General features: G+C 42.2%; 1 protein-coding gene across 1 annotated transcript; it reads right to left on the bottom strand.

Annotated features, from left to right (window-relative positions):
• Nucleotides 1-46,684: 46,684 nt before the first annotated feature.
• On the bottom strand, nt 46,685-53,150 carry LOC127299834 (peroxisome biogenesis protein 12). Its single transcript, XM_051329877.2, has 10 exons — nt 52,825-53,150; nt 51,302-51,407; nt 50,446-50,594; nt 49,159-49,414; nt 48,777-48,886; nt 48,447-48,521; nt 48,260-48,346; nt 47,857-47,943; nt 47,270-47,407; nt 46,685-47,174 (listed from the first exon to the last, which is right to left on the bottom strand). The coding sequence occupies exons 1-10, from the start codon at nt 52,930-52,932 to the stop codon at nt 47,103-47,105; spliced, it is 1,188 nt and encodes a 395-aa protein (XP_051185837.1). The 5' UTR covers nt 52,933-53,150; the 3' UTR covers nt 46,685-47,102.
• Between the last annotated feature and the right edge of the window lie 18,939 nt (nt 53,151-72,089).

Raw genomic sequence — 72,089 nt, 5'->3', positions numbered from 1 at the left:
TGTCATGCACTCTAAGGTTATTTAAACATGAATATCGAATATTGTGGAGCTTGTTAACTCCGACATTGAGGGTTCTTGTAGCCCTACACAATTAGTGGTGTTCATCATCCAACAAGAGAGTGTAGAGTATAGCATTTATCTATTCTGTTATGTGATCAATGTTGAGAGTGTCCACTAGTGAAAGTATAATCCCTAGGCCTTGTTCCTAAATACTGCTATCGCTGTTTATTTACTGTTCTACTGTATCTGTACTGTCCGCAATATTATCACCATCAACCACACGCCAGTCCTGGGCAAAGCACTTTTCTGGTGCCATTGCTACTGCTTATACTTATTCATACCACCTGTATTTCACTATCTCTTCGCCGAACTAGTGCACCTATTAGGTGTGTTGGGGACACAAGAGACTTCTTGCTTTGTGGTTGCAGGGTTGCATGAGAGGGATATCTTTGACCTCTTCCTCCCTGAGTTCGATAAACCTTGGGTGATCCACTTAAGGGAAACTTGCTGCTGTTCTACAAACCTCTGCTCTTGGAGGCCCAACACTGTCTACAAGAATAGAAGCACCCGTAGACATCAAGCACTTTTCTGGTGCCGTTGCCGGGGAGGAAAGGTAAAAGGTACTCACACTCCGGATCTCGGCTACTAAGCCATTTTCGTCGTTGTAAGTACTCGAAGCTATTTCCTTTAGATCCTGCAATTGCATCTTTTTGTTTCTTGTTTACACTAGTTAGGCATAATGGAAAACAACAAAAATATGAGAGATCTTTATGAACTTTATCTTGAACTAGGACATGATTTGTTTGAAGAGAGAATTAAAAAACCCATGGAACTTTATATGCATGCTAATGGGAATGTTATTAATATGAATGCTTTGAACACTATTGTTGCTAATGCTATGGAAAATTCTAAGCTTGGGGAAGCTGGTTTTGATGAGCATGATCTTTTTAGTCCCCCAAGCATTGAGGAGGAAATTTACTTTGTTGATACTTTGCCTCCTATTTATGATGATTATAATGATAGTAGTCTTTTGGTGCCACCTGTTATGGAGGATGAATTTGATTATGATTACAATATGCCTCCTACATTTGATGATGAGAATAATAATGATAGCTACTTTGTTGAATTTGCTCCCACTATTACTAATAAAATTGACTATGCTTATGTGGAGAGTAATTATTTTATGCATGAGACTCATGATAAGAATGCTTTATGTGATAGTTATATTGTTGAGTTTGCTCATGATACTACTGAAAGTTATTATGAGAGAGAGGAAAATATGGTTGTAGAAATTTTCATGTTACTAAAACACCTCTCTATGTGCTGAAATTTTTGAAGCTACACTTGTTTTATCTTCCTATGCTTGTCACTTTACTCTTCATGAACTTGTTTATTTACAAGATTCCTTTTCATAGGAAGCATGTTAGGCTTAAATTTGTTTTGAATTTGCCTCTTGATGCTCTCTTTTGCTCCAAATACTATTTCTTGCGAGTGCATCATTAAAACTGCTGAGCCCATCTTAATGGCTATAAAGAAAGAACTTCTTGGGAGATAACCCATGTGTTTATTTTACTACAGTATTTTTTTTTATATTTGAGTCTTGGAAGTTGTTACTACTGTAGCAACCTCTCCTTATCTTAGTTTTGTTGCATTGTTGTGCCAAGTAAAGTCTTTGATAGTAAGGTTCATACTAGATTTGGAATACTGCGCAGAAACAGATTTCTTGCTGTCACGAATTTGGGCCTAATTCTCTGTAGGTAACTCAGAAAATTATGCCAATTTTTGTGAGTGATCCTCAGATATGTACGCAACTTTCATTCAATTTGAGCATTTTCATTTGAGCAAGTCTGGTGCCTCAATAAAATTCGTCTTTACGGACTGTTCTGTTTTGACAGATTCTGCCTTTTATTTCGCATTGCCTCTTTTGCTATGTGGGATGGATTTCTTTGTTCCATTGACTTCCAGTAGCTTTGGGCAATGTCCAGAAGTGTTAAGAATGATTGTGTCACCTCTGAACATGTGATTTTTTGATTATGCACTAACCCTCTAATGAGTTTGTTTCGAGTTTGGTGTGAAGGAAGTTTTCAAGGGTCAAGAGAGGAGGATGATACAATATGATCAAGGAGAGTGAAAGCTCTAAGCTTGGGGATGCCCCGGTGGTTCACCCCTCATATTTCAAGAAGACTCAAGCGTCTAAGCTTGGGGATGCCCAAGGCATCCCCTTCTTCATCAACAAATTATCAGGTTCCTTCTCTTGAAACTATATTTTTATTCAGTCACATCTTATGTACTTTACTTGGAGCATCTGTTTGTTTTTGTTTCTAGTTTTTTTTTATTTGAATAAATGCTTGTGTGGGAGAGAGACACGCTCCGCTGGTTCATATGAACACATGTGTTCTTAGCTTTTAATTTTCATGGCGAAGGTTGAAAACTGCTTCGTTAATTGTTATATGGTTGGAAACAGGAAATGCTACATGTAGTAATTGGTATGATGTCTTGAATAATGTGATACTTGGCAATTGTTGTGCTAATGTTTAAGCTCTTGCATCATATACTTTGCACCTATTAGTGAAGAATACATAGAGCTTGCTAAAATTTGGTTTGCATGATTGGTCTCTCTAAGGTCTAGATTTTTGTAGTAAGGATTTGAACAACAAGGAAGACAATGTATAGTCTTATAATGCTTGCAATATGTTCTTATGTAAGTTTTGCTGTACCGGTTCATACTTGAGTTTGCTTCAAATAACCTTGCTAGCCTAAGCCTTGTATTGAGAGGGAATACTTCTCGTGCATCCAAATCCTTGAGCCAAATACTATGCCACTTGTGTCCACCATACCTACCTACTACATGGTATTTCTCTGCCATTCCAAGTAAATACTTCATGTGCTACCTTTAAACCTTCAAAATGCTTCTCAATTTGTGTCAATGTTTTATAGCTCATGAGGAAGTATGTGGTGTTTATCTTTCAACCTTGTCATTTACTCTTGACAGACTTTCATAATGGACTAGTGGCACATCCGCTTATCCAGTAATTTTGCAAAAAGAGCTGGCAACGGGGTTCCCAGCCCCGATTAATCAAACTTCATTAATAATTCTCTTCACATGTTTTGCTCTGACTCATCAGTAAGCAACTTAATTTTGCAAATAGACACTCCTCCATGGTATGAGATTGATGGTAGGCACCCGAGGATTCGGTTAGCCATGGCTTGTGTAAGCAAAGGTTGGGGGGAGTGTCACTCATAATAAAACTAAAGTACATGTGTAAACAAAAGAGAAGAGGGATGATCTACCTTGCTGGTAGAGATAACGTCCTTCATGGGAGCCGCTCTTGAAAGTCTGGTTGGCGGGGTAGTTAGAATACCCACTACCATTCGTTGACAACAACAAGCACCGCTCAAAATTTTACTTTTATGCTCTCTATATGATTTCAAAACTTAAAAAGCTCTAGCACATGATTTAATCCCTGCTTCCCTCTGCGAAGGGCCATTCTTCTACTTTTATGTTGAGTCAGTTTACCCATTTCTCTCTATCTTAGAAGCAAACACTTGTGTTAACTGTGCATTGATTCTTACATGCTTGCTTATTGCACTTATTATATTACTTTGCATTGACAATATCCATGAGATATACATGTTACAAGTTGAAAGCAACCGCTAAAACTTAATCTTCCTTTGTGTTGCTTCAATGCCTTTACTTTGAATCTATTGCTCTATGAGTTAACTCTTATGCAAGACTTATTGATGCTTATCTTGAAAGGACTATTCATGAAAAGTCTTTGCTATATGATTCAATTGTTTACTCATTGCATCACCATTGCTTTGAATCACTTCATTCATCTCATATACTTTACAATAGTATGATCAAGGTTATGATGGCATGTCACTCCAGAAATTATCTTTGTTATCGTTTACCTGCTCGGGACGAGCAGAAACTAAGCTTGGGGATGCTGATACGTCTCCGACGTATCGATAATTTCTTATGTTCCATGCCACATTATTGATGATATCTACATGTTTTATGCATACTTTATGTCATTATTATGCGTTTTCCGGGACTAACCAATCGACGAGATGCCGAAGGGCCAGTTGCTGTTTTCTGCTGTTTTTTGTTTCAGAAATCCTAGTAAGGAAATATTCTCGGAATCGGACGAAATCAACGCCCAGCATCTTAGGATTGCATGAAGCTTCCAGAACGCCCGAGAGCCGCCAGAGAGGGGCCACAGGGGGCCCACACATTGGGCTGGCGCGGCCAGGGCCTGGGCCGCGCCCCCCTATTGTGTGGCGGCTCCGTACCTCCTCCGACTCCGCCTCTTCGCCTATTTAAAGGTCCCTGACCTAAATCTTTGAGACAGGAAAAGCCACGGTACGAGAAACCTTCCAGAGCCGCCGCCATCGCGAAGCCAAGATCTGGGGGACAGGAGTCTCTGTTCCGGCACGCCGCCGGGACGGGGAAGTGCCCCCGGAAGGCTCCTCCATCGACACCACCGCCATCTTCACCACCGCTGCTGTCTCCCATGAGGAGGGAGTAGTTCTCCATCGAGGCTAAGGGGCTGTACTGGTGGCTATGTGGTTAATCTCTCTCCTATGTACTTCAATAAAATAATCTCATGAGCTGCCTTACATGATTGAGATTCATATGATGATGCTTGTAATCTAGATGTCATTATGCTAGTCAAGTGGATTTTACTTATGTGATCTCCGGAGACTCCTTGTCCCACGTGTGTAAAGGTGACAGTGTGTGCACCGTGTGGGTCTCTTAGGCTATATTTCACAGAATACTTATTCACTGTTATGAATGGCATAGTGAAGTGCTTATTTATATCTCTTTATGATTGCAATGTGTCTTGTATCACAATATATCTGTGTGCTACTCTAGTGATGTTATTAAAGTAGTTTATTCCTCCTGCACGGTGTAATGGTGACAGTGTGTGCATCGTGTAGTACTTGGCATAGGCTATGATTGTGATCTCTTGTAGATTATGAAGTTAACTATTGCTATGATGGTATTGATGTGATCTCTGCCTCCTTTTGTAGCGTGAAGGTGACAGTGTGCATGCTATGTTAGTACTTGGTTTGGTTATGTTGATCTGTCATGCACTCTAAGGTTATTTAAACATGAATATCGAATATTGTGGAGCTTGTTAACTCCGGCATTGAGGGTTCTTGTAGCCCTACACAATTAGTGGTGTTCATCATCCAACAAGAGAGTGTAGAGTATAGCATTTATCTATTCTGTTATGTGATCAATGTTGAGAGTGTCCACTAGTGAAAGTATAATCCCTAGGCCTTGTTCCTAAATACTGCTATCGCTGTTTATTTACTGTTCTACTGCATCTGTACTGTCCGCAATATTACCACCATCAACCACACGCCAGTCCTGGGCAAAGCACTTTTCTGGTGCCGTTGCTACTGCTTATACTTATTCATACCACCTGTATTTCACTATCTCTTCGCCGAACTAGTGCACCTATTAGGTGTGTTGGGGACACAAGAGACTTCTTGCTTTGTGGTTGCAGGGTTGCATGAGAGGGATATCTTTGACCTCTTCCTCCCTGAGTTCGATAAACCTTGGGTGATCCACTTAAGGGAAACTTGCTGCTGTTCTACAAACCTCTGCTCTTGGAGGCCCAACACTGTCTACAAGAATAGAAGCACCCGTAGACATCAGCAACTCACATGATATTCAACAAAGGTGTAATAGTTGATGGCGTCCCCAGAAACATGGTTACCGCTCAACAAGCAACTTATAAGAAATAAGATACATAAGCTACATATTCTTTACCACAATAGTTTTTAAGGCTATTTTCCCATGAGCTATATATTGCGAAGACAAGGAATGAAATTTTAAAGGTAGCACTCAAGCAATTTACTTTGGAATGGAAGAGAAATACCACATAGTAGGTAGGTATGGTGGACACAAATGGCATAGGTTTTGGCTCAAGGTTTTTGATGCACGAGAAGAATTCCCTCTCAGTACAAGGCTTTGGCTAGCAAGGTTGTTTGAAGCAAACACAAGTATGAACCAGTACAGCAAAACTTACATAAGAACATATTGCAAACATTATAAGACTCTACACTATCTTCCTTGCTGTTCAAACACTTCACTAGAAAATATCTAGACTTTAGAGAGTCCAATCATGCAAACCAAATTTCAACAAGCTCTATGGTAGTTCCTCATTAATGGGTGCAAAGTACATGATGCAAGAGCTTAAACATGATCTATTTGAGCAAAACAATTGCCAAGTATCAAATTATTCAAGACAATATACCAATTACCACATGAAGCATTTTCTGTTTCCAACCAAATAACAATGAATGAAGCAGTTTCAACCTTCGCCATGAACATTAAAAGTAAAGCTAAGAACACCAGTGTTCATATGAACGAGCGGAGCGTGTCTCTCTCCCACACAAAGAATGCTAGGATCCAATTTTATTCAAACAAAAACAAAAATAAAAACATACAGACGCTCCAAGTAAAGCACATAAGATGTGACGGAATAAAAATATAGTTTCACTAGAGGTGACCTGATAAGTTGTCGATGAACAAGGGGATGCCTTGGGCATCCCCAAGCTTAGATGCTTGAGTCTTCTTGAAATATGCAGGGATGAACCACGGGGGCATCCCCAAGCTTAGACTTTTCACTCTTCTTGATCATATTGTATCATCCTCCTCTCTTGATCCTTGAAAACTTCCTCCACACCAAAATCAAAACAAACTCATTAGAGGGTTAGTGCATAATCAAAAATTCACATGTTCAGAGGTGACACAATCATTCCTAACACTTCTGGACATTACTGTCAACACCCGGATTTTTAAGTCAGGATGCCTATTATGTCATACATCGTAATCCCAGGAATATTGTTGTTGCGAGGCATAATAGTTAAGTATCACAGTCATCATTCATTACAAACCATATTGTCTTACAATTGGAATCACATCATCCATATTACACGAATAGTTGATCTATTGATCAACGAACAAACACAAGTTCATAGCGGAAGCGTAAGATACAAGGACTCTCTAGTCCACAGGCCAACGCTTGACGTCGGAAGACTCCTAGTTGTCGTAGGCGTCCTGCTGGTCATCTCCTTGTTCATCTTCATACTCTGGCCATTTGAATAGCCAGGGACAAAGCCATGAGTACTTCAAGTACTCGCAAACTAATACTAGTGTAAGTGCTAGACATTTCTAGTAAGGTTTGCTAAGCTCTAGTTTATTTGCATAAAAGCCAATTTTAGTTCGCAAGTATTTGAGAAAAGCTTAGTCATATGCTAACTAAGTCAAGTGGGAACATTAGTGTCATTCCCACCATTCAAGTGGTGATTTCAATTCAATTCACCACTTCACAATTCATTTCACCATCATTTTCAAGAATTTGACATCGGAAACTGTATGGCCTTTCCAACCGTCCGTATCCGTGGACACAGCTATTCGAATAGATTGACACTCTGCAGAGGTTGCACACTTGTGCCACAACATTTGATTTCATCCGTCGGGATTACCCCGAATCATCGTAACACAGTACGCGGATCATCAACCATAACCTTTCACTTACAAATCCTAGTATGAGCACCTCTCCCCATGAGCTTGGCCTCCCAGTGAAGACCAACTGTCAACCTGGGAACTGCACAGGGCTTGGCCGTACAATTCACCTCAATTCACATGATTTCTCAACAACGGAGGCAGCCTCAAGCATAACCCCTATGATGTGTGTTTAGAGGGAACCCATACTAAGATGCATAAACTTCCAGTTAAGCCCTACCCATAATCAGGTATTGTGGGGGTACTCAATATTGGAAAGGTATCGCATTCAAACCAATATCAGTTTTATCAAAAATCACCATCTTCTCTTGGTCATACTCACCTTCAAAATTCATTCAATGGAATGCTTCATCATTCCAAGGTTTCAAAATTCAGTTCAAGTCACATGTTCCCATCTAGAGTAGTCAAGTTTTAAATAATTAGCACTAGCTCTAATCATGAGGGGTGCTATCTTGCTTTGCTAGTTTGAGACTAACTTTGCTACTCTAGTAACCATTTTTAACTTAGACCAAAGTTAACTATAAAAGTAACTCTTTGAATAAACAAGTAAAAACTTGTAAGGTAGAAACTTGGGATAGGCTTATGGTAAGAAAGGTAAGACTATGGTGCCTTTCCCCAAAGGGCTTTGCACTTTGCAAGAATATTAGCTTGCCTTGGTAGTTCTCAAGGTTCTCCTCCTCCTCTTCTTGGTAGCAACCTTCCTCTTCCGGGTATTCTCCGGTGCTAGCGTCTAAATTTGAGAAGCTCGAGTGCCGCGGGGCAGTGGCAAGGTCAACAAGCTCGCGGCGATTCTGGCGAGCGGTTGGGCTAGGCGAGGGTGCAGCGACGTTCTCCTCATCCAGGCGAAGCTAGAGGTAGCGACAGCATGGTCGGGCGGCGTATGTCGCGCTCGCATTGCTTCCGTGTCTGCGGGCGGCGTTCGCGGGATCTGCTTCGTCGTCTCCGGCGGCGGCGGTCCAGGGGTTGGTCGCGATCATGTCTGGCGCGGCTGAGGTGTCACGATGATGCTCGACGAGGTGCTGGAGGGGCCAAGGGCTGCGTGTACTGGCGAGGTGGCGCGTGGCCAGGGCGTGTCCGCGGTGTGTCCACGCGCGATGCGAGCAGCATACTGGCGGGTTTCGGGCGCGCGTCCTCCGGCGTTGGTTGTCGTCGAGCTGGACCGTGGCATGGCTAGGGAGAAGTAGAGGAGTGCGGTGGCGAGGTGTGGCACCAGGGCCAGTGCTGGCGACGAAGGGAGAGAGGGGAGGCTCGTCGGGGTGGCGACATGGCCGGCATGGCCATGCACATGTGAGCTAGCCTCTCCTCTTAGGGTTACTGTGCAGCATTGAGTGAGAGAGGGGGCAAGGGGACCAGATAGGCTAGTTTAGGGCAGGTTAGGGTTAAGTAGAGCACTATTTGAAATAGTGTCAAATAGTTCCATATTTGTAATTTACAAATTTGTCCAAATTTGAATGTGTTCAAAAGGTGGCAAGAATTGAATTGTGTGTGTTTGGTTAAGTTGTAAATGACCAGAGAAGATGAGAGGTGGTGGTGGATTTGTCAAATTCAAAGAAATGCAAAAATGGCTAAGTGTGAGATTGTTCCACTTAATAAAAAGTTGCAACTTTACATGAGCATAGCATCTGATCCAAAATGAATTTGGCATGGTGATCTTTACAAAAAGTGTTCACCTTGATGTTCTCTTGGATGAGGTGCAAAGAGTTGACAAAGTTTAGTTTGAAAATTTTGAATTGCAAGGGCTCAAAGTAGTGATCAGACTAAAAATGGCAGATTTGACCATTATCATATGTGATCCAAACTTGAGTTTGAAATTCATTTGATTTGTGTTTATTTGATTCAAAAAGTTGTAATAAGTGTTTAGTAACATTATTCAACTAATGGTGAAGACCAAAATGGTCTAGGGTCAAAATTTATAAAAATGGCATAAGCCATATGTGAGGGTTTTAGGGTTTTTCTTTTATTTTATTTCTTTCTCTTTCTGATTTATTTGGTTGGTGATCTTCTCATGATCACATTAGGGTTTTAGAGTGTAGCACATACACATAATAACAATCATCATGGCGTATCACTCAAATGCACAAGTCCTATGCATGGCACTATATGCAATTTAAAAGTTTTTGTTGGTTTGAAATTTTGCTCTCTGGAATCTTCTAACTTTCTTTTTATTGAAATTTGGGATGTTACAAACCCTTCCCCCTTACAAAAGATCTCGTCCCGAGATCTAAAAGAAAGTTAGGTACTAAAGAGATCTGGGTACTCCTTCTTCATGAAGTCTTCGCGTTCCCAGGTGGCTTCATCTTCGGTATGATTGCTCCATTGTATCTTCAGAAACTTGGTGCTTCGGGTGCGGGTGGTTCGGTAAGCTTCCTCCAGGATGCGAATCGGCACTTCGCGGTATGTCAGGTCCTTGTTGATATCCACCGATCGGTGATCGATGTTCTTGAACACTTCGGTCTTCTCAGGGACTTCAAGGCACTTCCGGAGGAGTGAGATGTGAAACACGTCGTGCACAGCCGACATATCTTCAGGTAACTCCAGTTGATAAGATACTTCACCTCGGCGACTCAGAACTTTGAAGGGTCCGACATATCGGGGTGCGAGCTTTCCTTTCAGCTGAAATCTCTGCATTCCTTTCAAGGGGGATACCTTGAGATAGACGAAGTCTCCAATCTCGAAGGTCATCTCCCGACGTCTCTTGTCGGCGTAGCTCTTCTGTCTTGATTGCGCCGTCTTGAGGTACTCTCGGATCTTTGTACTTTCTCTTCGGCTTCACGAAGAACATCCGGTCCAAAGACTTGGCTTTCTCCGACTTCCGACCAGTTCAGGGGGGTACGATACTTCCTCCCGTACAAGGCTTCAAAGGGGGCCATCTGCAGGCTAGCTTGATAGCTGTTGTTGTAAGAGAATTCTGCGTAAGGTAAGCAGTCTTCCCACTTTGATCCATACTCCAGTACACATGCTCTCAGCATGTCCTCCAATATCAGGTTGACTCTCTCAGTCTGTCCGTCGGTCTGAGGGTGATAGGCGGTGCTGAAATTCAGACGGGTTCCAAGTCCTTCATGCACCTTCTGCCAAAATCTTGAGGTGAACTGTGATCCTCTATCTGACACTATCGACTTCTGGGTTCCGTGCAGGGCGACTATTCTGGAGATGTACAGTTCAGCTAACTTTGGGCCTTGGTATGTGGTCTTGACGGCGATGAAATGGGCTACCTTGGTCAGTCTGTCGACAACTACCCATATTGAGTCATTGCCTTTGCTGGATTTGGGCAGTCCGGTGATAAAGTCCATTCCTACAGAGTCCCATTTCCATTCTGGAATCTGTAGTGGTTGTAGCAGTCCTGCGGGTCGTTGATGTTAAGCCTTGACTCTCTGACAGATGTCACACTTGGCGATGTAGCTGCCGATTTCTCTCTTCATTCCATGCCACCAGAATTGCTCCTTCAGGTCTTGATACATTTTGGTACCTCCGAAGTGGATTGAATAAAGGGTGTCATGGGCTTCTTGCAGGATGACTTGCTTCAAGTCTGAGTCCGATGGTACGCAGAGGTGTTCTTTGTACCAAAGAACTCCGGCTTCATCAACAGTGAATCCGGGGGCTTTTCCTGCGGCTATCTGTTTCTTGATTCCGTCGATGCTAGCGTTGTCCTTTTGGGCTTCCTTGATCTGGCTAACCAAGGTGGGTTGGAGTTCTATGCTGGCTAGGAATCCTTCACTAACAAGTTCTAGTCTGAACTGTTCAAACTCTTGATACAGGCTGGGCTGTTCGGTTGCGATCATGGAGTTCAACTGACACGGCAGTCGACTCAAAGCATCCGCTACCACATTGGCCTTGCCGGGGTGGTAGTGAATCTCCATGTCGTAATCCTTGATCAATTCGATCCATCGGCGTTGCCTCATGTTCAGCTCCTTCTGAGTGAAGATATATTTCAGGCTCTTGTAGTCGGAGTAGATCTCGCATCGATTACCCATGAGGTAATGACGCCAAACTTTCAAGGCTAGGACCACGTCTGCAAGCTCGAGGTCATGGGTTGGGTAGTTCTGTTCATGTTGCTTCAGTTGTCTTGAAAGTTAGGATACAACCTTGCCTTCTTGCATAAGCACACATCCAAGACCAGTCTTGGAGGCGTCGCAATATACGTCAAAGGGCTTGGTGATGTCTGGCATGATCAGGATTGGGGCTGTGGTCAGTCTACTCTTGAGCTGTTGAAAGCTCTCTTCACATTTGTCAGTCCACTCAAACTTCTTGTCCTTCTTTAGCAGTTGGGTCATTGGTCGAGCGATGCTCGAAAAGCCTTCTACAAATCTGCGGTAATATCCGGCTAATCCAAGAAAAGCGCGGACCTCGGTTTGGGTGGTTGGGGCTTGCCATTCCATAACAGTTTTGATCTTGGCGGGATCTATGGCGATGCCTCCTGCAGACAAGATATGTCCCAGGAATCCTACTCCCTCCAACCAAAACTCACACTTGCTGAACTTAGCATATAACTTGTGGTGTCTAAGGGTTTCTAGGACAGTCTCCAAGTGCTGTTCATGTTCCTCTTCGGACTTGAAGTATACAAGGATGTCATCGATGAAGACAACGACAAACTTGTCCAAAAAGTTCATGAAGATCTTATTCATGAGATTCATGAAATAAGCGGGGGCATTGGTTAATCCAAACGACATGACGTTGTACTCATACAACCCATATCTGGTGGTAAAGGCAGTCTTTGGAATGTCGGTGGCTCGGATCTTCAGCTGATGATATCCAGTTCTAAGGTCTATCTTGGAGAAAACTTTGGCTCCGGTTAGTTGATCAAACAAGTCTTCTATCTTGGGTAGGGGGTATTTGTTTTTGATGGTGACATCGTTAAGCTTACGATAGTTGATACGTCTCCAACGTATCGATAATTTCTTATGTTCCATGCTTGTTTTATGACAATACCTACATGTTTTGTTCACACTTTATGTCATATTTATGCATTTTCCGGAACTAACCTATTGACGAGATGCCGAAGTGCCAGTTCCTGTTTTCTGCTGTTTTTGGTTTCAGAAATCCTAGTAAGGAAATATTCTCGGAATTGGACGAAATCAACGCCCAGCATCTTATAATTCCACGAAGCTTCCAGAACACCCGAGAGGGACCAGAGGAGGGCCATAGGGCCACTAGACGCCGGGCTGGCGCGGCCAGAGGGGGGGCCGCGCCCCCCTATTGTGTGGCGGCCCCGTCAGCCTTCCGACTCCGCCTCTTCGCCTATTTAAAGGTCCCTGACCTAAATCTTCGATACGGAAAAAGCCACGGTACGAGAAACCTTCCAGAGCCGCCGCCATCGCGAAGCCAAGATCTGGGGGACAGAACTCTCTGTTCCGGCACGCCGCCGGGATGGGGAAGTGCCCCCGGAAGGCATCTCCATTGACACCACCGCCATCTTCATCACCGCTGCTGTCTCCCATGAGGAGGGAGTAGTTCTCCCTCGAGGCTAAGGGCTGTACCGGTAGCTATGTGGTTAATCTCTCTCCTATGTACTTCAATACAATGATCTCATGAGCTGCCTTACATGATTGAGATTCATATGAGTTTTGTATCACTATTCATCTATGTGCTACTCTAGTGATGTTATTAAAGTACTCTATTCCTCCTTCATGATGTAATGGTGACAGTGTGTGCATCATGTAGTACTTGGCGTAGTTTATGATTGTGATCTCTTGTAGATTATGAAGTTAACTATTACTATGATGGTATTGATGTGATCTATTCCTCCTTTCATAGTGTGATGGTGACAGTGTGCATGCTATGTTAGTACTTGGTATAGTTGTGTTGATCTATCATGCACTCTAAGGTTATTTAAATATGAATATCGAATGTTGTGGACCTTGTTAACTCCGGCATTGAGGTGCTCTTGTAGCCCTACGCAATTAGTGGTGTTCATCATCCAACAAGAGAGTGTAGAGTGGTTTTATTATGTGATCAATGTTGAGAGTGTCCACTAGTGAAAGTATGATCCCTAGGCCTTGTTTCCAAATACTGCAATCACTGCTTTTTTACTGTTTTGCTGCATCTCTACTTCCTGCAATATTACTACTGCACGCCAGCAAGCTATTTTCTGTCGCCGTAGACAGTCAAGTATTTTCTGGCGCCATTACTACTGCTCATATACATTCATACTACTGGTATTTTACTATCTCTTTGCCGAACTAGTGCACCTATACATCTGACAAGTGTATTAGGTGTGTTGGGGACACAAGAGACTTCTTGCATTGTGATCGCAGGGTTGCTTGAGAGGGATATCTTTGACCTCTTCCTCCCTGAGTTCGATAAACCTTGGGTGATCCACTTAAGGGAAAACTTGCTGCTGTTCTACAAACCTCTGCTCTTGGAGGCCCAACACTGTCTACAGGAAAAGAAGCGTGAGTAGACATCAAGCTATTTTCTGGCGCCGTTGCCGGGGACCAGAAAAGCTTCCACACAGGGATTTCCTCCCTCGTCAACCACGCGCCAGTCCTGGACAGCATCAATAGTCCGTACATAAACGATTGGCACCATCCTTCTTGTCCACAAACAAAACTAGTGATCTCCAGGGGGATGCACTAGGTCTAATCAGACCTTTGGCTAACATATCATCTATCTGTTTCTTTAGCTCCACAAGCTCTGTTGGGTTCATGTTGTAGGCTCTTTGGGCTATAGGTCCAGTTCCGGGGATTAACTCGATGATAAACTCGATATCCCGATCCGGGGGCATACCGGGTAGATCATCCGGAAACACATCAGGGTAGCGACAAATGACCCTGATTTGATCCAGAGTTGGCTTGGATACACTTTGGTTGCAGGTGAATTTTCTGGGTAGTCTTTCAGAGACATGTTCTACTAGGATACCGGTGCTGCTAGTCATGGTGATGGCTTTCTTGGCACAGTCTATCAGTCCATGGTGTTTTGACATCCAGTCCATTCCTAGTACGACTTCCAAACCTTTGGTTCCCAGGATGATTAGATTGGCATAGAAATCTACATCATGGATTTTGATGGGTACATTTTTGCAAAATTTTCTGGCTTTGGTGGTTGATCCGGGAATTTGAACTATCATAACATGCTGCATCTCTACTTCCTGCAATATTACTACTGCATGCCAGCAAGCTATTTTCTGTCGCCGTAGACAGTCAAGTATTTTCTGGCGCCGTTACTACTGCTCATATACATTCATACTACTGGTATTTCACTATCTCTTCGCCGAACTAGTGGACCTATACATCTGACAAGTGTATTAGGTGTGTTGGGGACACAAGAGACTTCTTGCATTGTGATCGCAGGGTTGCTTGAGAGGGATATCTTTGACCTCTTCCTCCCTGAGTTCGATAAACCTTGGGTGATCCACTTAAGGGAAAACTTGCTGCTGTTCTACAAACCTCTGCTCTTGGAGGCCCAACACTGTCTACAGGAAAAGAAGCGTGAGTAGACATCAAGCTATTTTCTGGCGCCGTTGCCGGGGACCAGAAAAGCTTCCACACAGGGATTTCCTCCCTCGTCAACCACGCGCCAGTCCTGGACAGCATCAAGTATTTTCTGGCGCCGTTGTCGGGGAGGAAAGGTAAAAGGTACTCACACTCCGGATCTCGGCTACTAAGCTATTTTCCGGCGCCGTTGTAAGTGCTCGAAGCTATTTCCTTTAGATCCTGCAATTGCATCTTTTTGTTTCTTGTTTTTATTTCACTAGTTTGGCATAATGGAAAGCAACTATGAGCTTTTTAATCTATTTCCTGAGTTAAGACATAAATGGTGTGTTGCAAAAATTGAAAAACCTATGGAACCTTATTTGCATGCTAGTAGCAATGTTATTAGTATGAATACTTTGAACACCATTGTTGCTAATGATATGGAAAATTCTAAGCTTGGGGAAGCTGGTTTTGATGAGCTTGATATTTTTAGTCCCCCAAGCATTGAGGAGAAAATTTTCTTTGATGATACTTTGCCTCCTATTTATGATGATTATAATGATAGTAGTCTTTTGGTGCACTTTGTTATGGAGGATAAATTTGATTATGATTACAATATGCCTCCTATATTTGATGATGAGAATAATAATGATAGCTACTTTGTTGAATTTGCTCCCACTATTACTAATAAAATTGATTATGCTTATGTGGAGAGTAATAATTTTATGCATGAGACTCATGATAAGAATGCTTTATGTGATAGTTATATTGTCGAGTTTGTTCAAGTTGCTACTGAAAGTTATTATGAGAGAGGAAAATATGGTTGTAGAAATTTTCATGTTACTAAAACACCTCTCTATATGCTTAAAATCTTGAAGTTACACTTGTTTTATCTTTCTATGCTTGTTGCATTATGCTTCATGAATTTATTTGTGTACAAAATTCCTTTTCATAGGAAGCATGTTAGGCTTAAATGTGTTTTGAATTTGATTTTTGATGCTCTCTTTTGCTTCAACTACTATTTCTTGCGAGTGCATCATTAAAATTACTGAGCCCATCTTAATGGCTATAAAGAAAGCACTTCTTGAGAGATAACCCATGTGTTTATTTTACTACAGCAATTTTGTTTTATATTTGTGTCTTGGAAGTTGATACTACTGTAGCAACCTCTCCTTATCTTTATTTTATTGCATTGTTGTGCCAAGTGAAGTCTTTGATAGAAAGGTTGATACTAGATTTGGATTACTCCGCAGAAACAGATTTCTGTCTGTCACAAATTTGGGCAGGGTTCTCTGTAGGTAACTCAGAAAAATCTGCCAATTTACGTGCGTGATCCTCAGATATGTACGCAACTTTCATTCAATTTGAGAATTTTCATCTGAGAAAGTCTGGTGCCTCTAAGAAATTCATCTTTACGGACTGTTCTGTTTTGAAAGATTCTGCCTTTTATTTCGCATTGCTTCTTTTGCTATGTTGGATGGATTTCTTTGTTCCATTAACTTTCAGAAGCTTTGGGCAATGTCCAGAAGTGTTAAGAATGATTGTGTCACCTCTGAACATGTGAATTTTTGATTATGCACTAACCCTCTAATGAGTTTGTTTTGAGTTTGGTGTGGAGGAAGTTTTCAAGTGTCAAGAGAGGAGGATGATACAATATGATCAAGAAGAGTGAAAAGTCTAAGCTTGGGGATGCCCCGGTGGTTCATCCCTGCATATTTCAAGAAGACTCAAGCATCTAAGCTTGGGGATGCCCAAGGCATCCCCTTCTTCATCGACAAATTATCAGGTTTCTTCTCTTGAAACTATATTTTATTCGGTCACATCTTATGTACTTCACTTGGAGCGTCTGTTTGTTTTTATTTTTGTTTTGTTTGAATATTTTCATGCTTGTGAGGGAGAGATACACGCTCCGCTGGTTCATATGAATACATGTGTTCTTAGCTTTTAATTTTCATGGCGAAGGTTGAAACTGCTTCATTAATTGTTATATGGTTGGAAACGGGAAATGCTACATGTGGTAATTGGTAAAATGTCTTGAATAATTTGATACTTGGCAATTGTTATGCTCAAAAGGATCATGTTTAAGCTCTTGCATCATATACTTTGCACCTATTAGTGAAGAAATACATAGAGCTTGTTGAAATTTGGTTTGCATGATTGGTCTCTCTAAAGTCTAGATATTTTCTAGTAAGGGTTTGAGCAACAAGGATGACAGTGTAGAGTCTTATAATGCTTGAAATATGTTTTTATGTGAGTTTTGCTGTACCAGTTCATACTTGCATTTGCTTCAAATAACCTTGCTAGCCTAAGCCTTGTATTGAGAGGGATTACTTCTCATGCATCCAAAATCCTTGAGCCAAACACTATGCCACTTGTGTCCACCATACCTACCTACTACATGGTATTTCTCTGCCATTCCAAAGTAAATTGCTTGAGTGCTACCTTTAAATTTCCATTCTTTGCCTTTGCAATATATAGCTCATGGGACAAATATCCTAAAAACTATTGTGGTATCGAATATGTACTTATGTATTTTATCTCTTATAAGTTGCTTGTTGAGCGATAACCATGTTCCTGGGGACGCCATCAACTACCCTTTGTTGAATATCATGTGAGTTGCTATGCATGTTCGTCTTGTCTGAAGTAAGGGTGATTTGTTATGAGTTGAATGGTTTGAGTATGCATATTGTTAGAGAAGAGCATTGGGCCGCTAACTAAAGTCATGATCCATGGTGGAAGTTTCAGTTTTGGACAACTATCCTCAATCTCTTATGAGAATATTATTTGTTGCTGAATGCTTATGCATTAAAGAGGAGTCCATTATCTGTTGTCTATGTTGTCCCGGTATGGATGTCTAAGTTGAGAATAATCAAAAGCGAGAAATCCAATACGAGCTTTCTCCTTAGACCTTTGTACAGGCGGCATAGAGGTACCCCTTTGCGACACTTGGTTAAAACATATGTATTGCGATGATAATCCATGTTAATCCGAGCTAATCTCCACTACTATTAAAGCCACGAAGTTGGCAGGAACATCCAATCTCAGCCTTCCATTCTCCAAGATCGGATGGCTAAAGTCTCTCCAATGACATTGCGCAGCCATCGGAATAGGAACTTGCAGGTACGCTAGCCTGATTATCCGGGATTGCCGCTAATCACGTAATCCACGACCCGGAAACAATCCCCTCTTCCCATAATCATCTGCATGACCGCGAGCACCATGCTCCAAGCCTCGAACCGCCTCGCCCATCGTCCTTTCACAGATGCCGTTTGGACGATCGTTCGTCGTTGGCTGCCGAGTGCCGTACTAGCATGTTGACACCGATACCAGGGCAGAACGCGCGCGGGAGAGAGGCATGCTGAGATCATGGACAAGTTGACAGGATGGGCAGCGACGCACCAGGTTTCTCTTTCTCAGGCGTGACGGCGGCCGTGGCAGGTCCGGCCTGCCGGCTCAGGTGGTGGACGGCAGCCAGCACCTGGGCGACACGGCCTCCTCGGAGCAGTCGTGCTTGTCAAAGATCAACTCAACATGGCGTCAATGAAATAGCTGGCGTTGGAGCTGGTGCCGGAGCAGATTTGAGGAGGTCACCTGATCGCCACCATCAAGAGCGTCGTCATGCACCAGGTGGGCGTTGAGCCGTTGACAGAGGAACATGTGATTGGGTCCAGCGGCGTCAGCATGTGCCCGTACGTCACTAATGTGTATGTGAATGTGGAAGTGGGCAAAGATTAGGCACGGCGGTAGGCATGGCTCGAGCGTGGTATCACAAGGACCGACACTCGTGAAGCTGTTGATGTATGCAGGCAAATCGATCTTGTGGAGGTTGCAGATGGCCATTAGGTCACCCGGGGCGAGTTGCTTACTTTTATAGTTTTATGCCTAGCAATGCCTCGAATAGTTATATTTTCAATGGAGAATTCTGCACCGAAGACCTAACTCGATCTTTTTTGGTTGTAGTATGACGACCCCATGAGCACTCAACTGATTTTTGCGTGTCGCTCTCTCTGCCTTTCTCTCTCTGGTGAAGTTTTTCCTAAACAAATTGCATTGCTAGAGGAGTAAGAGGTGAAGCATCATTCCAGTACAATTCACTCTTTATGTGTCTTTTCTTTTTTACTTGAAATGGAGGATAACCACGGTCCACTTAAAGTGCTTGTAGTTCAGCACACAGTGTCTCACGAACTACCAATGTTAGGACCAGTCTGTCAGATGAATGAATACTTGTCTTTGAACTAAGATGCATTAGCGTACATAGATGGAATTTTAGATAATAACTTTTTCCTACAAAAATATATGTGAATACATTTATGCTAGACGAGTGAACGAGTAGTCAACAATTTTTTGAGGATGCAGAGATATATAGAAGCACGAGGATGACATTGTTATAGGTCTTTATATTATTTGCACCTTCTTCATTTGTAAATGTCATTTATTTTTGTTGCGCTTGAACAATAAATATTATTGTTGGTAGAAAATAATTTATGATAACAAAATTTTGTGAACAAAAGGATAACCATCTTGATAATACCATCACTAGACGTGCGTTGCACGTGCCCACTCACTAGTTAGGACAAGGTGCGGGCACTATTGGTAATCTATGCATGAGGCTTGCAACTTGTAGGATATAATTTACATAATGCATATGCTTTATTACTACCGTTGACAAAATTGTTTCATGCTTCCCTCTGCGAAGGGCCTTTCTCTACTTTCATGTTGAGTCAGTTTACCTATTTCCTTCTGTCCTAGAAGCAAACACTTGTGTTAACTAAAGGAGATATGCCCAAGAGGCAATAATAAAAGTGGTTATTATATATCTTTATGTTTATGATAAATGTTTATATGTCATGCTATAATTGTATTAACCGAAACATTAGTACATGTGTGATATGTAAACAACAAAGAGTCCCTAGTATGCCTCTTAACTAGCTTGTTGATTAATGGATGATTAGTTTCATAATCATGAACATTGGATGTTATTAATAACAAGGTTATATCATTGTATGAATGATGTAATGGACACACCCAATTAAGCGTAGCATAAGATCACGTCATTAAGTTATTTGCTATAAGCTTTCGATACATAGTTACCTAGTCCTTATGACCATGAGATCATGTAAATCACTTATATCGGAAAGGTACTTTGATTACACCAAACGCCACTGCGTAAATGGGTGGTTATAAAGGTGCGATTAAGTATCCGGAAAGTATGAGTTGAGGCATATGGATCAACAGTGGGATTTGTCCATCCCGATGACGGATAGATATACTCTGGGCCCTCTCGGTGGAATGTCGTCTAATGTCTTGCAAGCATATGAATGAGTTCATAAGAGACCACATACCACGGTACGAGTAAAGAGTACTTGTCAGGAGACGAGGTTGAACAAGGTATGAAGTGATACCGATGATCAAACCTCGGACAAGTAAAATATCGCGTGACAAAGGGAATTGGTATCGTATGTGAATGGTTCATTCGATCACTAAAGTCATCGTTGAATATGTGGGAGCCATTATGGATCTCCAGATCCCGCTATTGGTTATTGGTCGGAGTGAGTACTCAACCATGTCCGCATAGTTCGCGAACCGTAGGGTGACACACTTAAAGTTGGATGTTGAAATGGTAGAACTTGAATATGGAATGGAGTTCGAATATTTGTTCGGAGTCCCGGATAAGATCCCGGACATCACGAGGAGTTCCGGAATGGTCCGGAGAATAAGATTCATATATAGGAAGTCATTTTATGAGATTTAAAATGATCCGGAAGGTTCTATGGAAGGTTCTAGAAGGTTCTAGAAAAGTCTGGAAGAAACCACCAAGGAAGGCGGAGTCCCGGAGGGACTCCACCTCCATGGCCGGCCAACCCTAGAGGGGGAGGAGTCCCAAGTGGACTCCCCCTATGGGGGCCGGCCACCCACCCACATGGAAGGGGGGAATCCCACCCCAAGTGGGATTCCCACCTTGGGTAGGTTTCCCTATCACATGGAAGGTTTTGGGTTCGGGTCTTATTCGGAGACTTGTAGTCCAACACTTGGGGCTTCCACCTATATAATGAGGGGCCAAGGGGAGGGGGCCGGCCACCCCAAGACCACAGCCTGGCCGCACCCCTATAGTGGCCGGCCACCCCCTCCCAAACCCTAGCCGCCCCCTCTCTCCTCCATAGCTCCCGCACGCTTAGCGAAGCTCCGCCGGAGTTCTCCACCGCCACCGACACCACGCCGTCGTGCTGTCGGATTCAAGAGGAGCTACTACTTCCGCTGCCCGCTGGAACGGGAGGTGGACGTCGTCTTCATCAACAACCGAACGTGTGACCGAGTACGGAGGTGCTGCCCATTCGTGGCGCCGTGATCAAGATCTTCTACGCGCTTTTGCAAGCGGCAAGTGAATGTCTACCGCAGCAACAAGAGCCTCATCTTGTAGGCTTTGGAATCTCTTCAAGGGTGAGACTCGATAATCCCCTCGTTGCTACCGTCTTCTAGATTGCATCTTGGCTTGGATTGCGTGTTCGCGGTAGGAAATTTTTTGTTTTCTATGTAACGTTATCCTACAGTGGTATCAGAGCCGTGTCTATGCATAGATGGTTGCACGAGTAGAACACAATGGTTTTGTGGGCGTTGATGCTCTCGTTGTCTTTAGTTTGAGTACTTTGCATCTTTGTGGCATAGTGGGATGAAGCGGCTCGGACTAACTTTACATGACCACGTTCATGAGACTTGTTCCTCGTTCGACATGCAACTTGTATTGCATAAGAGGCTTTGCGGGTGTCTGTCTCTCCTACTATAGTGAAGATTCAATTTACTCTTCTATTGACAACATTAGTATCAACGTTGTGGTTCATGTTCGTAGGTAGATTAGATCTCTCTCGAAAACCCTAAACCACGTAAAATATGCAAACCAAATTAGAGACGTCTAACTTGTTTTTGCAGGGTTTGGTGATGTGATATGGCCATAATGTGATGATGAATATGTATGAGATGATCATTATTGTATTGTGGCAACCGGCGAGAGCCTTATGGTTGTCTTTAAATTTCATGTTGAGTAGTATTTCAAAGTAGTTGTAATAGTTGCTACATGGAGGACAATCATGAAGACGGCGCCATTGACCTTGACGCTTCTGCCGACGATGATGGAGATCATGCCCGAAGATGATGGAGATCATGTCCGTGCTTTGGAGATGAAGATCAAAGGCGCAAAGACAAAAGGGCCATATCATATCACATATGAACTGCATGTGATGTTAATCCTTTTATGCATCTTATTTTGCTTAGATCGCGACGGTAGCATTATAAGATGATCCCTCACTAAAATCTCAAGATAATAAAGTGTTCATCCTTAGTAGCACCGTTGCCAAGACTTGTCGTTTCGAAGCATCTCGTGATGATCGGGTGTGATAGAATCAACAAGTGCATACAACGGGTGCAAGACAGTTTTGCACATGCGGATACTAAGGTGGCCTTGACGAGCCTAGCATGTACAGACATGGTCTCGGAACACGTGATACCGAAAGGTAGAGCATGAATCATATAGTTGATATGATGAACACTTTGAGTGTTCGCCATTGAAATCACACCTTGTCTCGTGATGATCGGACTTAGGTGCGGTGGATTTGGTTCGTGTGATCACTAAGACAATGCGAGGGATATTGTTTTGAGTGGGAGTTCACCTAGATTTTTAATTATGTTGAATTAAAATTTGAACTCAATTTGTCATAAACTTAGTCTAAACTTTTGCAAATATATGTTGTAGAGATGGCGTCCCCAATCAATTTTAACCAGTTCCTAGAGAAAGAAAAACTTAAGAGCAACGGTAGCAACTTCACCGACTGGTTCCGTCATGTGAGGATCTTCCTCTCTGGCGGAAATCTGCAATATGTGCTTGATGCACCGCTAGGTGACCCTCCTGCAGAAACTGAAACCGATGAAGTAAAAGCTGTTTACGAGACTCGGAAAACTCGGTACTCTAGAGTTCAGTGTGCCATCCTGTGCGATGCTGGAATCCGATCTTCTATAACGTTTTGAGCTCAACGATCCTCATGAGTTGATGAAAGAGCTGAAAGCTATTTTTGAAACTGATGCGGCCGTGGAATGCTATGAAGCATCGAAACATTTCTTCAAATTTGTATGATGGAAGAAGGCAGCTCCGTTAGTGAGCACATGCTCGCCATGACCGGGCATGCGAAGAAACTCAGTGACTTGGGAATAGTGATTCCTAACATACTGGGGATTAATCGTGTCCTTCAATCACTGCCACCAAGTTACAAGAACTTTGTGATGAACTACAATATGCAGAACATGAACAAGGAGTTACCTGAACTCTTTGGCATGCTAAAAGCTGCAGAGATTGAGATCAAGAAAGAGCACCAAGTGTTGATGGTCAACAAGACCACCAGTTTCAAGAAACAGGGCAAGTCTAAGGGAAAATTCAAGAAGGGTGGCAAGAAAGCTGCCACGCCTCCTATGAAACCTAAGAACGGCCCTAAGCCTGATGCTGAGTGCTATTACTGCAAGGAGAAGGGACACTGGAAGCGTAATTGCTCCAAGTATCTGGCTGATCTGAAGAGCGACCTTGTCAAGAAAAAGAAAGAAGGTATATCTGATATACATGTTATAGATGTTTATCTCACTGGTTCTCATTCTAGTACCTGGGTATTTGATACTGGTTCGGTTGCTCATATTTGTAACTCGAAACAGGAACTAAAGAATAAACGAAGACTACTGAAAGATGAAGTGACGATGCGTGTTGGAAACGGATCCAAAGTCGATGTGATCGCTGTCGGCACACTTCCTCTACATCTACCTTCGGGATTAGTTTTAAGCCTAAATAATTGTTATTTTGTACCCGCGTTAAGCATGAACATTATATCTGGATCTTGTTTAATGCAAGACGGTTATTCATTCAAGTCTGAGAATAATGGTTGTTCTATTTTTATGAATAATATCTTTTATGGTCGAGCACCAGAAAAGAATGGCTTATTTCTGTTAGATCTCGATAGTAGTGATACACATATACATAACATTGATGCTAAGCGAATTAAATTGAATGATAATTCTACTTATATGTGGCACTGTCGTCTTGGTCATATTGGAGTGAAACGCATGAAGAAACTCCATACTAATGGATTACTTGAATCACTTGACTTTGAGTCACTTGATAGATGCGAAGCATGTCTAATGGGAAAAATGACTAAGACTCCATTTTCTGGTATGATGGAGTGAGCTACTGACTTATTGGAAATCATACATACCGATGTATGCGGACCAATGAGCGTAGCATCGCGCGGTGGTTATCGTTATGTTCTAACCTTCACAGATGATCTGAGTAGATATGGGTATATCTATTTCATGAAACATAAATCCGAAACTTTCGAGAAGTTTAAGGAATTCCAAAGTGAAGTAGAAAATCAACGTAACAAGAAGATTAAATTTCTACGATCTGATCATGGAGGTGAATATCTGAGTTATGAGTTTGGCATGCATTTAAAGAAATGCGGAATACTTTCACAATTGACACCGCCGGGAACACCACAACGAAACGGTGTGTCCGAACATCGTAATCGAACTCTCTTAGATATGGTTCGTTCTATGATGTCTCTTACTGATTTGCCGTTATCATTTTGGAGTTATGCATTAGAGACAGCCGCATTCACTTTAAATAGAGCACCATCAAAATCCGTAGAAACGACACCGTATGAATTATGGTTTAATAAGAAACCTAAGCTGTCGTTCCTAAAAGTTTGGGGTTGCGCAGCCTATGTAAAGAAGTTACAACCGGACAAGCTAGAACCCAAAGCGGAGAAATGCGTCTTCATAGGATACCCTAAGGAAACTATAGGGTACACTTTCTATCACAAATCCGAAGGCAAAATCTTTGTTGCTAAGAACGGAACATTTCTTGAGAAAGAATTTCTCACTAAAGAAGTGACTGGAAGAAAAGTAGAACTCGATGAGATTGATGAATCTATACTCATTGATCAGAGTAGCGCAGTACCGGAAGTTGTACCTGTACCGCCTACACCGGCAACAGAGGAAGCTAATGATAATGATCATGAAACTTCGAACGAGGAAAATACTGAACCTCGCAGATCGACAAGGGAACGTGCCACTCCTGATTGGTATGATCCTTGTCTAAATGTCATGATTGTAGATAACAATGATGAGGACCCTGCGACGTATGAAGAAGCGATGATGAGCCCAGATTCCAACAAATGGCAAGAAGCCATGAAATACGAGATGGGATCCATGTATGATAACAAAGTATGGACTTTGGTAGACTTACCTGATAGCCGAAAGGCTGTCGAGAATAAATGGATCTTCAGGAGAAAAACAGACGCTGATGGTAATATTACTGTCTATAAAGCTCGACTTGTCGCAAAGGGTTTCCGACAAATTCAAGGAGTTGACTACGATGAGACTTTCTCACCTGTAGCGAAGCTAAAATCTGTGAGGATTTTGTTAGCAATAGCTGCATTTTTCGATTATGAGATTTGTCAGATGGATGTCAAAACGGCGTTCCTTAATGGAGACATTGAGGAAGAGTTGTATATGGTACAACCCAAAGGTTTTGTCGATCCTAAAAATGCTGACAAAGTATGCAAACTTCAGCGTTCAATCTATGGACTGAAGCAAGCATCAAGAAGTTGGAACCGACGCTTTGATAAGGTGATCAAAGACTTCGGGTTTATACAGTGTCATGGAGAGGCCTGTATTTACAAGAAAGTGAGTGGGAGCTCTGTAGCATTCCTGATATTATATGTAGATGACATATTATTGATTGGGAATGATATAGAACTATTAAGCAGTGTAAAAGGTTATTTGAATAATAGTTTTTCAATGAAAGACCTTGGTGAAGCATCGTATATATTAGGCATCAAGATTTATAGAGATAGATCAAGACGCCTAATAGGGCTATCACAGAGTACATATCTGGACAAGATTCTAAAGAAGTTTAGAATGGACGAAAGTAAGAAAGGGTTCTTACCTATGTTACCAGGCAAGGTCTTGAGTAAGACTCAAGGACCGGCTACGGCAGAAGAAAGAGAAAGGATGAGTAATATCCCCTATGCCTCGGCAGTAGGATCTATCATGTATGCCATGCTATGTACTAGACCGGATATAGCGCATGCTGTTAGTTTAACTAGCAGATATCAAAGAGATCCAGGAATGGAACACTGGACAGCGGTCAAGAATATCCTGAAGTACTTGAAAAGAACTAAGGATATGTTTCTTTGTTATGGAGGTGACCAAGAACTCGTTGTAAATGGTTACACCGATGCAAGTTGGAACACTGATCCTGATGACTCTAAGTCACAATCTGGGTACGTGTTTATATTGAATGGTGCTTTGATGGTGGGCAAGCTCGAAGCAGTGCACGGTGGCGAAGTCTTCAACAGAATCAGAGTACATAGCGGCTTCAGAGGCTTCATCAGAAGCGGTATGGATGAAGAGGTTCATTATAGAGCTCGGTGTGGTTCCTAGTGCATTGGACCCATTAATCATTTACTGTGATAACATGGGTGCCATCGCCAATGCACAAGAGCCAAGGTCACACAAGAGGCTGAAGCATATCAAGCTGCGTTACCACTGGATTCGCGAGTACATCGAAGATGGAGAAGTAAAGATTTGCAAAGTACACACTGATCTGAATGTAGCAGATCCGTTGACTAAAGCTCTCCCTAGGGCAAAACATGACCAACACCAGAATGCCATGGGTGTTAGGTATATTACAATGTAATCTAGATTATTGACTCTAGTGCAAGTGGGAGACTGAAGGAGATATGCCCAAGAGGCAATAATAAAAGTGGTTATTATATATCTTTATGTTTATGATAAATGTTTATATGTCATGCTATAATTGTATTAACCGAAACATTAGTACATGTGTGATATGTAAACAACAAAGAGTCCCTAGTATGCCTCTTAACTAGCTTGTTGATTAATGGATGATTAGTTTCATAATCATGAACATTGGATGTTATTAATAACAAGGTTATATCATTGTATGAATGATGTAATGGACACACCCAATTAAGCGTAGCATAAGATCACGTCATTAAGTTATTTGCTATAAGCTTTCGATACATAGTTACCTAGTCCTTATGACCATGAGATCATGTAAATCACTTATATCGGAAAGGTACTTTGATTACACCAAACGCCACTGCGTAAATGGGTGGTTATAAAGGTGGGATTAAGTATCCGGAAAGTATGAGTTGAGGCATATGGATCAACAGTGGGATTTGTCCATCCCGATGACGGATAGATATACTCTGGGCCCTCTCGGTGGAATGTTGTCTAATGTCTTGCAAGCATATGAATGAGTTCATAAGAGACCACATACCACGGTACGAGTAAAGAGTACTTGTCAGGAGACGAGGTTGAACAAGGTATGAAGTGATACCGATGATCAAACCTCGGACAAGTAAAATATCGCGTGACAAAGGGAATTGGTATCGTATGTGAATGGTTCATTCGATCACTAAAGTCATCGTTGAATATGTGGGAGCCATTATGGATCTCCAGATCCCGCTATTGGTTATTGGTCGGAGTGAGTACTCAACCATGTCCGCATAGTTCGCGAACCGTAGGGTGACACACTTAAAGTTGGATGTTGAAATGGTAGAACTTGAATATGGAATGGAGTTCGAATATTTGTTCGGAGTCCCGGATAAGATCCCGGACATCACGAGGAGTTCCGGAATGGTCCGGAGAATAAGATTCATATATAGGAAGTCATTTTATGAGATTTAAAATGATCCGGAAGGTTCTATGGAAGGTTCTAGAAGGTTCTAGAAAAGTCCGGAAGAAACCACCAAGGAAGGCGGAGTCCCGGAGGGACTCCACCTCCATGGCCGGCCAACCCTAGAGGGGGAGGAGTCCCAAGTGGACTCCCCCTATGGGGGCCGGCCACCCCCCACATGGAAGGGGGGAATCCCACCCCAAGTGGGATTCCCACCTTGGGTAGGTTTCCCTATCACATGGAAGGTTTTGGGTTCGGGTCTTATTCGGAGACTTGTAGTCCAACACTTGGGGCTTCCACCTATATAATGAGGGGCCAAGGGGAGGGGGCCGGCCACCCCAAGACCACAGCCTGGCCGCACCCCTATAGTGGTCGGCCACCCCCTCCCAAACCCTAACCGCCCCCTCTCTCCTCCATAGCTCCCGCACGCTTAGCGAAGCTCCACCGGAGTTCTCCACCGCCACCGACACCACGCCGTCGTGCTGTCGGATTCAAGAGGAGCTACTACTTCCGCTGCCCGCTGGAACGGGAGGTGGACGTCGTCTTCATCAACAACCGAACGTGTGACCGAGTACGGAGGTGCTGCCCGTTCGTGGCGCCGTGATCAAGATCTTCTACGCGCTTTTGCAAGCGGCAAGTGAACGTCTACCGCAGCAACAAGAGCCTCATCTTGTAGGCTTTGGAATCTCTTCAAGGGTGAGACTCGATAATCCCCTCGTTGCTACCATCTTCTAGATTGCATCTTGGCTTGGATTGCGTGTTCGCGGTAGGAAATTTTTTGTTTTCTATGTAACGTTATCCTACATTCACTGTGCATTGATTCCTACATACTTGCATATTGCACTTATTATATTACTTTGCATTGACAACTATCCATGAGATATACATGTTACAAGTTGAAAGCAACCGCTGAAACTTAATCTTCCTTTGTGTTGCTTCAATGCCTTTACTTTGAATTTATTTCTTTATGAGTTAACTCTTATGCAAGACTTATTGATGCTTGTCTTGAAAGTACATTCATGAAAAGTCTTTGCTATATGATTCAGTTGTTTAATCATTGTCTTTACCATTGCTTTGAATCACTGCATTCATCTCATATGCTTTACAATAGTATGATCAAGATTATGTTGGTAGCATGTCACTTCAGAAATTATCTTTTATCGTTTACCTACTCGAGGACGAGTAGGAACTAAGCTTGGAGATGCTGATACGTCTCCAACGTATCGATAATTTCTTATGTTCCATGCTTGTTTTATGACAATACCTACATGTTTTGTTCACACTTTATGTCATATTTATGCATTTTCCGGAACTAGCCTATTGACGAGATGCCGAAGTGCCAGTTCCTGTTTTCTGCTGTTTTTGGTTTCAGAAATCCTAGTAAGGAAATATTCTCGGAATTGGACGAAATCAACGCCCAGCATCTTATAATTCCACGAAGCTTCCAGAACACCCGAGAGGGACCAGAGGAGGGCCACAGGACCACCAGACGCCAGGCTGGCGCGGCCAGAGGGGGGGCCGCGCCCCCCTATTGTGTGGCGGCCCCGTCAGCCTTCCGACTCCGCCTCTTCGCCTATTTAAAGGTCCCTGACCTAAATCTTCGATACGGAAAAAGCCACGGTATGAGAAACCTTCCAGAGCCGCCGCCATCGCGAAGCCAAGATCTGGGGGACAGAACTCTCTGTTCCGGCACGCCGCCGGGACGGGGAAGTGCCCCCGGAAGGCATCTCCATTGACACCACCGCCATCTTCATCACCGCTGCTGTCTCCCATGAGGAGGGAGTAGTTCTCCCTCGAGGCTAAGGGCTGTACCGGTAGCTATGTGGTTAATCTCTCTCCTATGTACTTCAATACAATGATCTCATGAGCTGCCTTACATGATTGAGATTCATATGAGTTTTGTATCACTATTCATCTATGTGCTACTCTAGTGATGTTATTAAAGTACTCTATTCCTCCTTCATGATGTAATGGTGACAGTGTGTGCATCATGTAGTACTTGGCGTAGTTTATGATTGTGATCTCTTGTAGATTATGAAGTTAACTATTACTATGATGGTATTGATGTGATCTATTCCTCCTTTCATAGTGTGATGGTGACAGTGTGCATGCTATGTTAGTACTTGGTATAGTTGTGTTGATCTATCATGCACTCTAAGGTTATTTAAATATGAATATCGAATGTTGTGGACCTTGTTAACTCCGGCATTGAGGTGCTCTTGTAGCCCTACGCAATTAGTGGTGTTCATCATCCAACAAGAGAGTGTAGAGTGGTTTTATTATGTGATCAATGTTGAGAGTGTCCATTAGTGAAAGTATGATCCCTAGGCCTTGTTTCCAAATACTGCAATCACTGCTTGTTTACTGTTTTGCTGCATCTCTACTTCCTGCAATATTACTACTGCACGCCAGCAAGCTATTTTCTGTCGCCGTAGACAGTCAAGTATTTTCTGGCGCCATTACTACTGCTCATATACATTCATACTACTGGTATTTCACTACCTCTTTGCCGAACTAGTGCACCTATACATCTGACAAGTGTATTAGGTGTGTTGGGGACACAAGAGACTTCTTGCATTGTGATCGCAGGGTTGCTTGAGAGGGATATCTTTGACCTCTTCCTCCCTGAGTTCGATAAACCTTGGGTGATCCACTTAAGGGAAAACTTGCTGCTGTTCTACAAACCTCTGCTCTTGGAGGCCCAACACTGTCTACAGGAAAAGAAGCGTGAGTAGACATCAAGCTATTTTCTGGCGCCGTTGCCGGGGACCAGAAAAGCTTCCACACAGGGATTTCCTCCCTCGTCAACCACGCGCCAGTCCTGGACAGCATCAATAGTCCGTACATAAATGATTGGCACCATCCTTCTTGTCCACAAACAAAACTGGTGATCTCCAGGGGGATGCACTAGGTCTAATCAGACCTTTGGCTAACATATCATCTATCTGTTTCTTCAGCTCCACAAGCTCTGTTGGGTTCATGTTGTAGGCTCTTTGGGCTATAGGTCCAGTTCCGGGGATTAACTCGATGATAAACTCGATATCCCGATCCGGGGGCATACCGGGTAGATCATCCGGAAACACATCAGGGTAGCGACAAACGACCCTGATTTGATCCAGAGTTGGCTTGGATACACTTTGGTTGCAGGTGAATTTTCTGGGTAGTCTTTCAGAGACATGTTCTACTAGGATACCGGTGCTGCTAGTCATGGTGATGGCTTTCTTGGCACAGTCCATCAGTCCATGGTGTTTTGACATCCAGTCCATTCCTAGTACAACTTCCAAACCTTTGGTTCCCAGGATGATTAGATTGGCATAGAAATCTACATCATGGATTTTGATGGGTACATTTTTGCAAAATTTTCTGGCTTTGGTGGTTGATCCGGGAATTTGAACTATCATAACATGCTTCAAACTGATGGGTTGAATTTTACTTGTTGATGCAAAGTCTTCAGTGACAAAAGAATGAGATGCTCCGGAATCAAACAACACTCTGGCAGGGATGTGGTTGACAGAAAACATACCCAATACAACATCTGGTGCTTCCTGGGCTTCTTCGGCGTTCATGTGGTAGAGACGGCCGTTGCGGTTATTGGGGTTGTTGGGGCCGAACTTCTTGCCGGTGGAGACACGGCGTTGCTACTGAGCAGGTGCAGCGGTGTTGCCTGCGAGCTTGGCGAGCCTCTTGGGACACTCGTTGGAGTAGTGCCCCACTACACCACACTCATAACAAGTGATGGTGGCCTTGTCCTTGGTCGCAACGGGGATGGCGTTGCTTCCGGTTCTGGGAGCGGTGTTGTTGTTGTTGTTGTTGTTGTTGTTGGGGGCTCTGGGCGGAGCGCGATTGTAGTAGTAGTTGTTGTTGTTGTAGTTGTTGTTGTTGTAGCCTCCTGGCTTGGAGTTTCCTCCACTCCGGTTCTTATAACCGGGGCGCGAGTTCTGCATCGGGGGCTTGTTGTTGTTTCTCGGAGTGAAACCTCCGCTTGAGCTGGGGCGATACTTCTGGGCATTGCTAGACCCACTCTGGTGCATCATACGACGCTTGCGGTTCTCATTGGCTTGGTTCAGCTTGCCCTCCATCTGGATGGCGGAGTCACCAAGGCTTCAAGGTCGGCGAAGGGGATGTTGACGAGGACAGTCTGCATCTCATCATGCAGTCCGTTCAGGAATCTCTCCTGCCTCTTCTCGGTGGTGTTGGTCTCGTCGGGGGCGTACCTTGACAGGGTAAGGAACCTGTCGCGGTATTCTACCACCGTCTAGCGACCTTGCTTCAGTTCACGAAACTCATCCCTCATCTTTTTGATAAGACCCGGGGGTACATGGTACTTGCTGAACTTGAGCTTGAAATCCTCCCAAGTCATGAACTGACCTCCGTTCATGGCACGGGTGCTTGTCCACCAAGCACGGGCTGGTCCGGCAAGATAATAGGTTGAAAACAAAACCTTCTCATTGGCTTCCACTCCGGCTACTTCCAAGTTATTTTCCATAGTCTGGAGCCAGTCGTCGGCGTCGAGGGGTTCTTCAGTCTTGCTAAACACCGGAGGATTGGTGTTCTGAAAGTTCTTGAGCTTGGATCCGGGGTGGTCATGATTTCCATGGCCTTGATTGGCAAGGTTCTGCAAGGCTGCGATGTTGGCTTGGCGTTCAGCTCTTTCTGTCTCCCTGTCGGCAAGCAGGGTTTGCAGCAGTTGCATCATCGCATCGTTGTTGGTGCGATTGGGAGGGGCCATCTGAAGATAGAGAAGATCATGAGATAAGAGGGAAATGTCTATGGTTTATTTTGAGTAAGTTTGAAAACATTTGAAACTTGTAATCTTTTCATGACAAACATAATATTCATTCATTCATTCATCACATAGTACAAACTAACACACTCATACTACCATGGTTTTAAGAACCATTCTCATACTACGATACAAAGGACGGGATACAACTCACACCTACATAAGTGAAACTAGTGCAACTACTCCTCATCCTCGACGTCAATCGGGACGTAGTCGTCAGGTCCTGCCTCCAGGAACTCGTAGTCCTCCTCCTCGGTGAACTCGTCCTCCTCGAAGTCGTCGTCGTCGCTCAGGAAGGCTCCTCCTCCCTGAAGGTCGATACCTCCGTCCTCGTCCTCTAGCTCTCTAATCTGATCCTCCTGGGCCTTGACAGTGGCCTCAAGAGACGCGATCTTGGCGCGAAGGCACACAATCGTAGCGTCCTTCTTGGCACGCTGCTGGCGAAGGCTCTTGCGGTCGTTGTTAAGTAGTTTGATCGCCTCACCCTGCTCGATGATGTGAGCATGGGTCTGGTTCGCGTAAGCGCGAGTGGCGTCGAGGTCCTTCTGAGTCTGGTAGAGCATGAAGTCCAGGTGCTCAGCATGGTGCCTCAACTCCGGGTGCGGCTGCAGCTCCATGGGCACTCCCATGGCATCACGCCTCACGAGATGCGCGAAGCGCGAAGCGAGGATGCGCACCACGTTCTGTCCACAGAGGCGCGCAAGTGCCTCCTGAAGGCCACGTGCGAGTCCGTCAAGCCAGTTGCTCTCGCGGAAGGAGAAGAGGATCCTCTCCGAGGTGGGAGGCTCCATCTTGCCCCTCAAGTCGGCGGTGATGATCCACTGCAACTCTCCTCCAGGAGTGTCGTCCACCTGAATCCCGTGGAACTCAGGGTGCGGGCGCTCGAGGAAGTCCGAAAGGGCGTTGAGGTCGTGCTCGAAGATCAAGCTCCCTCCGTTCCCAAGCTGGTAAAACTTGGTGTTGATGGGTTCATTCGGCTCCATCTGAAAGAGAATTGGATGAGTAAGTTAGAGAGTGAACAAGTGTGGCAAAATTTTAAGTAGATTCAATAAGATAGAACATGATTCATCAAATTTTGGAAAAGTCTCAAAGGCAAGAGTGTAAGTAAATTTTCACAAATATTCTCTTCATTTGGTTTCAAAGTTAAGTTTTTCAGAATGCCCATTCTAACTAAGGTCTTCTAAGGTCAAACAATGGCTTTGATACCAACTTGTCAACACCCGGATTTTTAAGTCCGGATGCCTATTATGTCATACATCGCAATCCAAGGAATATTGTTATTGCGAGGCATAATAGTTAAGTATCACAGTCATCATTCATTACAAACCATATTGTCTTACAATTGGAATCACATCATCCATATTACACGAATAGTTGATCTATTGATCAACGAACAAACACAAGTTCATAGCGGAAGCGTAAGATACAAGGACTCTCTAGTCCACAGGCCAACGCTTGACGTCGGAAGACTCCTAGTTGTCGTAGGCGTCCGGCTGGTCATCTCCTTGTTCATCTTCATACTCTGGCCATTTGAATAGCCAGGGACAAAGCCGTGAGTACTTCAAGTACTCGCAAACTAATACTAGTGTAAGTGCTAGACATTTCTAGTAAGGTTTGCTAAGCTCTAGTTTATTTGCATAAAAGCCAATTTTAGTTCGCAAGTATTTGAGAAAACTTAGTCATGTGCTAACTAACTCAAGTGGGAACATTAGTGTCATTCCCACCATTCAAGTGGCGATTTCAATTCAATTCACCACTTCACAATTAATTTCACCATCATTTTCAAGAATTTGACATCGGAAACTGTATGGCCTTTCCAACCGTCCGTATCCGTGGACACGGCTATTCGAATAGATTGACACTCTGCAGAGGTTGCACACTTGTGCCACAACATTTGATTTCATCCGTCGGGATTACCCCGAATCATCGTAACACAGTACGCGGATCATCAACCATAACCTTTCACTTACAAATCCTAGTATGAGCACCTCTCCCCATGAGCTTGGCCTCCCAGTGAAGACCAACTGTCAACCTGGGAACTGCACAGGGCTTGGCCGTACAATTCACCTCAATTCACATGATTTCTCAACAACGGAGGCAGCCTCAAGCATAACCCCTATGATGTGTGTTTAGAGGGAACCCATACTAAGATTCATAAACTTCCAGTTAAGCCCTACCCATAATCAGGTATTGTGTGGGTACTCAATATTGGAAAGGTATCGCATTCAAACCAATATCAGTTTTATCAAAAATCACCATCTTCTCTTGGTCATACTCAACTTCAAAGTTTATTGAACTAGCTCTAATCATGAGGGGTGCTATCTTGCTTTGCTAGTTTGAGACTAACTTTGCTACTCTAGTAACCATTTTTAACTTAGACCAAAGTTAACTATAAAAGTAACTCTTTGAATAAACAAGTAAAAACTTGTAAGGTAGAAACTTGGGATAGGCTTATGGTAAGAAATGTAAGACTATGGTGCCTTGCCCCAAAGGGCTTTGCACTTTGCAAGAATATTAGCTTGCCTTGGTAGTTCTCAAGGTTCTCCTCCTCCTCTTCTTGGTAGCAACCTTCCTCTTCCGGGTATTCTCCGGTGCTAGCGTCTAAATTTGAATACGAGTATAATTACTCAACTAATTTAATGGCTATTCCATACATCACATATATTCACACAAACTATTCTAAGCACACAATTAATCTAATTAGGGTGCATTGGTGGTGTTGCTTGAGGAGAAATAATTTCCTCTGATTTAATATGTAAATGATAGTTTCCATAGGGTTCTTGAGAAATAATTTCCTCTCATTAAAATCTTCTTAAGATTTAATTTCTCAAATAATCATACATGAATTTATATTGACCTAAGTCAACATTCATTATCATCACTTGAGAAAATGATTTAAATGAGGTAGACCACCTCATACCATTTAATAATTCTACAAATGATTTAAATCTCCAAGTATTTCATATAAGAGTGTTTGTCCAGGGGTTCAAACATCTCATGAATTCATTTGGGACAAGATTTAAATGAAGTAAAATACTTCATATGATTTGCATAATAGTTTTGGACAATATCACTTAAATAAACTAGCCATATTGTCCATTAATTAAACTAGGGCATGATCATGCAAAGTGACCACACCATTTTCTTGCAGAAACAATTAGTGTAAGTAAAATGTGAGCTATTGGAGTTGGAATTAACTTAATATCTATTTTGGTTGATTTTTAATAATTATTTGAATATGAAAAGTCCCTGCCTTATTCTTTTTATCATTTTATTTCTACAACAGACCTTGAAGTGGGACCAGTGGCATATTGTAGAACTTTTAACTAGCTTTCCAACAATATGCAATTTGTTAAATTTGGCCAAGCCAAACAGATTCTACGAATTTTCAAAGTGGGGTTCAATATTGAATTTGAATTGAATTAATTAAACTGGATTTGAATTAATCGGGCCGGCGGGAAAACTAGGTGGGCTGAAACTGTTTGAAAAAGAGAGCAACGGCCCAGTAACGCAGCTGGTGCGCTTGGGCCGCCTGACAGAGTGGGGGCCACTCGTCAGCGACTTATAAAAGCCGAATCGGTATGGATCAACGAGAAGCGTTGGATTATAACGCGATCGAACGACGCAGGGTCGTCGTCTTCTCCGACGAGAGTCCGACGCTCTGGCGGCGAGCCTAGGGGGTCGAAGCGCTAACCGCGGGTCCGGAGAGCGGCGGCGGTGGTCGAGGCGAGGTTGTCGATGAAGAGGAAGCAGCCTGTAGCACTGGCGTCGCTCGAGGAGGCTCCAGTCGACGGCGATTGCACCAGGGCTTCCGCGGCTCCGATCGATCGATTGGGCTTGCTCCGGCTTCGATTGAGGTAGCTAATGGTGCGAGGAGAAGCAGGGATGGGAGGAGAATGGATTGGTGTGCTCAACTTCGTCCAGAGAACGTGCTATTTATAGAGAAGCTCGAGTGCTGCGGGGCAGTGGCAAGGTCGACAAGCTCGCGGCGATTCCGGCGAGCGGTTGGGCTAGGCGAGGGTGCAGCGACGTTCTCCTCGTCCAGGCGAAGCTAGAGGTAGCGACAACATGGTCGAGCGGCGTCTGTGGCGCTCGCATTGCTTCCGTGTCTGCGGGCGGCGTTCGCGGGATCTGCTTCGTCGTCTCCGGCGGCGGCGGTCCAGGGGTTGGTCGCAATCATGTCTGGCGCGGCTGAGGTGTCACGGCGATGCTCGACGAGGTGCTGGAGGGGCCAAGGGCTGCGTGTACTGGCGAGGTGGCGCGTGGCCAGGGCGTGTCCGCGGTGTGTCCACGCGCGACGCGAGCGGCATACTGGCGGGTTTCGGGCGCGCGTCCTTCGGCGTTGGTCGTCGTCGAGCTGGACCGTGGCATGGCTAGGGAGAAGTAGAGGAGTGCGGTGGCGAGGTGTGGCACCAGGGCCAGTGCTAGCGACGAAGGGAGAGAGGGGAGGCTCGTCGGGGTGGCGACATGGCCGGCATGGCCATGCACATGTGAGCTAGCCTCTCCTCTTAGGGTTAATGTGCAGCATTGAGTGAGAGAGGGGGCAAGGGGACCAGATAGGGTAGTTTAGGGCAGGTTAGGGTTAAGTAGAGCACTATTTGAAATAGTGTCAAATAGTTCCATATTTGTAATTTACAAATTTGTCCAAATTTGAATGTGTTCAAAAGGTGGCAAGAATTGAATTGTGTGTGTTTGGTTAAGTTGTAAATGACCAGAGAAGATGAGAGGTGGTGGTGGATTTGTCAAATTCAAAGAAATGCAAAAATGGCTAAGTGTGAGATTGTTCCACTTAATAAAAAGTTGCAACTTTACATGAGCATAGAATCTGATCCAAAATGAATTTGCCATGGTGTTCTTTACAAAAAGTGTTCACCTTGATGTGCCCTTGGATGAGGTGCAAAGAGTTGACAAAGTTTAGTTTGAAAATTTTGAATTGCAAGGGCTCAAAGTAGTGATCAGACTAAAAATGGCAGATTTGACCATTATCATATGTGATCCAAACTTGAGTTTGAAATTCATTTGATTTGTGTTTATTTGATTCCAAAAGTTGTAATAAGTGTTTGGTAACATTATTCAACTAATGGTGAAGACCAAAATGGTCCAGGGTCAAAATTTATAAAAATGGCATAAGCCATATGTGAGGGTTTTAGGGTTTTTCTTTTATTTGATTTCTTTCTCTTTTTGATTTATTTGGTTGGTGATCTTCTCATGATCACATTAGGGTTTTAGAGTGTAGCACATACACATAATAACAATCATCATGGCATATCACTCAAATGCACAAGTCCTATGCATGGCACTATATGCAATTTAAAAGTTTTTGTTGGTTTGAAATTTTGCTCTCTGGAATCTTCTAACTTTTTTTATTGAAATTTGGGATGTTACAATTACCCAAAGCTACTGAAAGTTTATGGAACAAAGAAATCCATTCAACACAGTAAAAGAGGCAATGTGAAATAAAAGGCAGAATCTGTCAAAACAGAACAGTCCGTAAAGACGAATTTTTTCGAGGAACTTAACATGCTCAGATGAAGAAGCTCAAATTGAATGAAAGTTGCGTACATATCTGAGGATTACTCATGATTTTTCTCAGATTTTTCTGAGTTTCCTACAGAGAGATCTACTCAAATTCGTGACAGCAAGAAATCTGTTTCTGCGCAGAAATCCAAATCTAGTATCAACCTTACTATCAAAGACTTTACTTGGAACAACAATGCAATAAACATGATAAGGAGAGGTTGCTACATTAGTAAAAACTTCCAAGACACAACAAAAAAGTAGCAAAATAAAACATGGGTTATCTTCCAAGAAGTGCTTTCTTTATAGCCATTAAGATGGGCTCAGTAATTTTAATGATGCTCTCGTAAGAAATAAGAGTTGAAGCAAAAGAGAGCATCAAAAGCAAATAAGAAACAATTTTAAGTCTAACCCACTTCCTATGAAAAGGAATCTTGTAAATAAACAAGTCATGTAAGCATAATGCAATAAGCATAGGAAAACAAGACAAGCGCAACTTCAAGATTTTCAGCGAAAAGAGAGGTGTTTTAGTAACATGAAAATCCCTACAACCATATTGTCCTCTCTCATAAAGATTTTCAGTAGAATCATGAACAAACTCAACAATATAACTATCACATGAAACATTCTTATCATGAGCTACATGCATAAGATTATTACTCTCCACATAAGCATAGTCATTACTATTAATTGTAGTGGGAGCAAATTCAATAAAATAGCTATCATTATTATTCTCATCACCATAATCATCATATATAGGAGGTAAAGTATCATCAAAGTAAATTTTCTCCTCCATGCTTGGGGGACTAAAAATATCATGCTCATCAAAACCAGGTTCCCCAAGCTTAGAATTTTCTATAGCATTAGCAACAATGGTGTTCAAAGCATTCATACTAATAACATTGCCATTAGCATGCATATAAAGTTCCATAGGTTTCTTAATTTTCTCTTCAAACACCTCATGTCCTAACTCAAGATAAATACTATAAAGATCTCTAATATTTTTGTTGTTTTCCATTAAGCCTAACTAGTGAAATCACACAACTTAGTGTTCTCAGGAGTATCCATTTTAATAATAAAAATAAGTAAAGCAAACGAAATTAAGTAAAGTAAAACAAGTAACTAATTTTTTTGTGTTTTTGATATAAAGAAAGCAAACAAAACAGAAAATAAAATAAAGTAAAGTAAAGCAAGACAATAACAAAGTAAAGATATTGGATGTGGGAGACTCCCCATGCAGCGTATCTTGATCTCCCCAGCAACGGCACCAGAAATTTAGCTTGATGACGCGTGAAGCACACGTTCGTTGGGAACCCCAAGTGGAAGGTGTGATGCGTACAACAGCAAGTTTCCCTCAGTAAGAAACCAAGGTTATCGAACCAGTAGGAGATGAAGGCCACGTGAAGGTTGTTGGCGGAGGAGTGTAGTGCGGCGCAACACCAGGGATTCCGGCGCCAACGTGGAACCTGCACAACACAATCAAAATACTTTGCCCCAACTTAACAGTGATGTTGTCAATCTCACCGGCTTGCTGTAAACAAAGGATTAAATGTATGGTGTGGAGAATGATGTTTGTTTGCAAAGAACAGCAGAGAACAATGATTGCAGTAGATTGTATTCAGATGTAAAAGAATGGACCGGGGTCCACAGTTCACTAGTGGTGTCTCTCCAATAAGAAATAGCATGTTGGGTGAACAAATTACAATTGGGCAATTGACAAATAGAGAGGGCATAACAATGCACATACATATCATGATGACTAATATGAGATTTACTTAGGGCATTATGACAAATTACATAGACCGCTATCCAGCATGCATCTATGCCTAAAAAGTCCACCTTCGGGTTAGCATCCGCACCCCTTCCAGTATTAAGTTGCAAACAATAGACAATTGCATTAAGTATGGTGTGTAATGTAATCAACACAAATATCCTTAGACAAAGCATTGATGTTTTATCCCTAGTGGCAACAGCACATCCACAACCTTAGAACTTTCTGTCACTGTCCGAGATTCAATGGAGGCATGAACCCACTATTGAGCATAAATACTCCCTCTTGGAGTCACAAGTATCAACTTGGCCAGAGCCTCTACTAGCAACGGAGAGCATGCAAGATCATAAACAACACATATATGATAGATCAATAATCAACTTGACATAGTATTCCATATTCATCGGATAGCATTACAAATAGACGATCTTGATCATGATAGGCAGCTCACAAGATCTAAACATGATAGCACAAGCGGAGAAGACAACCATCTAGCTACTGCTATGGACCCATAGTCCAAGGATGAACTACTCACACATCAGTCCGGAGGCGATCATGGTCATGTAGAGTCCTCCGGGTGATGATTCCCCTCTCCGGCAGGGTGCCGGAGGCGATCTCCTGAATCCCCCGAGATGGGTTGGCGGCGGCGGCGTCACAGTAACTTTTCTCGTATCGTGGCTCTCGGTAATAGGGTTTTCGCGACGGAGGGAACAAATAGGCGGAAGGGCAGAGTCGGGGGAGGCACGAGGGCCCCACCCCACAGGCCGGCGCGGCCAGGGGCCCCACCGCGCCGCCCTATGGTGTGGGCGCCTTGCGTCCCCTCTTCGTCTCCCCTTCAGACTTCTGGAAGGCTCCGTGCAAAATAAGACCGTGGGCTTTTGTTTCGTCCAATTCCGATAATATTTCCTGTGTAGGATTTCTGGAACCAAAAACAGCAGAAAATAGGAACTGGCGCTTCGGCATCTCGTTAATAGGTTAGTGCCGAAAAATGCATATAAATGATGTAAAGTGTATATAAAACATGTGAGTATTGTCATAAAACTAGCATGGAACATAAGAAATTATAGATACGTTTGAGACGTATCACACCGCCACGAATGCCTAGCTCACTTCCACTAAGGGATTTTCTCGAGGCGGAAACCGGGCCTTTACAAGGTTCTTGGGGCACACATCCACAACCAAATTGGAGGCTCCCAAATCTGTAACAACAACAAGAAGAACAATATCAACTACAAACAACTAGGGTTTCTCAAAAGAGGAACACTAGCAAAGGGGCCCTCAAGCATATGAGGGTAAAATGCAAATCGCTTCGGTGAAGATGTAGATCGGGGTCTTCTCCTTCGAATCTCCAAAGATCAAGAGCTTTGGTTGGGTGGAGGAGGAGATCTTGTGATTCTTGTGTTTCTTGAGGTGGCTCTAATGGTGATGAACTTGGCAATGAAATGAGCAGCTTGGGGAGGAGGAAGGAGGGGGGTATAAATAATCTGGTGTAAGTGAGGGCCGGATAATCCCCCCCCCCCCCTAAAAATCCAGCCTCCGGCAAATTCCGGGCAAAAGTCCGGCCCCTGTCCAGAAGGTTACTGCGCGACATCATCGAAAGTCCTTTGCCAAATTTCAAGGACCGGATATTTTGCAAATATCCGGCCCGGAAAATCCGGCCTGGTGAATATTTTCCTGCTTCCATTTGACTTGTTTTTCCACGCAAAACAACCATATATACTTACATATATATTATTTGCACCATATCATCAAACATTAGAGTATCACATATATTGACATCAAACATTCAAAACATAAACCGAGAGATGTTCTTTCAATCTCCCCCTTTTTGGTGTTTGATGACAATATACGGATTTGCAATAAAAACACTAGAAGGAGCCAACATGTTCTCAAAGGATAGAGGCACTCCGCCTACATGTGTGCATACAAGTAGTTTGCATTTGAATACAAATGCACAACATATAGGTGCGAGGTGCCTCAACACAAAAGATATCTAACATTAGCTCAAACAAGAGACATATGCATATGTATAGTTGAGACAAGGTGATAGAGATCATACCCATATGGAGATATATAATACCGGATATTTAAATAACACACCATATCATAAACCTTGGTCTCAACATATAGAATTCCGAAATCCTTAACACAATGTCCCACAACCACACATATAACATAGTTTTGAACGAACAAACCAAGCCAAATAGTTCAAACAAATGACATAAAAGAGGACACAAGCGATAAAGGAATGGTAAACGCATATGCTTGTGCCCTACCCATGCAAATCCCATAGAGAAGGCCTAAATAGAACACTTCTCCCCCTTTGGCATCGAGACGCCAAAAAGGGAAAAGCGCGATGCTACGCGTCCCACGGAGATCACTCGGAGCCCGACTCGAAGACATACTCGTCATCACTGTCAGCAGCTGGAGGAGAGGCGCGAGCGATGTTGGCCCTCTAAATACTGAGCTCGAGGTCAGACCACGGAACCTGAGAAGAGTGCTACCCACTGTAGGTGGGGTGAACTGGAGGCTGAGGAGGAGGCCCTTGCTCACCACTGAGCCTGTGTAGAATGACCACCTGAGTATGCTGAATCTCTGAGCACTGACGGCTGGACTCAAAGTTCTCCTTGTGAATCTCAATGTTCATGCACAGAACATTGCGCTGGAACCAACTGAGCTTCTTCACATGCTTCTGAATCAGAGGTGTAGCAACAGGACGACCAGGTGCATAACCACTAGAGCGGGCATCTCCCATAAATGAGCCAGAAACTGGTGCAACAAGGGCAACTGGCTTCTTCGTATATGCCTTCTTGAATGTGTGACTCTCTGTAGGAAACTGACTCATGTCTTCTGCTAGCGCAGTGTTGTTGATGAGAAGCTGAATGTTTGGAGCATAGGGCATAGTTGTCTGGGAAACCATGGCATCATGAATCTCATTAAAGATATAGTCCATGATATCAAGAGTGAAATATGATTCCTCATCACCATCCTGAGCACACTGAAAGGCGAGATGCATAAGGTCCACTAGAGCTCCACGAAGAGCATCATTGTTCCCACCACTTGGAGCAATTGTGGCTCTAAAGAAGCATAGCAGCTGACCATAAATAGGTAGAAGCCCCTTGGTAGTACCAACAGCTCCAAACTGGTCATATAGATCATATAGCACATCCTTATCAGTCTTCTGAGGTCCATGGAGGCGGTGACCACCTTCATAGGGAAGGCCAAGAACCGCAGCAAACCGGAGAAAAGAGGCCGCACAGGGAGAGGAGCCAGACATCCACTGAATAGTGCGCTCTTCATCCTTCTTGAAAGCGAGATTAGCATAGAATTGCTTGATTAAATCAGGACTGTAGTCGCACTGGACCTTCATGAGCTTCTGCAACCCCATCCTTCCAGTAACCCAAATAGCATCCTCAAAATGATCATTCTGAGAGAGAAGTTCCACATCAATGACTTGCATAGGTCTCATCTTCTTCATAGGTTCATAGATGTCCTTGAAAATATAACTCCGCTCCATGCACCAGAAGCGCTGATCCTCAATATCAATATCCCTCTCAACATCGTCATACCAGTTCTTCTGTCTGATAGCAGCATAAGAGATAATATCCATAGTCTTGTAGTTCTCCCTTGTTTCCTTGCCTTTCTGCCTCAGAGTGGCGGACTTTCTTGGAGCGTTCTGTGCAAACTCATCACTCGACCTATGAGTCCGAGAGCGCCTCCGAGTACCACTACCTGTGATAGACAAAGATGGATAGCATGGAGAAAAAAAATGCTCATAAGTCATGTAATAATACAGTAGTAAACTTTATATGCATACTAGGAGTCGATAATGGGTTAGACAAGGTAGATCAATAGAAACTGCAGCAGCAGAAAACTTCCTAGGCCGGATAATCCTGGGTCCCTAGGGGGTGGATAATCCGGCCAGCGCGGGGGCCGGATAATCCGGCCCTATGAATCTACAGAAAACTTGAGAAAATCCATGTCTAGAACCAGATCGGCCTCATAGCATGCAAATGTAGTACACTACACATGATTTGGAACAACTAGACAACATCCCCATCAAGAAAATAGCACATATAAATCACAACACCTAGGGTTAGGGATTGTGAGCCATACCCTCTTCCATTGGAGGAGCCGCTTGGAGGGGATGAAAGCTAGGAGGGAGGAACACCCGATCCACCCAAAAAAATCCGAGAGGGGGCGGACGGAGCGGCTCCGGCGAGGAGGGGCGACGCCGACGGGTTTGAGAGGAGAGAGAGAGAGGGGCGTGGGGGAACTGGTTCTGGAACCGTTCACCCCGCGGCCTCTCCTCAAATCCCTCGCACCCTGCCCAGGCCGGATATTCCGGCCCTAAGTTAGGGCGGATAATCCGGCCGGGCCGGATTTTCCGGGGTATCGTGGGGCCGGATTATTCGGTTTTCTGGAAAATCGAGAACACCGGAAATCCTGCCTATCTTTTGTTGGTTATTTGCCTATGCCCATATGTGATGCAATAAGATATCACGTCACATATAAGATGCAAATTGACCAATAAGATGAGACAACCGAGATCATCCGACCGAAACCACTCAAACTCCAAGTTTTTACGAAAACATGACATAGGGAGCAAGATGGAAATGGCTTATAGATGAGTGTGGGCTTGGGTTTAGAATGTTCGAACTGTTAATGGTACATGATCACTCAAGTTTGCAAGATAAGAGCACATAAAGGCCAAACTAGAGTGATTTCCCATAATAACAAGTAGATGCCAAATAAAATCCAGTTAACATCCAAATAACCCCAACTCTTCACAAAGAAGAGTGTGGTGACCTAGGCCACCATGTAGGAGTGTTTTGGTTTGGCACCGCAAAGATATATCTTGGGCCCAAAACCAGTACTCGTCATTGAAGCTCACATATCAATATGTATGATATAAAGAGAATGATTTCTTACTATTGGCATTATGGGGGAGGGATAGCTCAATAGTTTAAACCGCACTCTCCCTATTTCCATGCCCACATCTAAACCAAATAAAGTTTTGAGACGAAGGTGTGTTTGCAAGATGGTCAAGTGATACTCCTTGAATCAATGATATTTAGCTCATTCCTCAAATAGAAAAACCTTGCTTCATCAAGAGGCTTCGTGAATATATCGACAAGTTGATCTTTGGTAGGAACATAGCATAGCTCAATATCACCACGAGCAACATGATCCCTAATAAAATGATTCTGAATCTCAATATGCTTCGCTCTTGAATGTTGCACCGGATTATAAGCAATCTTGATGGCACTTTCATTGTCACATAAAAGAGGCACTTTGTCACAAGTGACACTGTATTCCTTTAAAGTTTGCCTCATCCATAACAATTGAGTGCATCCACTTGCGGCGGCAACATATTCGGCTTCGACGGTGGAGAGAGATATACAATTTTGCTTCTTAGAAGACCAACAAACCAAGGACCTACCAAGGAATTGGCAAGCCCCGGAGGTTGATTTCCTATCATCCTTGTCTCCCGCCCAATCCGCATCGGTGTATCAATTGAGAAAGAAACTTGAGCCTTTAGGATACCAAAGACCATATCTTGGGGTATCAACTAAATATCGAAAGATTCTTTTGAGAGCCATCATGTGATTCTCCTTAGGAGAAGCTTGATACCTTGCACACACACCAACACTCAACACTATGTCCAGTCTAGATGTACAAAGGTAAAGCAATGATCCAATCATGGATCGATATACCTTTTGATCCACCTCTTTACCATTGTGATCAAGTGCAAGATGATATTTAGTAACCATTGGAGTGGCTACTCCCTTCATCTCCGTCATCTTGAACCTCTTGAGCATGTCTTGGAGATATTTTGCTTGATTGATGAAAGTCTCTTCTCTCAATTGCTTGATCTCAAAACCAAGAAAAAACCTCATCTCTCCCATCATAGACATCTCAAACCTATCGGTCATAAGCTTTGAGAATTCATCATTGAAAGCTTTGTTAGTAGAGTCAAAGATAATATCATCAACATATAATTGGCAAACGAAAAGCTCCCCATTGACCCTCTTAGTAAAAAGAGTGGGATCGATTAGCCCAACATCAAACCCACGGTCTATCAACAATTCTTTAATGTGCTCGTACAAAGCTCTAGGAGCTTGTTTGAGACCATAAAGTACTTTATCAAGCTTATAGATATGATTAGGAAAGTCAAGATCCTCAAACCCCAGGGGTTGCGAAGAGGAGGTATATTAAAACCTAAAACTAGCACCAAACATGCAAGAGTTGGGAGAGGACGAAGGAGATGGTCAAGCCCCTCTGCCCCACACCTGTTTGGCCTGCAGGAATGAGGGAAGGCGTCTGTACGAACAAAGGCGAAAAAACAGTATCTCCTAGAACAATGAGAGAAGAGAAGTGGATCCAACAAGGCTGTTCAAATTGACCAGGGCATTCACAAATTAGGCTGGTGCCAATGCACCACCCTACTCTCACCCGCCACGTCAGCTTTTTTCCTCACTCTCACCCCACTCTCACCCCACAGTGCCAGTGCACGGGGCTATAGTGCCAGCTCTCACTTCTCTCTCCTCCCTACCGCCTCCCTAATGCCCCCACTAGCACCGCTATCGCTCCTCTCTCGCCTCGCTGTCGCCCCCAACGCGGGCGGTAGCCGGGCGGCAGCGGGCGGTACCGCCCGGCGCCAGCCCCAGCGCCCCGCGCTCGCGTCCCGCCCCACTCCCGCCCGCCTCTCGCCCGGCGGCGGGCGTTACCGCCCCGCCTAACGCCTCCACTGGCACCAGCCTTAGATGTCCAAGGGGACAACCACGCAGTTTATACATGGTGGACTGGTGGTATTGTGGTACCGTCTTCTTTCATCATTTTTTTTTGACAATTTTCTATACTTTCAAACTAAAACCTGAAAATTTTCAAACAGAATCTGAAATTTGCACTCGTGAGATTCTCAATGTTTTAAATAAACCTTCAGGAAACTCCTAAAACCATTTACTCCTATTGGTTAAATTCGTATTTGTGAGAAACAGAGCAACCGAATTGTTACAGGTTTACATCAACATTACAGCCAATTCCTACATAATAGAAAACGCAGATACAACCTCTACATGACTACAGAGTGCCACGAAAATGGATAAGGACCACTTCAGTCAAAACCCCTGAATAAATGAACTCAGTAATCATCTACAGATCAACAAAATGGCACAAAAGGGTTGTATGGACATACAGATTCCTCAGGGAGATATATCATCAGCGCCTACGGTGCCCATGGCCATGAGTGATTTCGGAACACGAAAATGGACGGCTGTGAAGTGTGACTTTGTATAACTAGCCTCCTCTTCGTTATCGGGAAGCAGAAACTGTGTCTATTCGAGCTACAAATCATGGAAGAGGCGCCTGATTTGTTCAACAGTTGCAGGCATCAACGTCACAGGGCATCTTTTATGCTGTAATGAAACGATCAACAATGTCACATTATAGAGATGCAACACAGAAAAACTGAAAAAGGCTGCTTCGAATGGCTGGTTAGCAGAATATCTACCTGAGAGACGGACTTGAATATGCAGCTGTAGCAGAACACAAAACCAGAAACAGAAAGAACAGAGGGGTTATTGCGCTTCTGGCAGCACAGAGGGCACAGCGTCCTGTCAGGTGGCAAGGGAAGTCCATCTTTAGCAACCTGGCAAAAATGACAAGACGTCCATATCAAACCATAATACTCCCTCAGGAAAAATTAAAGAACACACATGGAAGAAAAATTATATCAGGTTTGGACAGGATTAACCCTGAACAATTGACGTGAGAAAATAGAGGACTTTGCATAAGATAAGAAAACATACTCAAATCCCTAAAAAAATTTATCTAGACTAGTGGTGCAACGCAATATAACCTATATTCTGAAATTTTTCTCAAAAAACTATATGGCTTATATCTAGGAATGGAGGGAGTAGTAAACAACTGGATGTACTCCACAAGCCAACAGACAACAACATAGTTGCATAATCAAGAGTCTGATATCATCAATGATTCACAAAACAAAGTTGTCAGAGATTGATAGTCAGATGCCAAAGAGTGGTAGTAGCTTTCTTGCAAACATTTACAACTACATATAGTAGTCAGCAGATATACCTTTGGTAGTGGCGGAGGAGGGGGTGGGGGATATACAGCCGGAGCTGACATTCTTTCTTCAGCAGATTGATACCACCACTCCATCATCTAAATAGGATTAGAAAGAGAGCATTAAGTGTGCTTCCACAATGGAATGGTGTTTTGCATCAGAATGCATATCAACCACAGCATTAAGTGTGATTGCACAGTGGAATCATGTTTTATATCATAATGCACTTACCGAAGGGTATGCTAGGGCAACCATATAAATTTTTATAACAGAAAGCTAAGATCCAACTATTCATATCAAAACAACTACTCAATCTACCTAAACTGTTCGTCTGTTGAGAGAATGTTTATACAAGTGACTGAACCTTAAAAGATATTAGTCTCTTGGATTCATATGGCAGAAATTTGAGCTGACCTTGAAAAAGAAGACCGCAGCAATTAAACCAGTTTGTGCATAATCTAGAGTCGTATACATACAATTAAGGAGCACCCTTTGCATGGTCTGCACAGATCATATAAATAAACTTTTGTTAAAAGTTATTCTTGACAATTTATAATTGTAAGCAATCACACTATCGAGTAGTGTGTGAGTCCTTTCATACCTTCAACCATGGAGGACCACGAAGTCTCTCGAGCTCACGACTTCTAATCCTTGATATCCTCGAAGATGAATCCATCTACTTTGTCAAGAAAAAGCAAGAGGAAGTATCTCAGCAGAATAATAATAAACAAAATGGGAAACAGTAAATGCTTTTGTCATCTCACAATGTTTCATTTGATTAAAAAAGGGCTTTTACCAGTAAGCAAATCCAATTAAATAGATTAGGCAAAGATGTGTTTATCATGAAAAGTAAGACAAGTATGTTTCTTATATGTTGTGTTACATGCGAACCAAATATATATACGCTAATGCAAACTGGTAAGTATTATACCAGCTCTTGTCCAGTAGCACGACAAACATGAAGCCCAAGCACATGAAGTCCTGGACTATAAAATGCAGTAGCATCCAGCAGATACAGCAACTGGTAAGCAAATGAAAGGCCTGCAAATCAATATAGCAGCATAAGTTACATTTCTGTTACCCACATAATGAAACAGCCAGAGCATCGATGCAAAATTATTTTGCTTACATAAAATGGAAACAAAAAAACCGGGACAAAGTGTATTGACTGACACAAGAAAAGGGAGGTCATACAAAAGTAATAAAACAGCAAAACTGAAACTGGCTGGCGCCAATGAAGTAAGCTCTCCAAAATTATGAGCTACAGAAGAAGCTTAGGAAGATGTTTAGATATATAAGTAGCGTATATCAACCTTCATTGGTTGCATGAATCCATGGATAACAAACACCTATTAGTGCCGTAAAACTCGTCTTAAGACGTGTCAAATGTGACACTTCTCCAGTTGCAGTCTCAATTTGTGCTTCAGAAGTCGCCCCTTGTTGATCTGATACAAAGCCTGCTTCATCTAAACCAACCTCACCCTGATCCCATAGGCTTGCCTGCAATCTTGCTTCCCTTTCTTTGTTATATATGGACTGCAACTTTGACTTGAAATATGGTAAAACAACCTACATAGATATCTAGAGCAGGTTAGCATAAATAGAAGAAATAGTCCAAAACAGAGTTATTTCATCATTACATATATATTTGTCTAGATCAATTTACATATCATATCTACTTATCTTAACAAGACACAATAAAAATTAGATGGTTCAACTTGACAATGGCAATATCTACGTTGATGTGTTTGTGCTATTGAGGAACCTTGGGAAAGTGTATTAAGAAAAAAATCACGGCTTCAAATAATAGAGTGCTTGAATAGATATTATATTTTAACATTGAGATGCTAAGCAAAATAAAGTTGCATCCCAAGCAAATTCAAAACAGGAATGAATAGATTATCAGCAGTGCAGTTTATAACAGAAACACATTAAATACTACTCCCTCCGTTCCTTTTTAATTGACTCGGATTTAGTACAAACTTGTACTAAATCCGAGTCAATTAAAAAGGAACGGAGGGAGTAGATCTCTTCACATGAATTAACTACACTGGAAGAATCACTGTGATGGCAAATATTAGAAACAACAGCCAACAGAACAACAGCCTGATTGAATATTGAAAACCATAATTCTTATCTGTGCTCAGCTTTTAGTTTGAAAATACTGCACTCGTGATATAATAAGAATACAAGGGACTGTAACTAAAGCAAAGGACACATGGATGTTCACATTGTTGAATGGCTAGCGATGTAAAATAACCCAGGCAGTGATGTTTGTTGGAGTGTCGGTAAACAAGGCAGCTCAAAATAAAAGAGTGGCTCATAGCACCTACACATTAGAAGATCACACCAGGGGCTAACAATAACATAAGGTGAGTTTTATTCTTAGTGATTTAGTGTTAACCTGATGAGATCCCAGATTTAATGTTGGATGCATTCAATAGAGGAATGAATTTAGTAGGGCTTGGGTAGTAGTTACTCACAGGCAATAGCAACCGCAAAATCAATATAAATAAACATACTTAAACCCAAGAAATAACAAATCAAACATACAGTTGCAGAAAATACTTGAAATTAAACACTGCCAGGGGACATCATACCAAAAAAATAACTGAGAGGGTTTTCTGGCGCTTCCTTAGTGCAGAGTCATACACTTTGTCATTAGATTCAGCGCCAGGAATACTTTGGTTCACTGAAACCTTAACAGGTCTCCGCCTGAGACCGTATAATGACTCTGAAAAGGAACCATCTGAAAGAAATGTGCGGAAAGTTACAATCAACTACAACCACTGTAGGAAAAAGCTAATAACATAACTACTTAATTGTTGATCACCTGTCAGACTTGTTTGATCGATAATATCATTGCAGTACCACAACTAGGCTAAAATAGGTTAAAAGGACATAGTCCTAGTAGTTTCTTTCATTTGTTGAAGGAGTTAGTACTAAGGTGGGGGACCATTCCATTTTTCTAACCAAACATGGTTCCATTCCACAAGAAAATAAAAAAGAACCTTCTTGGATATTAGGATTGTGTGACTTCAGGATGAAGCTATCGTCAAACCAAAAGTTACAGCAATGCCTCCCATTAGAGAACAAAATTAGTGGTAACCTAAACTACAGCAGCAGCATTTTTTGTTTGAATTAGACGAGCTGATGATTAAGAGGATTTGATATGATCAGGTGTAGGGCTGAATTAAGAGATGCGGAAACATCTATCACAGACTGGTGTACGCAATTTCTCTCATTGATGTGCCGCATGCTAATTTAATTTAACTATTTATTTTGTCAGGGCATCATGCTGATATTGAAAGGGAAATTAAAAAGCTCAAGCTTAGCAGTACATACATAATAATACTTTTCCAGGGTTTCATATATTTATATTCCGTTCTTGAAAATTTGAAGTAAACAAAGTTAACTTTCAACAGAAAAGAAAGTTCTACTACTGTGACAACAAACCTGTTGTTCGTAAACTATGGGACTCAAGGACAGACATCAACAATGCAAAAAATTCATCTTCATAATCTAGAACTTTATGCAAGAATGGCCTTCTTAGTGCAAAAACCTGCAAGTATAACAGTATAGCGTAATTAGCAATTTAAAGAAAGGGCACGCTAAACTAAAAGAAAATACACAGACAGTGATTGTTTCGGGGAACCAGAGAAAGCATCAGTTGGAAAAAGGACTACTCGGGTCATGATACTTAACATTTCGTTGCTTTACCAAAATCATGTACAAATTGCACTTGTTGTGTGCCAATACCCAGGCTCCTTTTTCATAAAAAGCCTTTAGTAGAGTAACACTCAAGTACCTTAGAAACACTCATATTCCCTTGATATAAAGAAAAAATCTATTGACTTTTATAGGGTATGTTTTGCAAGGTAAAGTCCCAAACTTGTTATGTGTACTCCAGCCTAAAATAATTTTATATGTTTCACCAAACGAAGGGGAAAAATGATGCAGTTCGTAGTTTCTATGATCAAATAATCTAGACGGCGATGTAGGATCACAGGATGCAACTCTTTCTAAGATCAAAAGAAAAATTGTATTCAACTTTCTTAAATATAGGCAAAGTCCATCAGTTGAATGCAGACTGCAGCTGAAAACAAGCTCAAAGAAAATTGGTGCAACCAATAATGCTGACTTAAGATGTCTAATTTATTTCTATGGGCATGGAGCAGCCAAATCACCACGAAATCTAACAACCATCCAAGCAAGTATGCCTCAGTTGTATATATATGTACAAAGGTGCCTCGTCAAGATACACGTTTTCGAAGTCCTGTTGCAAGCGGTGTTCTTGGGTGTTTTTCAGCCTGCTACTATATTGGGAACTTTCCATATTGTTGTTATGTAGATTCATTCGCCAGTATATCATGAGTGGGAGCTCTGACGGGATAAAAGGCTTAGATTTCATGGTCGTCGGCTCAAGTTAACAAGAATGCTAATTCTAGTGTGCATTCTTCAATTAACAAGCAAGCTACAAGTTCCCATCATCCTCAAGCATACAGACAAGCAAACTAACAATGTCTCCCTAGCATACAGATCAGAACCATGTGAGCTCAATGTCCCTCTCAAAGAGAGAATACTTGTACTCAATTTCACTATTCAACACATAACCATGAGTTTACCCAAGCCATTGCATTGCATCTAGTCAAACAACCTAAAAGTAAGTAACAGTGGCTTTCAGCGGCAGCAGAGGCAACTTGTAAAATCGCTAATATTCGTATTACTATCTGATGTGGGTAACTATATTTTTTTGCCTCACCGATCAAGACTGGCACAGATTCAATCAAATAACTAAAAAAAATGAGGAGAAATCACACTCTACAATCATCTCCAAGTGATCACTACAATGCATCGTACGAACAGACATTATTGAAGCATGGATAAATACCAAAAACATGTGGCCTGATTACACCCAACTAGTTAACCAGACCGGATCGACGAGCATGATCGCATCGGAGAGGCGAGGCTCGACTTACACCGAGCGAGTAGGAGAGAGCGGCGCGGAGGCTGGCCGGGAGCTGCTGCGCCGCAGACATCTCGAAGAAGGTGGGCCGTGCGCCCTGTCCTCCCACCTGGAACAGCATCGCGCCGCCGCCGTCGTAGCCTCCTCCGGGACTAAGGGGTGCGGGGTAGGGTTAAGCCTGGAGCCTATGGTCAGACGTGGCGGCCCGGCGAGTTACAGAGATGGAGCTGTATTCCGGCGATGGACGGTGGGGGGTTATCCGGTGGCGGTGGCGCCTTGGTGCGCGTCCACGCCGGTGAGGGAAAGGAGAGGTGGGGCGCAAAAGAGAAGCTGTGATGTGAGCGAGACGGAGACGTGGGGGAGAAGAGACTAGTAGATGATGGGCTTCATGCACTTTTCAGCCGGGCCGATAAACCATGAGATTTCTTTGGTGTCTTCAGTTTTAGCCCAAACTCAACCCCGCCAAAATGTTGGCTAGCCAAATTTTTGGGGGCTGCTGTCCACCGACCTGGTCGGCATGTAGGGGGCACCGCACACCCCAGCGACCAGGTCGGTGCGTTGGGCCGCGGCCCATTAATGGTAAGTACGTTTTTTTTCTATATTTTTTCTGTTAATATTTATTCTTTTTCAATATCTAACTTTAAAAAAAAATATTTTCAGAGAACAAAATTTCAAAATCTGTTCAGATTCGAAATTTTTGAAATTTAATTTTTTTTCAGATTTTGATTTAATTTTTTTTCGAAATTTGAACATTTTTAAAATTTGTAAAATTTATTTTTTCCAAAAATTAACATTTTTAGTTATGAATATTTTTCGAATTTAAACAGTTTTCAAAATTTGAACGCTTTATATATTTGAAGGGATTTCAAATTTGAACGCTTTTATAATTTGAACAATTTGTAAATTCGAACGGATTTCAAATTCGAACACTTTTATAATTTGAATTTTTTTGTATTTGAACGGTTTTCAAATTTGAACATTTTTTTAAATTTTGAACAATTTTCAATTTCGAACGTTTTAAAATTTGAACATTTTTTGAATTTTGAACAATTTTCAATTTTGAAAATTTTCTAAATTTAAACTATTTTACAATTTGAACAAAAATAAAAATAAACAGAAAAGAAACAAAACAAAACAAAAAAAGAAAAAGAAACAAAAAATAAAATCAAAATAAAAGTGAAAAGAAAAAAGAAAAAGAAACAGAAAACAGAAAACAAAAAACAAAAAAAAAGTCGAACTGGGCCGACCAGGCTGGCCCATACCGCGCGCGGTAGCGACCGACCTGGTCGGTGTATAGGATTTGCCAAATTTTTGGCTAACCCTAATGCCTGGCACTAGAGTTTTTTTAGGAATTAGTGGAGACAATACCCACTAAATTCTAAATCCCCAATTATGTATAAAAAACATTGTTTTTATTTGATACTAGAGTATTGAGGGAGTTTAATTCATGCGTATCCCTATTTTTCTAAATCTTAGTGTATTGTTTTCTCAATCCCTAAGACTCTATCCCTACCTAGTGGATTGAGGATGCGGTTTTGTGAGATTGGGTAAAAGGTAGGGATTTCACCCAATACTCTAGATAATTATATCCACTAATCCCATAAAAACTCTAGTACGAAATAAAACCTTAGCGCAGGAGAAACTTAAAATTTACCACGATTTTCTTTGCACTTCTATTATTTATCAAACCATGTTATGTAGTGGTCATGTGGAAAATAATAAACACTTTAGAGAAAAATGTGGCAAATTATAAAATATTCTCTCAATGTTGGAGCGAATCACTCTTGTCAGAAGCGGTGGCTTTGTGGACTAGCCCATTAGGAGCAACAAGACGACGGTTTTCCGAAGTTTTTCCATTTTTCTTTGGTTCTTTCAGTTCCGGTGGTTCTCTTTTATTTTTGGGTTTTACAAGCCTTTTCAAAATCTAAACTTTTTTATTTGATATTTTTATATTCGAACATTTTCTAACATTTTTTTATTTAAACATCTTTCAAAAATTGAACTTTTTTTTAAAAATGGATTTGGATTTTTTCAAATTTGCACATTTAAAATGGATTTGACTTTTTGAAATTTAAACATTTAAAATTGAAATACATTTTAAATATAAACACAAAAGGAGAATCATACCTGTTAGTGGGCCATATTTGGGGTAGCCCACCATAGAAACGCTCCACACGGGAGCGAATCCGTCCTGCACAAGGTGGAGAGTATATAAGCTCCATAAATTTCTTTACTACTAGCAAAAATGTCCGTGCGTTGCATCCGGATCCACTGCATGCCCGAACCTCGTCACGGGGGAGAAGCTCATGTATTTCCTTATGTATATTTACATATTTCCTAGCAAATAATTAGTTAACACACGGGGAGAATACAGATATATCCATCTTATTCGAAAGATGGCGTTGCGTCATTGCCGCTTAGTTAGCTCACGTCTAGGCAACCATGTTCCGAAACCGTACAATGTGACAGGTGATTGTTGATTTCCAATCGACTTGCTGATACTCCAGGGAACCTGCAAAGGTATATAAACCGGTTGGAATAGATGCAAGGGAGCAAGGTGGGACTAATAATCCCAAGTCGTACCAAGTCTTAATACATGTGGCTACTGTAAAATTTGGCTGCGATGCACACCGTGGGCCGCAATATTTGTCCGGATCAAACCTGACCACCTAAATCTAGCCCAGCCACTGGGCCTACCTGCCACCTGCCCCGTAACCCACTCCCCAATCCTATCTTCTACTCCCACGACCGCACGACTTAGCCGGAACACCGCTCTCTCTCTCTCTTTCTCCTGCACCCAGTTGGAACGCTACTCTCTCTCTCCCCTGCACCTGGGCGCGCCGCCGCGGTGTGAGGTCGAGGCGTCACCCTGGTGACCTCCGCCAGTCGCGCGCCACCGGTGCTAGCCCTTCGACCTCCATCATGCCGCGCCACTGCAGCGACGGCGAGGAAGAGCATCGCATCGATGGCTTTTTAAAAAGTTGGAGTAGGCTGGTGCGTGCTTCGGCGCTGAAGCTCACCGGCGTGAGGGGTGGGTTGGTGGAGGTCGCCGCCAGCAAGCCAGCGAGTCCCAACTCGTGGCTGGCTTATTCGAACGAAGGATAGAAACAAATGGAAATGAACAAAACATTATTTTGATGGCATTGGTGCGTAATATGTGATTTGGTGGAAGGGTAAATCGGTTCAAAAAAAAGTTGGACGAAAATTTTGGAAGAAACCTTAGCTCCTTTATTATTAGAGCATCTCCACTCTTTGGCCTCCCCACACCGAAATCCGGGGTTAATTTCATCCGGATTGGACGAAAAAATGGCGTGGGGAGGACCAGTTTCCCAGCCGCGATCTCAGGCGAAGACGTTGATTTAATTTTGAAAAACGAAAATTTGATGAAATACGGCTAAAAAAGATTGAATTTAGACTAACTTTAATGATATTTACTATATAAAGGGCGAAGTTCATACATAATACAACTTTAAATATTAAAACACGCTACATGCCGAAATGGCGGTAGAACACCGTGTAGTCCTTGTCGCCGTCGCCACCATCATCGTCGGAGCCGTCGTCGTCATGCAGCTGAAAGGACACGGATGTCGCCTAGAGGGGGGTGAATAGGCGGTTTAAAACTTTTACGAGATGGGCTTAACAAATGCGGAATAAAACTAGCGTTTACTTTGTCAAGCCCAAAGTCTATATACTATGGTTCACCTATGTGCACCAACAACTTATTCTAAGCAAGGGTTCACCTATGTGCACCAACAACTTATGCTAAGCAATACAAGCAACTTATGTGATAGCAAGATATATATATACCTTCAAGCACAATGGCTATCACAAGGTAAAGTGCACAAGTAAAGAGCTCGGGTATAGAGATAACCGAGGCACGCGGGAGACGAAGATTTATCCCGAAGTTCACACTCTTGCGAGTGCTAATCTCCGTTGAAGAGGTGCGGTGGCTTAGTGCTCCCGAACGCCACAAGAGGCTCACCTTGAGGTGTGGTTGCTCGATGCACACCAACGCCACAAAGGCCTCACCCCAAGATGAGGTACTCACACCACACACCGAACGCCACGAAGGCGCCTCACCTAAATCTCCGGTGACCCTCGCCAGAAAGTCCTAGGTCACGGTTCCACTAAGGGATTTCCTTCGAGGCGGAAACCGGGCCTTACACAAAGATTGGGGCGCACATCCACAACTTAATTGGAGGCTCCCAACAAATCGATACAAAGGCCTAGAATCCGTCTAGGGTTCCAAGAACCCAAGAGTAACAACCTTCTTGTTTTCACCACCACGAATCACCATGGAGAACTCAAACCGATGCACCAAATGCAATGGCAAGAACACCACAAAGATGCTCAAGTCCTTCTCTCTCAAATTCCAACAAAGCTACAAAAGCTATTGGGGGAATAAGAGAGGAAGAACAAAGGAATTCACAAAGAACACCAAGATCAAGATCAAGATCTAGAGAGTTCCACTCACAAAGAGATGGATTTGATTGGTAGAAATGTAGATCTAGATCTCCTCTCTCTTTTCCCTCAAATGGGGGCAAGAATCATGGAGGGATTGAGAGATAGAGCAAGCTTCTCTAGTTCAACAATGGAGGAGAGAGAGAGTGAGAGAAGCACATCCCAAGGAGGAAGAGGGGGGGTATTTATACACCCCAAGAAAATCGAGCCGTTGGGACAAAACGAGGGCCGGATATCCCCCCCCCCCCCCAGGAAAATCCGGCCTTGGGGAATTTCCGGACAAAAGTCCAGCCCCCTATCCATTGAGCATCGCCAGAAAGTCCTTAGCCGATTTTGGGGGGCCGGATATTTGCAAAAAATCCGACCCGGATTTTCCGCCCCCCGGAAAACTGGTAGAGACAGCAAACTGAAACAGGCATAACTTTAGCATTCAGACTCCGATTTTGATGATCTTGGGCTTGTTTTGAAGCTAGGAACAAGCTCTACAAGATCATGCATGGAACCATCATAGTCCAACAAGGGAGGATAGATATAAATGATGAAAGGTTTGACCTATCTAAAAAGTACATACCGGTAAAACCTCCAACCTTGAAAATGCAAGAAGTTGCCCGTGCAAAAACCATTCTTGATGAACTAGAACTTGTCATGAGAATAAGTACAAGCTCTAAAACATCACATGGATAAGATCCAAATAACAACCAAGAAATATGATGCAAGGATGCACATGTTTAAGCTCTCCGAAGGATACGACCGAGTTACTCACTCGAGAGCCCTCTTGATAGTACGGCAACTAAACTATAAAACGGTCTCCAACTACACCATGAGACCGGTGAGAAAGAAACCCTATCAAGAGCAAACCTTATACTTGCGCATTCCACTTGATCTTGATGATGACGATCTTGATCTCAACAAGATGGAACGCCTTTCTTGATTGTGCTTGCTTGACGAAGTCTTGTGGATTTCTCCCCCATAATCCACCATGGGAGAGCTTCTTCTTCGGCTCATCTTCACATATCCATGATCACCATATATGGATTGCTCCCCCATAATCCACCATGGGAGAGCTTCTTCTTCGGCGCATGTTCACATAACCATGATCACCATATGGATGACAAGAGTCAAGCAAAGGATCTCTTCGAGATGGCTCATCTTGAACTTGCACTTCATTTCGTTGATGTCTTGAAGTTAACCTTGAGATCTCACTTCATCTTCATCTTCAAGACATACTTGACACTTGATATTCTTCATTTGGATGGCAAGACTCAAGCAAAGGATCTCTTCGAGATGGCTCATCTTGAACTTGCACTTCATTTCTTCATTCTTCATCATGTTGATGTCTTGAAGTAACTTGAGGGCTCACTTCATCTTCATCTTCAAGACATACTTGACACTTGATATCCTTCATCAATTTCTTCTTCTTGCAATCTTGAAGCCAACATATGGTTCAAGAATATCTTCATGGCAAGCTTCAAGCTTATGATCTCTTCGAGTTGGCTCATCTTGAACTTGCACTTCATTATGTTGATGTCTTGAAGTAACTTGAGGGCTCACTTCATCTTCATCTTCAAGACACTTGATATCCTTTATCAATTTCTTCTTATTGCAACCTTGAAGCCAACAAATGGTTCAAGCATTGCCTATGGACAACACCTACACATATAACTCAATGCAAACATTAGTCCATAGGGATTGTCATTAATTACCAAAACCACACATGGGGGCTCCATGCACTTTCAATCCCCCCCATTTTTGTAATTGATGACAATCTCTTTCAGAGGATTTATATAAGGAATTTAAGTAACAAATAAGTTAAATATATAGAGCAAACTAGCTTGTAACGCCCCGCTTTTGCAAACTTGTTTATTTGTCCCTATTGCAAAAATTAGGGGGAACAAAAACTTTTTCTATAGACTAATTAAGATGAATTGCCTTTATCTGTTTGCTATGATGAATTGCCTTGATCTGTTGGTAGATGTATTGTCTTGATTTCTTGTTGAGTTTTGTCTTGAGCCACTTCAAAGAACAACACCCCTAGTGGTAAAACAAGCAACTCACCTAATAAAAACACATGTGTGATTTAGGAAGAATTGTTTTCCTTCTTACTACATCAAACTTTGCTTCTGATAGCAACATGAGTATGCCATCTTGATTTTTCTCTTTGTGGTACAAGATAGCTGATGGCGTGTAACTCACACGTTCGTTGGGAACCCCAAGAGGAAGGTATGATGCGCACAGCAGCAAGTTTTCCCTCAGAAAGAAACCAAGGTTTATCGAACCAGGAGGAGCCAAGAAGCACGTTGAAGGTTGATGGCGGCGGGATGTAGTGCGGCGCAACACCAGGGATTCCGGCGCCAACGTGGAACCTGCACAACACAACCAAAGTAATTTGCCCCAACGAAACAGTGAGGTTGTCAATCTCACCGGCTTGCTGTAACAAAGGATTAACCGTATTGTGTGGAAGATGATTGTTTGCAGAAAATAGTAGAACAAGTATTGCAGTAGATTGTATTTCAGTAAAGAGAATTGGACCGGGGTCCACAGTTCACTAGAGGTGTCTCTCCCATAAGACGAACAGCATGTTGGGTGAACAAATTACAGTTGGGCAATTGACAAATAAAGAGAGCATGACCATGCACATACATATCATGATGAGTATAGTGAGATTTAATTGGGCATTACGACAAAGTACATAGACCGCCATCCAACTGCATCTATGCCTAAAAAGTCCACCTTCAGGTTATCATCCGAACCCCCTCCAGTATTAAGTTGCAAAGCAACAGACAATTGCATTAAGTATGGTGCGTAATGTAATCAACAACTACATCCTTAGACATAGCATCAATGTTTTATCCCTAGTGGCAACAAAGCACAACACAACCTTAGAACTTTCTGTCCTTCGTCCCTGTGTCAATGCAGCATGAACCCACTATCGAGCATAAGTACTCCCTCTTGGAGTTACAAGCATCTACTTGGCCAGAGCATCTACTAGTAACGGAAAGCATGCAAGATCATAAACAACACGTAGATATAACTTTGATAATCAACATAACAAGTATTCTCTATTCATCGGATCCCAACAAACGCAACATATAGAATTACAGATAGATGATCTTGATCATGTTAGGCAGCTCACAAGATCCGACAATGATAGCACAATGGGGAGAAGACAACCATCTAGCTACTGCTATGGACCCATAGTCCAGGGGTAGACTACTCACACATCACACCGGAGGCGACCATGGCGGTGTAGAGTCCTCCGGAGATGATTCCCCTCTCCCGGCAGGTGCCGGAGGCGATCTCCGGATCCCCCGAGATGGGATCGGCGTTGGCGGCGTCTCTGGAAGGTTTTCTGTATCGTGGCTCTCGGTCCTGGGGGTTTCGTCACGGAGGCTATTTGTAGGCGGCAGGGCAGGTCATGGGGCGGCACGGGGGCCCCACACCATAGGGCGGCGCGGGCAAGGGGGGGGCCGCCGCCTAGGGTGTGGCCCCTCGTGGCCCCTCTTCGTCTCTCCTTCGGACTTACGGAAGCTTCGTCGAAAAATAGGCCCCTGGGCTTTGATTTCGTCCAATTCCGAGAATATTTCCTTACTAGGATTTCTGAAACCAAAAATAGCAGAAACAAAGAACTGCACTTCGGCATCTTGTTAATAGGTTAGTTCCAGAAAATGCACGAATATGACATAAAGTGTGCATAAAACATGTAGATAACATCAATAATGTGGCATGAAACATAAGAAATTATCGATACGTCGGAGACGTATCAGCATCCCCAAGCTTAGTTCTGCTCGTCCCGAGCAGGTAAAACGATAACACAGATAATTTCTGGAGTGACATGCCATCATAATCTTGATCATACTATTTGTAAAGCATATGTAGTGAATGCAGCGATCAAAACAATGTGTATGACATGAGTAAACAAGTGAATCATAAAGCAAAGACTTTTCATGAATAGCACTTCAAGACAAGCATCAATAAGTCTTGCATAAGAGTTAACTCATAAAGCAATAATTCAAAGTAAAAGCATTGAAGCAACACAAAAGATGATTAAGTTTCAGCGGTTGCTTTCAACTTGTAACATGTATATCTCATGGATATTGTCAACATAGAGTAGTATAATAAGTGCAATAAGCAAGTATGTAGGAATCAATGCATAGTTCACACAAGTGTTTGCTTCTTGAGGTGGAGAGAAATAGGTGAACTGACTCAATCATTGAAAGTAAAAGAATGGTCCTCCATAGAGGAAAAGCATCGATTGCTATATTTGTGCTAGAGCTTTGATTTTGAAAACATGAAACAATTTTGTCAACGGTAGTAATAAAGTATATGCATCATGTAAATTATATCTTATAAGTTGCAAGCCTCATGCATAGTGTACTAATAGTGCCCGCACCTTGTCCTAATTAGCTTGGACTACCGGATCATCACAATGCACTGTTTTTACCAAGTGTCACAAAGGGGTACCTCTATGCCGCTTTGTACAAAGGTCTAAGGAGAAAGCTCGCATTGGATTTCTCGCTATTGATTATTCTTCAACTTAGACATCCATACCGGGACAACATAGACAACAGATAATGGACTCCTCTTTTATGCATAAGCATGTAACAACAATTAATAATTTTCTCATTTGAGATTGAGGATATATGTCCAAAACTGAAACTTCCACCATGGATCATGGCTTTAGTTAGCGGCCCAATGTTCTTCTCTAACATATGCATGCTTAACCATAAGGTGGTAGATCTCTCTTACTTCAGACAAGACGGACATGCATAGCAACTCACATGAAATTCAACAATGAATAGTTGATGGCGTCCCCAGTGAACATGGTTATCGCACAACAAGCAACTTAATAAGAGATAAAGTGCATAATTACATATTCAATACCACAATAGTTTTTAAGCTATTTGTCCCATGAGCTATATATTGCAAAGGTGAATGATGGAATTTTAAAGGTAGCACTCAAGCAATTTACTTTGGAATGGCGGAAAATACCATGTAGTAGGTAGGTATGGTGGACACAAATGGCATAGTGGTTGGCTCAAGTATTTTGGATGCATGAGAAGTATTCCCTCTCGATACAAGGTTTAGGCTAGCAAGGCTTATTTGAAACAAACACAAGGATGAACCGGTGCAGCAAAACTTACATAAAAGACATATTGAAAACATTATAAGACTCTACACCGTCTTCCTTGTTGTTCAAACTCAATACTAGAAATTATCTAGACCTTAGAGAAACCAAATATGCAAACCAAATTTTAGCATGCTCTATGTATTTCTTCATTAATGGGTGCAAAGCATATGATGCAAGAGCTTAATCATGAGCACAACAATTGCCAAGTATCACATTACCCAAGACATTAATAGCAATTACTACATGTATCATTTTCCAATTCCAACCATATAACAATTTAACGAAGGAGAAACTTCGCCATGAATACTATGAGTAGAAACCAAGGACATACTTGTCCATATGCTACAGCGGAGCGTGTCTCTCTCCCATAAAGTGAATGCTAAGATCCATTTTATTCAAACAAAACAAAAACAAAAACAAACCGACGCTCCAAGAAAAAGCACATAAGATGTGATGGAATAAAAATATAGTTTCAGGGGAGGAACCTGATAATGCTGTCGATGAAGAAGGGGATGCCTTGGGCATCCCCAAGCTTAGACGCTTGAGTCTTCTTAATATATGCAGGGGTGAACCACCGGGGCATCCCCAAGCTTAGAGCTTTCACTCTCCTTGATCATGTTGCATCATACTCCTCTCTTGATCCTTGAAAACTTCCTCCACACCAAACTCGAAACAACTCATTAGAGGGTTAGTGCACAATAAAAATTAACATATTCAGAGGTGACACAATCATTCTTAACACTTCTGGACATTGCATAATGCTACTGGACATTAGTGGATCATAGAAATTCATCCAACATAGCAAAAGAGGGAATGCGAAATAAAAGGCAGAATCTGTTAAAACAGAACAGTTCGTATTGAAGAATTTTAAAATGGCACCAGACTTGCTCAAATGAAAATGTTCAAATTGAATGAAAGTTGCGTACATATCTGAGGATCATGCACGTAAATTGGCTTAATTTTCTGAGCTACCTACAGGGAGGTAGACCCAGATTCGTGACAGCAAAGAAATCTGGAACTGTGCAGTAATCCAAATCTAGTACTTACTTTTCTATCAACGGCTTTACTTGGCACAACAAAACACAAAACTAAGATAAGGAGAGGTTGCTACAGTAGTAAACAACTTCCAAGACACAAAATAAAAACAAAGTACTGTAGGTAAAAACATGGGTTGTCTCCCATAAGCGCTTTTCTTTAACGCCTTTCAGCTAGGCGCAGAAAGTGTGTATCAAGTATTATCAAGAGACGAAGTGTCAACATCATAATTTATTCTAATAATAGAATCAAAAGGTAACTTCATTCTCTTTCTAGGGAAGTGTTCCATACCTTTCTTGAGAGGAAATTGATATTTTATATTACCTTCCTTCATATCAATGGTAGCACCAACCGTTCGAAGAAAAGGTCTTCCCAATATAATGGGACAAGATGCATTGCATTCAATATCTAAGACAACAAAATCAACGGGAACAAGGTTATTGTTAACGGTAATGCGAACATTATCAACTTTACCCAAAGGTTTCTTTGTAGAATGATCAGCAAGATTAACATCCAAATAACAATTTTTCAGCGGTGGCAAGTCAAGCATATCATAAATTTTCTTAGGCATAACAGAAATACTTGCACCAAGATCACATAAAGCATTACAATCAAAATCTTCAATCTTCATCTTAATGATGGGCTCCCAACCATCCTCTAGTTTTTTAGGAATAGAGGCTTCACGCTCTAGTTTCTCTTCTCTAGCTTTTATGAGAGCATTTGTAATATGATGTGTAAAAGCCAAATTTATAGCACTAGCATTAGGACTTTTAGCAAGTTTTTGCAAGAACTTTATAACTTCAGAGATGTGGCAATCATCAAAATTCAAACCATTATAATCTAAAGCAATGGGATCATCATCCCCAATGTTGGAAAAAATTTCAGCAGCCTTTATCACAAAAGTTTCAGCTTTAGCAGCTTTCAGAGCTTTTTCGCGCTTTGCATTAGAAGTGGAAACATTGCTAACACCAATTCTTTTATTATTATTAGTAGGAGGTGCAGCAACATGTGTAGCATTAGCATTACTAGTGGTGGTAATAGTCCAAACTTTAGCTACATTCTTCTCTTTAGCTAGTTTTTCATTTTCTTCTCTATCCCACCTAGCACGCAGTTCAGCCATTAATCTTATATTCTCATTAATTCTAACTTGGATGGCATTTGCTGTAGTAACAATTTTATTATGATGATTCTCATTAGGCATAACTTTTGATTTCAAAAGATCAACATCAGCAGCAAGACTATCGACTTTAGAAGCAAGTATATCAATTTTCCCAAGCTTTTCTTCAACAGATTTGTTAAAAGCAGTTTGTGTACTAATAAATTCTTTAAGCATGGCTTCAAGTCCAGGGGGTGAACTCCTATTATTGTTGTAAGAATTCACATAAGAATTACCATAGCCGTTGCCATTATTATAAGGATATGGCCTATAGTTGTTACTAGAATTGTTCCGGTAAGCATTGTTGTTGAAATTATTATTTTTAATGAAGTTTACATCAACATGTTCTTCTTGTGCAACCAATGAAGCTAATGGAACATTATTAGGATCAATATTAGTCCTATCATTCACAAGCATAGACATAATAGCATCAATCTTATCACTCAAGGAAGAGGTTTCTTCGACAGAATTTACCTTCTTACCTTGTGGAGCTCTTTCCGTGTGCCATTCAGAGTAGTTGATCATCATATTATCAAGAAGCTTTGTTAATTCACCAAGAGTGATGGACATAAAGGTACCTCCACCAGCTGAATCCAATAAATTCCGTGAAGAAAAATTTAGTCCTGCATAGAAGGTTTGGATGATCATCCAAGTAGTCAGTCCATGGGTTGGGCAATTTTTAACCAGAGATTTCATTCTTTCCCAAGCTTGAGCAACATGTTCAGTATCTAATTGTTTAAAATTCATTATGCTACTCCTCAAAGATATAATTTTAGCAGGGGGATAATATCTACCAATAAAAGCATCCTTGCATTTAGTCCATGAATCAATACTATTCTTAGGAAGAGATAGCAACCAATCTTTAGCTCTTCCTCTTAATGAGAAAGGGAACAATTTTAGTTTAATAATATCACCATCTATATCTTTATATTTTTGCATTTCACATAGTTCAACAAAATTATTAAGATGGGCAGCAGCATCATCAGAACTAACACCAGAAAATTGCTCTCGCATAACAAGATTCGATAAAGCGAGTTTAATTTCAAAGAATTCTGCTGTAGTAGCAGGTGGAGCAATAGGTGTGCATAAGAAATCATTATTATTTGTGGTTGTGAAGTCACACAACTTAGTATTTTCAGGGTTGGCCATTTTAGCAACAGTAAATAAAGCAAACTAGATAAAGTAAATGCAAGTAACTAATTTTTTTGTGTTTTTGATATAGCAAACAAGATAGCAAACAAAGTAAAACTAGCAACTAATTTTTTTTTGTATTTTGATTTAGTGCAGCAAAAAAAGTAGTAAATAAAACTAAGCAAGACAAAAACAAAGTAAAGAGATTGAGAAGTGGAGACTCCCCTTGCAGCGTGTCTTGATCTCCCCGGCAACGGCGCCAGAAAATATGCTTGATGGCGTGTAACTCACACGTTCGTTGGGAACCCCAAGAGGAAGGTATGATGCGCACAGTAGCAAGTTTTCCCTCAGAAAGAAACCAAGGTTTATCGAACCAGGAGGAGCCAAGAAGCACGTTGAAGGTTGATGGCGGCGGGATGTAGTGCGGCACAACACCAGGGATTCCGGCGCCAACGTGGAACCTGCACAACACAACCAAAGTACTTTGCCCCAACGAAACAGTGAGGTTGTCAATCTCACCGGCTTGTTGTAACAAAGGATTAACCGTATTGTGTGGAAGATGATTGGTTGCAGAAAACAGTAGAACAAGTATTGCAGTAGATTGTATTTCAGTAAAGAGAATTGGACCGGGGTCCACAGTTCACTAGAGGTGTCTCTCCCATAAGACGAACAGCATGTTGGGTGAACAAATTACAGTTGGGCAATTGACAAATAAAGAGAGCATGACCATGCACATACATATCATGATGAGTATAGTGAGATTTAATTGGGCATTACGACAAAGTACATAGACCGCCATCCAACTGCATCTATGCCTAAAAAGTCCACCTTCGTGTTATCATCCGAACCCCTCCGGTATTAAGTTGCAAAGCAACAGACAAGTGCATTAAGTATGGTGCGTAAGGTAATCCACAACTACATCCTTAGACAAAGCATCAATGTTGTATCCCTCGTGGCAACAGCACAACACAACCTTAGAACTTTCTCACATCGTCCTGTGTCAATGCAGGCATGAACCCACTATCGAGCATAAGTACTCCCTCTTGGAGTTACAAGCATCTACTTGGCCAGAGCATCTACTAGTAACGGAAAGCATGCAAGATCATAAACAACACGTAGATATAACTTTGATAATCAACATAACAAGTATTCTCTATTCATCGGATCCCAACAAACGCAACATATAGAATTACAGATAGATGATCTTGATCATGTTAGGCAGCTCACAAGATCCGACAATGATAGCACAATGGGGAGAAGACAACCATCTAGCTACTGCTATGGACCCATAGTCCAGGGGTAGACTACTCACACATCACACCGGAGGCGACCATGGCGGTGTAGAGTCCTCCGGGAGATGATTCCCCTCTCCGGCAGGGTGCCGGAGGCGATCTCCTGGATCCCCCGAGATGGGATCGGCGTTGGCGGCGTCTCTGGAAGGTTTTTCGTATCGTGGCTCTCGGTACTGGGGGTTTCGTCACGGAGGCTATTTGTAGGCGGAAGGGCAGGTCAAGAGGCGGCACGGGGGCCCCACACCATAGGGCCGCGCGGCCAAGGGGGGGGCCGCGCCGCCCTAGGGTGTGGCCCCCTCGTGGCCCCTCTTCGTCTCTCCTTCGGACTTCTGGAAGCTTCGTGGAAAAATAGGCCCATGGGCTTTGATTTCGTCCAATTCCGAGAATATTTCCTTACTAGGATTTCTGAAACCAAAAACAGCAGAAAACAGCAACTGGCACTTCGGCATCTTGTTAATAGGTTAGTTCCAGAAAATGCACGAATATGACATAAAGTGTGCATAAAACATGTAGATAACATCAATAATGTGGCATGAAACATAAGAAATTATCGATACGTCGGAGACGTATCAATAGCTCAATCGTCCTTAATTCAAAACTTGGGATCCTCTACCCCTAGCTACATCCCTCTCTTTCACCCACTCATTCTTGTTGGTTTTGAGGCCTGTCGACCATCTGTGTTGACAGGCTTAAAATGTCCAGACTTTGGCAATTGATCTTTAAGCACTCACAACTGTTATTGTTGACTTCAATGAATGGATCTCATCTATGCAACACCCCCTTCAACCTCCACGTCTTGCATGTCTCAGTCAATCCTTGCAGCTCATATATTCAACTTGATCTTGTATCCTATTCACTGATTCAACACTAGATCACTTCCTTCAATTTTACCTCTTGTTTTTATTCAAGTTTAATCTTCACAAAACCAAGAGTGGGAATGGTGGGTACATTTTGTAGCCATCATCTACCCTTGAGAACACTTCTCCCTAAATTAAGTTTTCTCTCTCATAAATCCTATTGATTTTCCTTCTCTAGTTTTGATCACAAAACTACTTCTTGTTTTATTAAATCTTTTCAAGATATTTCTTCAAAGAAAACAAGAAACTGAAATGGGTTTTGTTTCTCATCCCATTTCTACCTAGTACTGATTTATAAAACATTATTTTCTATCTTGCCTTCTTTTTAATAAAAGGCTTGTTTATGGTACTTATACCATTCCTTGTTTTCCTCTTGCTTATTTTACCTTTGAGAAAAACTCTACTTTACTAGAGAAAGTAAGTAGAATATTTTGAACCCCTATGTTCCAACAAGTTTTATCTCAACACTTTCAAATTTCATTCCACTTGATTTCATACCCAATTGTCCCTAGACAATTGAGGTGTTTCAAATACTTTTCCAATAAGTTCTATTTCAAATGACAATTCTTGCACATCTTGTGTACATCTCTGATCTACCCCATAATGTTCCTTCATCCTCCAATTCTTGATCAAATGGATGATCATTTGATACTTTCAAACCACTCCCAATTGACCTCTTATTTGTAGAACAATTTATATTCTTTTCCATCATCACCTTGACCTCATGAATTTATAATTTATGTCACCATATTCATCATTGTGGGTATATGGTTACTTCTCTCATCATCTCTCTTAACCTTGCCCTATCATTGACTAAACCACCATCACCATCCCATCTACCTTGACATGCTCATGCATTGTTGCATGTGGCCAACCCCAATCTTTCAATTTTGAATTCAAATAAAAACTTTTATTCATCAACTATACCTTGGGAACCATCTTCATCATAAGTTGGTCTCAACCAAAGTGGTAGAAATTATTCTCATGGCACATGTCACCTTCATACTCCTTTTTTATCTATATGTATATACTCCTATACTTCTCATCATCCAAATCACTCATGGACATTATCTCCTCAACATCATGCCTTGGACTATACACATTGATGTTGTGCATCTCTCTCACATTTTTCACTTGCTCATGACAAGAAAGGAGCCGGACATGACTTGAAATTCGGCCAGCCCCTCCTCCTCACTTTCTTCTCTTGCAAGCCTTGCCTCCCAACTTCCCCAACAAATAAATGGGCAGCCACCCACCTTGGCCAATCAAATAAGGGGCTGCCATCACTCCCTCCCTCTATAAAAACCCCTCCTTGGCCGGCCACCTCCCCCTTTGCTCTCATTTTTGCTCACACCACTCCCTCACACTCTCCTCCTCCTCTCTCCCACGAGCTGCTGCTGCCCCTTGCTCCCATGGCCGGCCATGGCCATGGAAATCCACCAAGATGAAGCTTCCCTCCTCCCTCAAGCTTCCCCTCACCATGAGAGCTTCCCTCTCACTCTCTTCTCCCCTAACCCTAGATGAATCCAGCTCCCTTTCTCTTTTCCCCTCTCACAAGATTGGATCTTGATGCAGGTGCATGTTGGTCCAAGCATGGAGAAGGTTGAGCAATCCTCAGATCTGAAACTCTTGACCAAAGTTCGTCCAAAACCTTGCAGTAATTTCTGCTATCTTGCTGTTTCAGATTCTGGTACGATTTTGTAAAATCCGTCAAAACTCGTGTGCAGGTCCAAATCGAGTGATTCAAAGTTCCACCGATAGGTATTGAAAGGATCTACAACTTGGCGTTGGTCTCATCCTCAAATTCGTTACGTATTTGCCTTGGTAAATAAATTTCTGTAAACATGCAGAATCACTGTTTGTTAGATTTATCCCGTTTTACAAAACCTTTTTGAGCAAACTCAACTGTGGATGAAAGCGCTCTTCAGTACCTTCATTTTGGTGTTGGTTTCACTTCAAATGACCTCTTGAAATTGAAATGGTTCACAGATCAAGATCTTGTCAGATCTGACTTTGTCGAATTAAACCAGGAGCTTGGAAACGAATTTTTGAATGAAACCAACTGGGTAAGAACCACCTATTCGATACCTTCCAGATGCAGCAGACCTCATATTTTTGTGATTTGTGTATGATTTTTGGTGAATTAAACTTGTTCTATGTGTTCTGCAGACATGGCTGTTAGCTTTTAAATCACCAAAAATCCATATTTGAACCTAATGGAGTGATTCCAATTCTGTAGGATTTCTGAATGTTTTCTTAATCATCTCAAACAAGTTTCAAACCTTTATCTATTCTGCAACTCCATAGTTAAAGCAAATGGTTAAAACATGCAGTAACCTCGTCAATCCATTTGTGAGAGTTTCAGAAACATATTGAACCCGAATCCAATTGTGTATGCATCTCTGTTTAATTACCTTTCAAATGCATGTGGCCTCATATTTTTAGGATTTTATTACGATTTATGGCTTACAGATCTTGTTTTCTGTACAGTCAGATTCAAAGAAATTCCTAAAATAGTAGGATTAACCTTTTTGGGTGATTCCAATTGGGTTAGTCTTGTACTAGTACTGGCTATATAGGAAAAATATTAGTACTCTCTGTTCATACATATTTGTTGCTGTTAGTAAGGTACATATGTGACATGCATTGTTGAAGCAAAACTTATCGGTTTATTTAAAACCCTTGACCAACTCTTTTTAGTAGAGATGGGCAACCTTTGTTTTATGCTTGCAAAACCAAACCTCTGCAACCTAACATTAGCTCTTTTGTTTTGCTTAAGTTTTCAAGTGATGTGGTATATGGTTTGCTTCCTTTTTTTATAGTGTTAAGTGAGCAAATTAAATTAGGAAAACTGATTTCTACTTTTCCAAAAATGTTTGAAATGATGTTGTGAATGTTTGTGATGCCAAACTGATGCTCTTGTCCTCTTCATGATGTTATCTACCAGGGGATAATTGGTTAATACCATGGTGATAACCGAGAAAGGCAATTGCTAAGTTGTGATGCACTTTACTAGGTAAATAAATGGGGTATTCTAAATTAAAACTCTTAAAGTTGTTTTGTGGTATCTATAGGTCCTTAGTATGTTATGCCTTGGCTGCATGGTTAGTTGTTGATTGTTGAATGTTGTCTTGTTGATGCAATGTGATTGATTGTGTTCCTTTTATATTTTCCGGCGATAGATGCGAACAATTCTGGAGAAGAAGAAGAAGTGGAATCGGATGAGAAGATTATTTATATTGTTGGAATTCTTATATTGATGAAGTTGAAGAAGTACAGGGACAAATAAGCCAAGGCAAGCCATCTTTTGATCTCTGACTTGGTGTCTAGTTGGATGTCATTTGTTGATGTCCAAAGCACCTTAATTCTATGTGTGTTATTCTCTCTATTTATGTCATCTATGTGTGATTGCAAGTGGGGTACTCCCTAGTGGTGATACTCCACTATTGTCCTTGTGTTATGGGATGCATGATATTATGGCCGTGCTATTCCACTTGGTTATCTTGTATGCTCAACTTGAGCATGTTCCATCTCAAGATAGTAACTTACACCACATCCACCCCCTTTGTAGTATAGAGGTATCAATGTCATGATCTTGGTATATTCTCAACTTGAGAGGAGTATGCCGTGTACCCATTGGAGAGTATGTTGGATAGTGATACTCCACTATCTAAGCTGTATATTTAGCACCACAAATCTGAAAGTATAATCCTCCTTGTGTTGTCATAGTACATGCTTACCCTAAAGCAAGTATGATCCACTCCATTACCCCTTTTTACACCATCTATGGCGTGATGACTCTCATCTCGGCCGTAGTGCAATAGTAGTTCCACTCATGAAACTATAGGTTGGGAACCCCTCAAGGCTTACCTTGTTGTAAATGTTTGTGAAAACCTTGGGTAAGTTAACTCTACTCAAGTGGATGTTTTGGAAAGGCAAATGTTTGGAACAAGGTTGTTCGGAGGAAATATGGTTGGTTGTGGACAAGCAAAGGAAGTGTGGGTGAAATGTGTTTTTAAAAAAGAGCACTGCGTATAAGTGTACACCAGCCCAACTTTTATCGCGCAACCACGCTACCCCAACATGGGCACGGGGCTTAGCCCTAGTTTGTTGAAGCTGGCATGAGACACCTTCGCAACTTTCTAGGGAGGGTCATGACGACCTCTGACGCCGGGTTGCGCTCTGGAGGAGGCAATACACTGTAGTTGTCTATAGCCG

The sequence above is a fragment of the Lolium perenne genome, chromosome 1 (genome assembly GCF_019359855.2).
Source record: "Lolium perenne isolate Kyuss_39 chromosome 1, Kyuss_2.0, whole genome shotgun sequence".
Taxonomy (NCBI): Eukaryota; Viridiplantae; Streptophyta; class Magnoliopsida; order Poales; family Poaceae; genus Lolium; species Lolium perenne.
This window is presented reverse-complemented; position numbering and strand designations above follow the sequence as displayed.

Excerpts from the sequence above, each read along its gene's own strand:
- LOC127299834 (XM_051329877.2), bottom strand. The coding sequence starts at position 52,932 with ATGCTGTTCCAGGTGGGAGGACAGGGCGCACGGCCCACCTTCTTCGAG. Across the intron at positions 48,887-49,158 it reads GATTCATGCAACCAATGAAG|GCCTTTCATTTGCTTACCAG; the intron begins GTTGATATACGC and ends ATTGATTTGCAG. Across the intron at positions 47,175-47,269 it reads TATTCAAGTCCGTCTCTCAG|CATAAAAGATGCCCTGTGAC; the intron begins GTAGATATTCTG and ends GTTTCATTACAG.